This window comes from Somniosus microcephalus, chromosome 9 (genome assembly GCF_052327205.1).
Source record: "Somniosus microcephalus isolate GS21.2 chromosome 9, FLI_Smic_1.0, whole genome shotgun sequence".
NCBI lineage: Eukaryota > Metazoa > Chordata > Chondrichthyes > Squaliformes > Somniosidae > Somniosus > Somniosus microcephalus.
Window position 1 is genome coordinate 182893296 of NC_140995.1, and position 72089 is coordinate 182965384.

Sequence of the window (72089 nt, forward strand, 5' to 3'; positions counted from 1 at the left end):
TGCGAGCCCTACGGACATGGAGCTGCAGCTCCGCGTTGGCACCCCATGCAACCCCCATCAAATCCTGGCAAACACTCAAATTTCCAAAAGGCCACTTGCAGCGCTCTGGCCTGAGTCCAAAAATACCTGAGCTCTTGCTGCTTGAAACCAGTTAGCTATCCTCCTTGTTGTGTCTCCAGAAATGCGTTGCACAAGAGTGTTTTCTGAAAAAAGGCTGGCCTTTATACTGGAGAGCACGTCCCCTTTAATTTGCGCCCCCCGGGGCCTGCGCTGGTTGTGTTGCGTTCCTTTTTCCAAACGCTCCGGCCGCCAGCCGCACAATGGGGCGGTCCGACTGAAGTTTGGAATCGGGGCGGCCAAAGGGCGTTGCACGAGGATGTGACGTCATTTTCTGCGCGCGCATCCGGGCGGGCGCTAAACTTTGCGCCGGCGCTAACGGGCAACTTAATTTGGGGCGGGGCGCAAACTGCGCTGCGCACGGGCGCTACACGCATAGCGCCCGAAAATCACTTCTCTTAAGGCGCTAACTGCTGGCGCTAGCAACTGAAAATCTAGCCCTAAGAGCGTTAAAAAAACAAGCCTGAAGGCTTTGGCCTAGAAATTGGGTTGGGGCGCCAAAGTGGCGCAAAAGTCGCCTGAGCGCAGGTTTTAGCGCAGCGATCGGAGTGATACCGAGTGCGAGAAATTCAGTTTCAGTGCCCCTCGAGGGAGACGGGGCGAGGCTCGAGACGCTCCGCGTCCCTCTTAGGGCGCTGAAACTGATTACCGCAGTGCAACGTGCCGCAGTGCCAAATGCTGCGGCACGGCATGCTGCGGTACTGCAGGCCTTCCTCCCACTTTTAAGGGGGAGGTGCCTGCAACAGCGCGATCCCTGATCGCGAGTGCCGGCAAATGAGCCCGGCACCAAGGAGAAGTGCCGGGCTCTCGGGAAACAGCTGGCAATGCTGTGGGGGGGGGGTTAGGAGGCCGGGGACGGAGGTGCTGGCAGGCGGCCGCCGAAAAAGCGGCCGGCCCGCACCTCCACCTTAACTTGCGCCGCTGCCGGCACAGTAAGGCCCCGTGAACCGGGCGCGGGTAGCGAGCGGCGCAACTGCGGTGTTCGCTACCAAATATCGTGAACGGGGCATGAATGGGGCACTGCGCACACCGATGATGTCATCGGTGGCGGCGCACCGCAAATGCCTAACGCCACCATTAGCGCCCCTACTGAATATCGCCGGAGATGCAGCCAGTGGCGCTACAGCCACTGACTGCCTCTTTAGGCGCTAACAGGTGGCGCTACTCACCCAATTTCTCCCCCTTTGTGTCTTAATGCAAGGAGCATTCGTAATAAGGTGAATGAATTAGGAGCGCAAATAGAGGTAAATGAATATGATATGATTGGAATTACGGAAACATGGCTCCAGGGGGACCAAGGCTGGGAACTCAACATCCAGGGGTATTCAATATTCAGGAAAGATAGGCAAAAAGGAAAAGGAGGTGGGGTAGCATTGCTGGTTAAAGAGGGGATTAACACAATTGTAAGGAAAGATATTAGCTCTGATGATGTGGAATCTGTATGGGTAGAACTGAGAAATACCAAAGGGCAGAAAATATTAGTGGGAGTGGTGTATAGACCCCCAAACAGTAATACAGAGGTTCGGGATGGCATTAAAAGGGAAATTAGAGAAGCGTGCAATAAGGGCACAGCAGTCATCATGGGTGACTTTAATCTACATATAGATTGGACTAACCAAATTAGTAACAATACTGAGGAGGAGGAATTCCTGGAGTGTATACGGGATGGTTTCCTGGACCAATATGTTGAGGAACCAACTAGGGATCAGGCCATCTTAGACTGGGTATTATGCAATGAGAAAGGATTAATTAACAATCTTGTTGTGCGAGGCCCCTTGGGTCGGAGCAATCATAATATGATAGCATTCTTCATTAAGATGGAGAGTGAAGTAGTTGACTCAGAGACTAAGGTCCTGAATTTAAATAAAGGGAACTATGATGGTATGAGGCGCGAGTTGGGTAGGATTGATTGGTTAATGTCACTCAAAGGGTTGACGGTGGATAGGCAATGGCAAACATTCAAAGATCTCATGGATGAACTACAGAATTTGTTTATCCCAGTTTGGCATAAAAATAAATCAAGAAAGGTGACTCAACCGTGGCTAACAAGGGAAATTAGGGATAACATAAGATCCAAAGAGAGGACATAAATTGGCCAAAAAAAGCAGCAAACCTGAGGATTGGGAGCAGTTTAGGATTCAGCAAAGGAGGACAAAGGGATTAATTAAGAGGGGGAAAATAGATTATGAAAGTAAGCTTGCAGGGAACATAAAAACTGACTGTAAAAGCTTTTATAGGTATGTGAAGAGAAAAAGATTGGTGAAGTCAAGCGTAAGTCCCTTGCAGTCAGAATCAGGGGAATTTATAATGGGGAACAAAGAAATGGCTGACCAATTAAATACATATTTTGGTTCTGTCTTCACGAAGGAGGACACAAATAACCTCCCAGAGATGTCGGGTAATATAGGGACTAATGAGAGGGAGGAACTGAAAGAAATCAGTATCTGTAGGGAAATGGTGTTGGGGAAGTTGACGGGATTGAAGGCCGATAAATCCCCAGGGCCTGATAATCTACATCTTAGGGTACTTAAGGAAGTGGCCCTGGAGATAGTAGATGCATTGCTGGTCATCTTCCAGAACTCGATAGACTCTGGAACAGTACCCATGGATTGGAGGGTAGCTAATGTTACCCCACTATTCAAAAAAGGTGGTAGAGAAAAAGTGGGGAATTATAGACCGGTAAGCCTGACATCGGTAGTGGGGAAAATGCTAGAGTCCATTATAAAAGGTGTAATAGCAGAACACTTGGAGAGCAGTGACGGGATCGGACAAAGTCAACATGGATTTACAAAGGGTAAATCGTGCTTGACTAATCTACTGGAATTTTTTGAGAATGTAACTGGTAAAATAGATAAGGGAGAACCAGTGGATGTGGTGTATTTGGACTTTCAGAAGGCTTTTGATGAGGTCCCCCATAAGAGATTAGCTTGCAAAATTAAGGCACATTGGATTGGGGGCAAGGTAGTGACTTGGATAGAGAACTGGTTGGCAGATAGAAAGCAAAGAGTTGGAATAAACGGGTCGTTTTCCGAGTGGCAGGCAGTGACTAGTGGGGTACCGCAAGGATCGGTCCTAGGACCCTAGCTGTTCACAATATATATTAATGACCTGGATGAGGGAATTGGATGTAGTATCTCCAAATTTGCAGACGACACAAAGCTGGGTGGGAGGGTATGCTGTGAGGAGGATGTCGTGAAACTCCAGTACGATTTGGACAGGTTGGGTGATTGGGCAGAAACATGGCAAATGCACTATAATGTGGATAAATGTGAGGTTATCCACTTTGGTGGCAAAAACAGGAAGGCAGATTATTATTTGAATGGCAACAGATTGGGAGAAGGGGAAGTGCAAAGAGACCTGGGTGTTCTTGTGCACCAGTCGCTGAAGGTAAGCATGCAGGTGCAGCAGGCGGTTAAGAAGGCAAATGGTATGTTGGCCTTTAGAGTCATAGGGCTAGATTTTCAGTATAGACAGTTTTGGGGCGCTAACCTTAGCGCCCGCCCGAAGTTAGCGCCCGCCCCAAAGTAGCGCCCCGTTGCCGGAAATTCAGTGGCTTCGCCCTAAGAGGTTGGTGGAGCACTAAAAGCGGCGTTCCACTACTATCTTTAGGCGCTAAGCCGGCGGTACAGAGCGCAACACCCGAGCTCGGGCGCAGCGCACGGCAGACACTCTGGTGCCAGTGAGCTCTTAAAGGGGAAGGGTGCATGTGTTTTTTTCAAAGGCAGAGTCTGGGGGGGAAAACAGGAGGAGGAGGAAGAGGAGGAAGAGGAAGAGGAAGAGGAGGAGGAGGAGGAAGAGGAGGAAGAGGAAGAGGAAGAGGAAGAGGAAGAGGAGGAGGAGGAGGAGGAGGAGGAGGAGGAGGTGGTGGTGGTGGTGGTGGCCGGAAACATAAATACACCGTTCACAACAACACACTGGATCCTTCCACACAACACATGCAGACTGCCTTTTATAGTGCAGGAGGAGTGCCCTTTAATTTGCGCTCCCCAGGGTGTGTTGCGTTCCATTTTACAAACGCTCTGGACGCCAGCCGCACAATGGGGCGGTCCGACTGAAGTTTGGATTCGGGGCGGCCAAAGGGCATTGCACGAGGATGTGACGTCATTTTCTACGCGCGCATCCGGGCGGCCGCTAAACTTTGCGCCGGCGCTAACGGGCAACTTAATTTGGGGCGGGGCGCAAACTGCGCTGCGCCCGGGCGCTACACGCATAGCGCCCGAAAATCACTTCTCTTAAGGCGCTAACTGCTGGCGCAAGCAACTGAAAATCTAGCCCATAGAGTCATAGAGTAATACAGCACGGATAGAGGCCCTTCGGCCCATCGTGTCCGCGCCGGCCATCAAGCCCTGTCTAATCTAATCCCATATTCCAGCATTTGGCCCGTAGCCTTGTATGCTATGGCATTTCAAGTGCACATCCAAATGCTTCTTAAATGTTGTGAGGGTTTCTGCCTCCACAACCCTTTCAGGCAGTGAGTTCCAGACTCCAACCACCCTCTGGGTGAAAACGTTCTTTCTCAAATCCCCTCTAAACCTCCCGCCCTTTACCTTGAATCTATGCCCCCTAGTTATTGACCCCTCTACTAAGGGAAAAAGCTCCTCAGCATCCATCCTATCTATGCCCCTCATAATTTTGTACACCTCAATCATGTCCCCCCTCAGCCTCCTCTGCTCCAAGGAAAACAAACCCAATCTGCCCAGTCTCTCTTCATAGCTGAAGCGCTCCAGCCCTGGTAACATCCTGGTGAACCTCCTCTGCACCCTCTCTAACGCGATCACATCCTTCCTGTAGTGTGGCGACCAGAACTGCACACAGTATTCCAGCTGTGGCCTAACCAGTGTTTTATACAGCTCCATCATAACCTCCTTGCTCTTATATTCAATGCCTCGGCTAATGAAGGCAAGTATCCCATATGCCTTTTTTACCACCTTATCCACCTGTTCCGCCGCCTTCAGGGATCTGTGTACTTGCACACCCAGATCCCTCTGACCCTCCGTCTTGCCTAGGGTCTTTCCATTCATTGTGTATTCCTTTGCCTTGTTAGTCCCCCCAAAGTGCATCACCTCGCACTTTTCCGGGTTAAATTCCATTTGCCACTGTTCCGCCCATCTGACCAACCCATCTATATCGTCCTGCAGACTGAGGCTACCCTCCTCGCTATTTACCACCCTACCAATTTTTGTATCATCCGCTAACTTACTGATCATACCCTTTACATTCATACCCAAGTCATTAATGTAGACCACAAACAGCAAGGGACCCCGCACCGATCCCTGTGGTACCCCACTGGCCACAGGCTTCCAGTCACAAAAACAACCTTCGACCATCACCCTCTGCCTTCTGCCACTAAGCCAGTTTTGTATCCAATGTGCCAAGGCACCCTGGATTCCATGGGCTCTTACCTTCTTGACCAGTCTCCTGTGCGGGACTTTATCGAAGGCCTTACTGAAATCCATGTATACCACATCCACTGCGTTACCCTCATCCACACACCTAGTCACCCCCTCAAAAAATTCAATCAAATTAGTCAGACATGATTTTCCCTTCCCTTTGTATCAAGAGGGTTCGAGTGCAGGAACAAGGATATCTTGCTGCAGTTGTACAGGGCCTTGGTGAGACCACACTTTGAGTAGTGTGTGCAGTTTTGGTCGCCTTATCTGAGGAAGGATGTTCTTGCCATGGAAGGAGTTCAGCGAAGATTCACCAGGATGATACCTGGGATGGCAGGAATGACGTATGAGGAGAAATTGTGTCGATTGGGCTTGTACTCACTGGAGTTTAGAAGATTGAGAGAGGATCTCATCGAAACCTATAAAATTCTGTCAGGCCTGGACAGACTAGATGCAGGAAGGATGTTCCCGATGGCCGGGGAGTCCAGAACTAGGGGTCATAGTCTAAGGATAAGGGGTAAGCCATTTAGGACTGAGATGAGGAGGAATTTCTTCACCCAGAGAGTGGTGAACCTGTGGAATTCTCTGCCACAGAGGGCGGTGGAGGCTAGTTCATTAAATATATTCAAGAAGGAGTTGGATATATTTCTTAAGGCTAAGGGGATCAAGGGATATGGGGAGAAGGCAGGGACAGGGTACTGAATTTGTATGATCAGCCATGATCTCATTGAATGGCGGAGCAGGCTCGAGGGGCCGAATGGCCTACTCCTGCTCCTATCTTCTATGTTTCTATGGATCACACCATCACTCTGATATTTCAAAAGGCTAACACCATCCACACATTGGAAAGCAAGACAACCAGTTTATCCACACCAGCTCATAAGGACAAGGTCATATAAATTCCGAATACATTGCTAACTATAAACAATAGACTTTAATCTATTCAATAAACTGGTGTTATAATGCTGTTAATGCATCAGCTATCTAAGGAGTCTAAACCTAAATTAATCTCACCAATTTATACCAATCTTGGACACTGTTCGCAATTGGAAATTTATAAGCGGCAAGCAGTTAATGCTGAATTACTGTGACATAACTGAACTGCCTTTGTAACCTTTTATTTAATCAATGAATCCTACCTATGAATTGTTTAACTGCTGCTAACCATGGGGTTGAAATTTGTGTTGCGCGGTAGTGCAAAACTACAATTGAAAAGAAAATCAGCGGAATTCAAAATGGGCTGTCGATTCGCTACCACCTGTTTCTGCACCACATCCAAAGATGAATTTATACCCCTATGATTCTAAGGTTAATAAACAATTGTTAGATTATTAATTTGTTGTCTGACCTCTTCTGTGTTAAGTGGTAAGAAAGGGTTAATTAATTAATTCAGCAGCTTGTGCATGTAAGCGGTTTTTGATCCTAGCCCAATTGCTAGATGGACGGTTCAAATCGCCCCGCCTTACAAAAGTTCTATACCAGGGAATTATTATTCAGAGTGTAAATGAAATAAGTCATGGACAGGAATGCTTCGGTGAAAAATCAAACTTATATTTATTTGGTCTAACATACACTGGCTAAAACATGCACTACTAAACAAAATCACTGTCCCTGAGATGCGAGCCACCCCAGCCACAACCTCTTCGCATTGCTCCCGTCCGGTAAGAGATACCGAAGCATATGGTCTCGTACCAGCAGGCTTCAAAACAGCTTCTACCCCCAGGCCATAAGACTCATGAACGTATAATTTATTATTATTTATTACTGTTGTTTTATTTATTATTACTGTATTTCTATTAGTATTTTATCATTGTTATGCCATATTTATTCCAATGTTGGGAGGACTCGTAAAAATCAACATTTCATTGTGCAGTACACACGTCTGCTGCATATATGACAAATAAAAATTGAATTGAATTGAATAAAATCCAGATTACAATCAACATACATACAGTACAAAACTGGGGACTATAACAAGCAATAATTCCCTTGTTGCTATGGTGGACTCTAATTCCACCCCTACCAACGAATTACCCAGTCGCATGAACCCCTTCGCCTGGCTGAACCAAACGAAGCTCCCACCCTCAGAATAGCCCAAAAGCTTCACTTCTGAGAGACTATGCTTACTCCCAAACATGGTTGGTTTCGATCACTCTGCTCGTCGGCTTCTCTGGTACTTCTTGTTAGTTCGATCTTGTTGGAGCAGGGAGCTAGATAGAGAGAGAAAGAATGGTGGAAAAGAATCTATCTTTATAGTAGTCCCTATCTTTTCCCGCCAATCTTTAAAATCCTATTGTTTCTAAGCACTCCGGTGCTTAATCAGTGATGAGTCATCCTCGGACCCATGTGTATTGGATTAATGGCCCTAAGTCTGGGACATATCTTTCGGTCTTTGTGTTGGGAAAAAAACTGGCTCCCTTTCGGCTGGCTGAGGCCAGTGGATTCATTGTTCTGCTTCTCTTCTGAGATGGAGGTGAGAAATACTTTTGCATATTAGAGTGGCCTTTTAATCAAGTTCAATGGCCCCCTTCCTTTTTCCAGGACTGTCGGGCAAACCCATACATTCTGGATGACTGACAGTTCTTTTGTCACAGCCAACTGCCATGTGTTCTCTGGAGTTTTAACAAACCAGTCTTTCACATACCTGCACAGGGCGATCCCATAACAGGGAAAATACCCTCAGAAAAATCCAATAAAGTCCACACAATATTCCCGACTGAGTCCATTCTTCAGAGACTTTGCGATCTCTTCAGTCCCCCGTTTGATGCTTTTCTTTCCACAAAGCATCACTCGATGAGAGAGAGGCCAATGTCTCCCACAAGTGAAGCTGCTTCCCTGATTTAATGTTTTAAAACCCCGAAACTGTACCCCTTACTGCGTGTCATAGTTCCCTTTTACCAAGTCAAAGCATCGGCGAAATAGCTTCTTAACACATTCAAACGGCTGGGTTCCAATTCCCACCGACAAACTTCAAGTCAAAATACAGAACATTAATAAGATCCATAGGTCGTTACCAAAAAGTCACCGCGCACATCACACAGTACAGCATTGACAGGTGGTAACACATTACAAAAATGCAACAGCGCACATTGTGCAATACAGAGTGCAAAACTATAACCAGAATACAATACACTTGCTTACAGAACTTTGGTACATTACGGACTCGATTTTTACTGAGCCGTGGAGTCGGGCTTGGAGGCGTGCGATGGGCTAAAATCACAAAAACTGGCGGGCCTGGTTCCCGACTCTGAGCAATTTTAACTCAGTCGTGTCTGATGGTCCCGACTCCATCCCACATCCAACAGGTGGGACTGGTCTTTAAGGCCCTAAATAACCACTAAATGGCCTCTATAATCCTATTTAAACAGGTCCTTGCAAATTTAACCCTTTTCCCACATAAAACACGCATGGCAGGAAACACAAATGTGAAACCTGGTGGGAGCACTATTGGATTGCTGACTATCAACTGCAGGTCAACCATTAAAGAGGAGATTTGATCAGCCATCATTTGCAGGTGGCAGGACTTAGTGGTCTCAAGCCTGGGGCAACTTTTAGAAGGCTTAACCACACCTGTGGAAGTTTGGAGCCAAACACCCATCTCCAGTGTGACCTCCTGGGAAACCCCTCTCGCCACCTTCAATCAGCGCTTTCTCAACGGAGGCATATACCAGAAGCATGGGAACCATCTATTTCCTTCCCATCTGGGCATTAGAGGAGCTCGAGCACCAGCAGCGGCACCAGCAGAAACAGGAACAACAGCAGCACCAGCAACAGCAGCAGGAGCGCCAGGCTGCTACTCACCCACCTGAGGCTGCACAGGCCAGAAGGGGCCAACGCCTGGAAGCCCGTTGGTGCAGGAGATACCCCCCAAACAGGGTCTACAGGCACAGGGTCACCTATCTCAACATGTCGGAGCAGCAGGCGGCTCCGACTTTCGAGAGAGGTAGTGACTGACATCTGCGCAATGCTACAGCAAGACCTGCAGGCCAGAGGACCAGGTGGACACGCATTACCAGTGGCCATCAAAGTCACCACCGCACTCAACTTTTTTGCCTCAGGCTCATTCCAGGGATCAGCAGCAGACATCAGCGGCATCTCCCAGGCGGCCGCACACACTTGCATCACGCAGGTAACCAATGCCCTCTGCCTTCGCGCACAATCACATCCATTTCTCCAAGGATCGAGCAAGTGTCACGGCGCGAGCAGTTGGATTAGCTAATTTGGCAGGTTTTCCAAGGGTGCAGGGCGTCGTTGACTGCACACATGTGGCCCTTAGGGCACCCCATCGCAATCCAGGTATTTTTGTCAACCGCAAGGGCTTCCACTCCCTCAACGTTCAGCTGGTGTGTGACCACAAGAAGGAAATTTTGCATGTTTGTGCCATGACTCCTTCATACTGCGCCAGTCTAGTGTGCCTCCGCTATTCAGTCTGCCAGACCAACTTAACGGATGGCTGCTTGGAGACAAGGGCTATCCCCTGAGGACGTGGCTAATGACGCCATTGAGGAGGCCAGCCAACGAAGCTGAGGAGCGCTACAACTCCAGCCACATTTCCACCAGGTCCATTATCGAGCAAACCATCGGTTTGCTGAAGATGCGCTTCAGATGCCTGGATAGATCAAGTGGAGCCCTACAGTACTGAGCAGCCAGGGTCTCCAGAATCGTCGTGGTTTGCTGTGCACTTCACAACATGGCACAGCGTCGTGGCTTGCAGATTCCTGAGGAACAAGTGGCACCTCACATATCCTCCTCAGATGAAGAGGAGGAGGAGGAGGTGGAGGAGGAGGAGGAGGAGAAGGAGGAGCACGAAAACGAACATCCTGCAGAGGCCCATCAACCAGCGGCAGCATTACGCGAGAACATTGCTGCCCGGGATGGAAGGAATGCACTCATCCTGGCCAGATTTGCTTAGCCTAGTCAAACAAACACTTTTGCCTCGCAGCTTCTTACCAGAGCATTGACAATGGTGAAGAACTAGAGGATTCCTAGCACTCTGACCACCATACTGACAGTTGCAAGTATGCCTAAGCCCTCAATGTGGAAGTCCCATGAGCGAAGTGTCAGATGATACAACTGCAACATTTGCCATCAGAAATTTTATGTACATTAATGAAGTGATTGCATTTTTGCTGCAGCTCCCTCACACTGCACAGTCAAGAAGTTTATCAGTCTGCAGAAGAAGCAAGGCTTGCTGTGGACCTTAAATGCAGCAGCAATGATGACATCATCAGAGGGGACTTTCAGTCATGAAAAACCCATTTGCAAAGGCTTCCCACATGTTGGAAATCAATTGGCCACTTAAGTTAAAATTGCATCAATCTCCCACATCCATTTAGATTCGTGTGGGAAACACGAAATTCGGATAACACGACACCATCCCGCACCTGAGTTTAAATCCCCCCCTACAAGTCTTGCAGGGAGAAACCATCATCAACACAAATCGAATGACACCTTTCTGGATCGATCTAACATCCCTTGCCACCGTGCTTGGAGCATCTGGCTCCGTCGCCTGCAGCTGGTGTAAAACAAGTAGCTTACAAGCAATTATTGTATGATAACTAATGCATGGGAACAGATGCGAATCCAGGGGGGAATCTCTATACTCAGACCGATGTCCCACCATGGTGGTGAGACAATCCCTTTGATCTCCTCCCCCACTTCTACTGTCTTTTGCTCTAAAGTGTAAAAATGTTTCTGGGAGAGCTCAACGCTCTTTATTAACTCAGTGAGGTGTTCCGGCAGAAAAGGAATCGGGTACCCGAAATGCTCCACATAGTATGGTTGGACCGCCCGCAATCTACAGGGACAGGGTAGGCTTCAGAGGCTAAACGAAGCTGGCATGGGCTCAACGAATTGCTATACGGGTACAGCGCAGCGAGATGCTTGTTGCTTTACCATGAAGGGACGTGACCTTGCCTCAGGTCCTTCAGGTTACTGCGGCCCTCGCCCAGCAACCATGCACATACCTCATTCCGTGCAGCCTGCTCCGAGGCGTTCCTGTCCTCCCGTATCAAATCATTAACAGTTTTTACGTGCCTCTCCAGCTCCGCAATGACCTCCTTTAAATGAGCGGTTATTGCCTAGTCCTCATGAAGCTCTGAACCCACCACTGTATTCTCTTCCCCTAGAATCTTACGCAATTGGTTCTTTAACCCAGTGATCAGCATCTGGAGTTGTGCATCATCCATACTATTAATAATATCCGTTCCTGTACTGAACGCTGTGGCTACATCGTTCCAGGTCCCCCTTCTCTGCCTCCCGGACCCCACACTACCCCCAACATTCAGATTATAAAGCTGTTCTTTCTCTACATTTCCATAGTCCAGTTCATAAAATTCCTGAAACATCACTTTTAACAGAGCTTCATAAAGCTTCTCCATCTTCCTTGGACACCACACAGGCAGATGGACTTCAGTCAGGCTCAGCATCATGGATGCCACGGCATAGTGTACGTTCTGAAACAACACTTTGTCAGTAGGGATTAACACCAACCCATTCCCTGGACTCCTGGTGGTGGTGGGACACCCATCTACAGTCATCTGTACTGTCGGGGCTCTGGGAGGGGGCTCCCTGGTGTATGAGATGAGCTCTGTGATGTTGATGGTGTTCGGGGGTTTTGGGATCACACAAGAGTCCACACTCCGATCCCAACCGATCCCACCCCCGGCGTCCTGCCATCGCCTGCTAAACGGGATCGACACACCCGTGGGCAGATCTTTTCTGACTCCCACATACACACATAAATCCCTTCCTCGGATTCCCACCACACACATTCACTCCTCCCTGAGAACCCGTGATCGTCTGGTACGTGTCATTACTTAGTCTTTCCCAGTCAGCTGTCTGGTCCCCTGTATCCACGCTCAGTTTCCTGAGCCACCACCACCTTCCCAGTGGAATGTGTCCCCTACAGCTAGGGCACACCCGTTTACCCTCTGTTACCCTAACCCGGGAGGTGGTAACCCCTATTCTCGGGCATGCGAACGACGCTTCACCATAGGTGAACTCATCATGGCTGGAATACTGGGTGGAATTCGACCCCAGCCATCCAGGCCATCTTCCCTCGTGGAGATAGATGCTCGCCCCATCCTTCGAGCCACCTCCTGTGGTCACGGTCGGTCCATCTTCGCCGGTACAGCTGAAGATAACCGATTCCTCGGTGTTGCCCCTGTGACTCATGCTGGCTTCAATCATGACGATCAGGACTACCATGACTGACTTCATCTTGTTCTTAGGCGTTCCCTGAAAACACACAGAATGCAACGTTGTCCTTGGGTGATGCCTCACCTTTCCAGACGCAGCTACACACGATTAAAATCCAAACTATACAGACAAGCTAAGGCAACAGATAGGAGAGAAAGAAGTTATGTACAGCGCCACCCATCTCTGGGTGGCCACACTAGGTCTCCTCGACCCTGGGCCTCTTACGACTCCAGCTTCCTTTGTTCACCGGTGTGTAAGGAAGCATCCACGGCACCCTCGGCCATGGGATCCTGGCACTCGTTGTCACTCGTGCCCCCACAGGCGGAACGACTGGTCCCCCTGTGGGCTCCTCACAGTCCCAGATTAGGGGCTGGAGACCCACACCTATAGCGCAACTCACCACTCCCTGCTGTTTCCTCCTCTTATCAGCTCTTTCCCCAGGGTTGAAAAGCTTGCACTGATTGATATGGAACCACTTAATGCGTCGGGGCATTTTGACCGCATATACCATCGGACTTGCCCTATCCACGTTACTGTACGGTCCCATGTATAGTGGTTCAAAAGTCCCTACCCTGGCGAAGTTTCTAACCATTACTTGATTTCCGACCTCCTAGTTGTGGTGCCTCTGAGGCTCAAGAAATAAACGATTTCTACGATGTTGCTTCCCCATGTTACTGGCAGCCTGCCAATGGATCTGTCTGAGATGCTCAAGCAAATTATTAACAAACCTGTCTAGGTTCACCTCTCTCAACTGACCTTCCGTGAGAACTGGGGCCAATACATGTCTGGGCATTCTCATGACCCTGCCGGTCACTAGCTCATGCGGGGAATACCCTGTGCTTCTAGACGGGCTGGCTCGGACCCCCATCAGAACTAGCGGCAAGACCTCCGCCCATTTTCTAGGCGAGTCTCCCGTCTCCTTCCGTAACCTTTCCTTGATGGTCCTATTCATCCGCTCCACAATCCCCGATGACTGCGGGTTGTGTGCGACGTGCCATTTACCCTCTACACCTAGCACCTTCAGAGTCGCCTGCATGACTGCCCCTGTGAAGTGACTCCCCTGATCGGACTGCACATACTGTGGTAGCCCCCACCTAGAGAACACTTCTCTCACTAGAATCCTTGCGGTCCCCAAAGCTGTGGCTGTTCGGCATGGGAAGGCTTTTACCCATTTAGAGAACACATCCACCAGGACCAGGCAGTACTTGGAACCCTCCTGTGCGGTGGGCAGCGGTCCGATATAATCGACCTGTATGGACTGCCACGGTCCCTCCACTCTCCTAGTGTGTCCCATGGATACCTTCCTTTTCTGGGGGGGTCAGGGTTGTTTGCAGCACACACCAAGCAATCTGCACAGAAGTCGCGGACATCCTCCCTCAGTTGCGGCCACCACCCTGCCTGTTCCACCCGTTGCCAGGTGGTCTCCGGCCCAGGGTGCCCCGCTCCTGGACCCTCGAATATCCACAGCCCTCTGGGATAGAATTCCAAAGATTCACAACCCTCTGAGTAAATATAATCTGAACTAGTTGATATAAGACATTTCGATGAGTGAAATTTATGCAACATGAACTCCTAGGCATAGGCTGGGTGGTGAACCACAGACAGTTCCTTAACAAGAAGTTAAGATGAAGGGATTAAGGGCTCATTTGGTGCCCTTGATGAATATTCTTGTTAAGGTATCAGTACCAATGTAGACTGCCTATTTCCACCTCCATAACGTCGCCTGGCTTCAACCCTGCTGCAGCTCAACTGCTGGTGAAACCCTCATCGATGTCTTTGCTACCTCTAGATTTGACTATTCCAATGTTCTCCTGGATGGCCTCTCACCTTCCACCCTCCATAAAATTGATCTCATCCAAAACTCTGCTGCCCTTATCCTAACTTGCACCAAGATCCGTTCACCCATCACCCCTGTGCTCACTGACCTACAATGGCTCCCGGATGAGCAATGCTTCAAATTTAAAATTCTCAACCTTTTGTTCAAATTCCTCCATGGCCTCACCCCTACCTGTCTCTGTAAACTCCTCTCTTATGTTCATTAATAAATAGACATTCTTATTATGAACACTGCTAGCTTTTGCTAGACTTTTTATTGAGCACATGTGGACTAGGTACAGTATCTGTAGAGGCTTCCATCTTGACTGCTGCCTTGTGGGTAGCCTAGTGCCTCATGGGTAATGTAGTCCTAAACACATACAGCTGGGTAGTGTAGTCTTATACATACAGCTATATACAGCTCTACACAGCTCTACGGCTCCACCTAGCGTCCACTATAGAATGACATGTTATTGATCATTACATCCCCCTTTCTTTGAGGTTTAACAAAATCAATATCAATCAACTTTCAAGAAAACAATAAAGATAATATCAGTAACACTTTTGTTAGTGCTCTATAAACATAAACATTTTCAAAACAGTCAACACATTTTCAAAGCTTTACATTGTACTCAAAGATTAAGGCTCTTTTACTTCACGTGTGGATCTTCTCAACACGGGTAAGTCTGATGTGTCTTCATGAGATTGTTCTGGCAGTGAATGACAAGATGCAGTTGCGGCATTGTCATCAATCTGCTCTTGTATAGATCGAGGTCTCCTTGCGATCTTTGCTTGGAGAGGGTTTCAGTGTTTCCTTCACTCTTCATGCCATAACTCTCAATGTAGTCAATGCACTCTCAAAAAACTGCTGGCAGCTGGATCCCATCATACAGCATAGTCCTCTCAGCAGCCTCGGCTAATGGAACACCAAAGATTGGCCTGAGGGAAGAAGGAGTATCCATCGGAACTGCTTCCTGCTCTGGTGCAGGCTTCTTCTTTTTCTTTTTCTCTTTCCACTGCTTAACAACATCTGCTGCGGTTATATCTTTGGGCTTTCTCTCCTTGTGTTTTTCCTCTTTGTGCTTTTCTTCCTTTGGCTTCTCTTTGACCTTAAAGTCTTTTTCTTTCTTCTTGGAGAAACTGGGCTTTTTGAAGACATGGATACCCTTTGGCCTTTTCATCCTTGATGGGCTCTCTGCTTCATCACCTGAGTCATCTGGTCTGCTTATGGCACAGTTTATACGGTAGACTCTCTTGACCAGTTCTAAGTCTTCACAAGCTTTGTCACCTCGTATCGAATCAAGTCTTTCAGCCACAACAGAAAACATGAGATGATGCACTTTGTCTTTGACTGTCACTTTAAGTCTGCATACACCTAAGCTATATATTTTCTGTCCATTATAGCTCTTCAGTAGTACTGACTTTTTCTGTATTTTGGGCTTTTCTTTCATATTTTTTATGTCACTCATACTGATTAAGTTTGCTTTTGCCCCAGTGTCCAGTTTCAATGTAACTAATGCTCCATTTATCTGCAGTGGGATCATCCATTTGTCCACTTTTACTGCATTGACTTTATGTTCAGCATTGTCCATTTCTGAGGGCTGCACATTTTCTGTATCTTTTTTGATATCATCACATGACACCATTCCTACAAAAAATGTCTCACTTAAATCAGTGTCCTCAATTACATTAACTCGTTGCCCTTTCTTAGTTTTTGCTTTTGAAAAGCATTGTTTGGCAAAGTGATTCTTTCCATTACACTTTGTGCACATTTTTCCAAATGCTGGGCATTGTCTTAACTGGTGTTTGTAACCACAGCATTTACAATTAAAAATTTCATCCTCCGATTGCTTTTCATTTCTGTTCTGCCCACATTTCTTCCCCTTGTAGGACACAGCACCGGCAGCAGCATTATCACTCATTGCAATCGCATCATTATTGATTTCACTGAAAGTCTTCGCGTGCTTTCGAGCTAGCTCGCTGGCTTGGCATATTTTCACCGCATTTTCCATATTTAGTTCGGTTTCTCTCAACAAACGTTCCCTGACTTTTTTATCATGAATACCAAACACAATCTGGTCACGACTCATGGATGATTTCAGCTCAGAGAAATTACATGTCTGTGCTTTCAGTTTCAGATCAGTTATAAAGCTATCAAAAGTCTCATTTTGTTGCTGTGTCCGAGAACGGAAGATGTATCTTTCATACGTCTCATTCTTTTTGGGAGAGCAATGTGCATCAATTTTTTTTAGCACATCTTCTAATTTTTCTCTGTTCTCCGCTGGATTAAATACAAATGTATTAAATACCTCTATCGCCTGTGGGCCTGCAACCGTAAGCAGCAACGCTATCTTCCTTGCGTCTGGCTTCGTACCGAATCTGATGGCTGCAATGTAGAGTTCGAATTGTTGTTTAAAAATTCGCCAATTGTAGTCGACATTTCCCTCGAGATTCAAACGCTCTGCTGGCTTCAAATTCTCCATGTCGCTTTTCACAATTTTCAGCAGATCTTCACCACCCTGGTACCATGTTATGTTCATTAATAAATAGACATTCTTATTATGAACACTGCTAGCTTTTGCTAGACTTTTTATTGAGCACATGTGGACTAGGTACAGTATCTGTAGAGGCTTCCATCTTGACTGCTGCCTTGTGGGTAGCCTAGTGCCTCATGGGTAATGTAGTCTTAAACACATACAGCTGGGTAGTGTAGTCTTATACATACAGCTATATACAGCTCTACACAGCTCTACGGCTCCACCTAGTGTCCACTATAGAATGACATGTTATTGATCATTACATCCTCCAGACCTAAAACCCTCTGAGAACTCTGTGTTATTCCAATTCTGGCCTCTTGTGCATCCCCGATTCCCATCGCCACTCCATTGGCGGCCGTGTCTTCAGCTGGCTAGGCCTTAAATTCATGAATTCCCTCCCTAAACCTCTCCGTCTCTCTGGGCTGGATTTTCTCAGCCCCGAGGAGGCGGGTATGGAGGCGGGACTGCCGGTAAAGTTGCAGAAAGTGGGGGGCGGATGGCAAACCCGCCCCATCCCGCCTCCGTTCCCTTTTGCCAGGAGGCGGGAAGATGTGCTGCTTCAGGTCCCGTCTCCTGGAGGCGGGAAAGGGATTAAATCCTTTTTAACAGGTAGCTAACAGGCAGAAAAAAGGATTAGTCCCATTTTACCTTTTCAGGTGAAGGCTTCCCGACCTCGGAGAACCCCGCCGTGTTGGAGGAGTCGAGTAGGAGGTCTGCGGGGGTCAGAGGGGCCTGAAAGTAAGATGTAGAGTTGAGTGATGGGTGCAAGTGTGGGGTGGTAAGTATGTAAGGTGAGTGTTAAGTGTTAAAAAATGTTCACTTGCCTTGGTTTCTGCCTACAGCCTTCATCCGCTCTGGATCGGGAGTCCCGACATCTTCCTTGTAGATTTCACAGACTGGCTGTTGGATCCACCGAACCAACAGTCATCTGAAATTTACAAAGTTGAAAGGTTTGATGAGTCCTGAACACAAGGGCTCATCAAACTACACAGAATGTCAGTGTTTGACAACTTCACAGAGCTGTCAAATGCTGACATTTCTTCTTTCAAGAAGTCTTGACAGATGGCACATCAGACGTTGACGTGCTCTGTCAGTGACTTCCCCCTAACTGGCCTGAAGAGCCCGCAGGGCAGGCTTAACAAGGTTCAATCAGGGGAAAATCCCACTGGTTGGTCAGACCATGATGGAGGCGGGACATAGACCCGACAAGCAGCAGTCCCGCCTCCAACTCGGCTCCATTCACTAAATCCAGCCCTCTAGCTCTCTCTCCTCCTTTAAGACGCTCCTTAAAACCAACCTGTTTGACCAAGCTTTTGGTCACCTGCCCTAATAGCTCCTTATGTGGCTCGGTGTCAGGTTTTGTCTACTGTGAAGCACCTTGGGATGTTTTACTACATTAAAGGTGCTATATAAAAGCAAGTTGCTGTTTGAGTATAGCTAATAGGTTTTTAATAAAGTTGAGAAACAGCGTTGGCCCAAGTTGCTTAGTTCTTACGTCAAGATGATGAACACCCATTCTGATTTAATTCAACAATTGCTCTGAAGCAGCTGCGATAAAAAGTTTGTCAATTGGTATTCTTCTGAGGGAACCCTGGTCTGATCTTTAAACACCCACGTTATATTAAAGAGACTAATTTAGAATTGAGTTTAATTGAACTTTTCACATTACATTATCTTCAATAGACAGCCACTTCACTTCACATTCAAACTTTGTACTAGAGAAATAAACCCACTCCAACGCTGCATTGTTGAAAATGAGATATGAGTCATCTTAAAAAATTCAAGCTTTGTAGTACACAGATCCCTTCAGTGCACATACTTGAAGTAGTTGAGAAGTTGTATAACTGAATTTTAAAAGAAATATGGGAAATCAATGAATATGTTCCACTTTACGGGGATAGGGTGGGATATGTGTTGGTGCAGGCTCGATGGGCCGAAATGGCCTCTATCTGCATTGTGAGGTTTGTGTGTGATTGTGTGTGTGTAATTCAGAACCGATGACAACAAGTCTCTTTGTTTAATATTGCAGTTCAAAAAACAAGAAAATAATGAGTAATGGAGGTCACTCAACAGAGCCAGAAACAATGGAAAGTATCATCAAAATTAATAGTGTTTGCTTTATGAATATTTTGCAATTCAGATAGCATAGGGATAACAATAAATTTGTGCTCCTGATGTGAAACTTCGCTCACTGGGAATACACATCGGGAATTCAGGTTTCTGCTCCCCATGACTTTCTGGCCATCACAGGCAGCATGCAGCCCAGTTCATTTAAAAGGGATCTTGAGTTAATTTAATGATAAATTGACCTGTTTCAGATCTGTCCACGGGTGTATTTCGTTCCCTGTCTCGATTGTGCTCTGATTCTCTGCTCACACATATGCTCCTCTAGTTAACATTGAATAATTGAACTACAGGGAGTCAGAATCAACCAGGGGCGAGGGCGGGATCTGAGGAGCGACGCCAGTGTGGATAAAAGGAGCAGCGCCCGAGGCCCGAGACCAGCGGCGAGAGCGGGATCTGAGGAGCGACGCCAGCGGGGATAAAAGGAGCAGTGCCCGAGGCCCGAGACCAGCGGCGAGAGCGGGATCTGAGGAGCGACGCCAGCGGGGATAAAAGGAGCAGCGCCCGAGGCCCGAGACCAGCGGCGAGAGCGGGATCTGAGGAGCGACGCCAGCGGGGATAAAAGGAGCAGTGCCCGAGGCCCGAGACCAGCGGCGAGAGCGGGATCTGAGGAGCGACACCAGCGGGGATAAAAGGAGCAGCGCCCGAGGCCTGAGACCAGGGGCGAGAGCGGGATCTGAGGAGCGACACCAGCGGGGATAAAAGGAGCAGCGCCCGAGGCCTGAGACCAGCGGCGAGAGCGGGATCTGAGGAGCGACACCAGCGGGGATAAAAGGAGCAGCGCCCGAGGCCTGAGACCAGGGGCGAGAGCGGGATCTGAGGAACGACACCAGCGGGGATAAAAGGAGCAGCGCCCGAGGCCCGAGACCAGCGGCGAGAGCGGGATCTGAGGAGCGACACCAGTGGGGATAAAAGGAGCAGCGCCCGAGGCCCCAGACCAGCGGGGAGAGCGGGATCTGAGGAGCGACACCAGCGGGGATAAAAGGAGCAGCGCCCCGAGGCCCGAGACCAGCGGCGAGAGCGGGATCTGAGGAGCGACACCAGCGAGGATAAAAGGAGCAGCGCCCGAGGCCTGAGACCAGGGGCGAGAGCGGGACCTGAGGAGCGACGCGAGCGGGGATAAAAGGAGCAGCGCCCGAGCCCGAGACCCGAGACCAGGGGCGAGAGCGGGATCTGAGGAGCGACACCAGCGGGGATAAAAGGAGCAGCGCCCGAGGCCCGAGACCAGCGGCGAGAGCGGGATCTGAGGAGCGACGCCAGCGGGGATAAAAGGAGCAGCGCCCGAGGCCCAAGACCCGAGACCAGGGGCGAGAGCGGGATCTGAGGAGCGACACCAGCGGGGATAAAAGGAGCAGCGCCCGAGGCCCGAGACCAGCGGCGAGAGCGGGACCTGAGGAGCGACACCAGCGGGGATAAAAGGAGCAGCGCCCGAGGCCCGAGACCAGCGGCGAGAGCGGGATCTGAGGAGCGACACCAGCGGGGATAAAAGGAGCAGCGCCCGAGGCCCGAGACCAGCGGGGAGAGCGGGATCTGAGGAGCGACACCAGTGGGGATAAAAGGAGCAGCGCCCGAGGCCTGAGACCAGGGGCGAGAGCGGGACCTGAGGAGCGACACCAGCGGGGATAAAAGGAGCAGCGCCCGAGCCCGAGACCCGAGACCAGGGGCGAGAGCGGGATCTGAGGAGCGACACCAGCGGGGATAAAAGGAGCAGCGCCCGAGACCAGCGGCGAGAGCGGGATCTGAGGAGCGACACCAGCGGGGATAAAAGGAGCAGCGCCTGAGGCCCGAGACCAGCGGCGAGAGCGGGACCTGAGGAGCGACACCAGCGGGGATAAAAGGAGCAGCGCCTGAGGCCCGAGACCAGCGGCGAGAGCGGGATCTGAGGAGCGACACCAGCGGGGATAAAAGGAGCAGCGCCCGAGGCCCGAGACCAGCGGCGAGAGCGGGACCTGAGGAGCGACACCAGCGGGGATAAAAGGAGCAGCGCCCGAGGCCCGAGACCAGGGGCGAGAGTGGGATCTGAGGAGCGACACTAGCGGGGATAAAAGGAGCAGCGCCCGAGGCCCGAGACCAGGGGCGAGAGTGGGATCTGAGGAGCGACACCAGCGGGGATAAAAGGAGCAGCGCCCGAGGCCTGAGACCAGCGGCGAGAGCGGGACCTGAGGAGCGACACCAGCGGGGATAAAAGGAGGTAGCCGGGAGCTGCACGTACCGACCTGAGTGGGGGAGGGGAAATCAAAGTGTGAAGTCACAGGAAAGCAGGTAATGATTGGTTGGTGATTATTTCTCTCTTTTTTCTAAACTTGGGCATTGGTTTAAATTAAGAGCTGGGATTAAAAACTAGACATAGAAAACTGATATTTCAAAACTTGAAAACCTAATTAAGTAAATAAAATATAAAAGAGATGGCAGGATAGGCGATGTGTTGCAGCTGTTGCATGTGGGAGCTGGTGGACACCAGTGTGATCCACAGCGACCAGATCTGCAGTAAGTGTTGGCGGCTCGAGGAACTTCGGCTCAGAGTTGATGAGCTGGAGTCCGAGCTTCAGACACGGTGGCACATCAGGGAGGGGGAGAGTTACCTGGACACTTTGTTCCAGGAGGCAATCACACCCCTTAGATTACATAATTCAAATTTGGGCCGTTGTCAGGGACAGGAGGGTGTGACTACGAGTGAGGCAGGTATGGGGATCCAGAAGGAAGCCTTGGAGGAGCCTCAGCCCTTGCACTTGTCCAACAGGTATGAGGTTCTTACTCCCTGTGTGGACGAGAGCAGGGACTGCAGGGAGGATGAGCAAACTGACCACGGCACCGTGGTACAGCGGGCCATTCAAGTTGAGGGAGTAAAAAGAGATGTGGTAGTGGTAGGGGACAGTATAGTTAGGGGGATAGATACTGTTCTCTGCAGCCAAGAGCGTGACTCCTGAAGGCTGTGTTGCCTGCCCGGTGCCAGGATTAAGGACATCTCCTCTGAGCTGGAGAGGAACTTGGAGTGGGAGGGGGAAGATCCAGTTGTCGTGGTCGATGTAGGCACCAATGACACAGGTAGAACAGAGAAAGAGGTTCTGCTGAGGGAGTATGAGCAGCTAGGGGCTAAATTAAAAAGCAGAACCACAAAGGTAATAATAATCTCTGGATGACTACCTGAGCCACGAGCGAATTGGCTTTGGGTCAATAAGATCAGAGAGATGAATGCGTGGCTCAAGGATTGGTGTGGGAGAAATGGGTTTCGATTCATGGGGCACTGGCGCCAGTACTGGAGAAAGAGGGAGCTGTTCCATTGGGACGGGCTTCACTTGAACCATGCTGGGACTAGTGCCCTGTCGAATCGAATAACTAGGGCTGTAGATAGGGCTTTAAACTAAATAGTCGGGGGGAGGTTTCAGGTGAGTGGGAATTTAAAAAGTCAAAGAGAAAGGAGAAGGCAATAGAGCAGGGTAGCGATGGGGGTAATGGTAACCAGAGTGTGACAGGAAGGGACAAAACTTATAAAAATAAGAGTGTATCAGAAAGTGGGGTCAAAGCACGGAAAAATAGTAAAAAGACAAAATTAAAAGCTCTTTATCTGAATGCACACAGCATTCGTAACAAGATAGATGAGTTGATGGCACAAATAGATACAAATGGGTATGATCTGATAGCCATTACAGAGACACGGTTGCAAGGTGACCAAGGCTGGGAACTAAGTATTCAGGGGTATTTGACATTTCGGAAGGATATGCAGAACGGAAAAGGAGGTGGGGTAGCTCTGTTAATAAAGGATGAGATCAGTGCAGTAGTGGGAAATGATATTGGCTCAGAAGATCAAGATGTAGAATCAGTTTGGGTGGAGATAAGAAATAATAAGGGAAATAAGTCACTGGTGGGTGTAGTCTATAGGCCCCCAAACAGTAGCCACACTGCAGGACAGAGTATAAATCAAGAAATAATGGAGGCTTATAAGAAAGGTACAGCAATAATCATGAGCGATTTTAATCTTCATATTGATTGGACAAATCAAATTGGCCAAGGTAGCCTCGAGAAAGAGTTCATAGAGTGTATCTGGGATGGTTTCCTAGAACAATACATTGTGGAACCAACCAGGGAGCAGGCTGTCTTAGATCTGGTACTGCGTAATGAGACAGGATTAATAAATGATCTCAAAGTAAAGAATCTTCTAGGAAAGAGTGATCATAGCATGATTGAATTTCAAATTCAATTGGAGGGTGAGAAAGTTCAGTCTCAAACCAGTGTCCTGATCTTAAATAAAGGCAATTACAAAGGTATGAAGGCAGAAACAACAACAGAAAATGCTGGAAAAACTCAGCAGGCCAGGCAACATCCGTGGAGAGAAATTAGAGTCGACGTTTCGGGTGAACCCTTTTTATGAAGGCAGAGTTGGCTAAAGTGGACTGGAAAAATAGATTAAAGGGTAAGACGGTTGATAAGCAATGGCAGACATTTAAGGAGATATTTCGTAACTCTCAACAAAAATATATTCCAGTGAGAAAGAAAGACTTTAAGAGAAGGGAGAACCATCCGTGGCTAACTAAGGAAGTGAAGGATGGTATCAAATTGAAAACAAAGGCATACAACGTTGCCAAGATTAGTGGGAGGCCAGAGGATTGGGAAATATTTGAAACCAGCAAAGGATGACTAAAAAAAAATAAAGAGAGAAAAGATGGATTATGAGAGTAAACTAGCAAGAAATATAAAAACAGATAGTAAGAGCTTCTGCAGGTATATAAAAAGGAAGAGAGTAGCTAAAGTAAACGTTGGTCCCTTAGAGGATGAGACTGGGGAATTAATAATGGGGAACAGGGATATAGCAGAGACGTTGAACAAATAGTTTGTATCAGTCTTCATGGTAGAAGACACTAAAACCATCCCAATAATACATAATCAAGGGGCTATAGGGAGGGGGGAACTTAAAACAATCACTATCACTAAAGAAAAAGTACTCAGTAAAATAATGGGACTAAAGGTGAACATGTCCCCTGGACCCGATGGCCTGCATCCAAGGGTCTTAAAAGAAGTGGCTGCAGAAATAGTAGATGCATTGGTTGCAATCTACCAAAATTCCCTGGATTCTGGAGAGGTCCCAGCGGATTGGAAAACCGCAAATGTAACGCCCTATTTAAGAAGGGAGGGAGACAGAAAGCAGGAAACTATAGGCCAGTTAGCCTAACATCTGTCATTGGGGAAATGCTGGAGTCCAGTATTAAGGAAGCAGTAGCAGGACATTTAGAAAATCATAATAAAGTCAAGCAGAGTCAGCATGGTTTTATGAAAGGGAAATCATGTTTGACAAATTCGCTGGAGTTCTTTGAGGATGTAACAAGCAGGGTGGATAAAGGGGAACCAGTGGGTGTGGTGTATTTGGATTTCCAGAAGGCATTCAATAAGGTGCCACATAAAAGGTTACTGCACAAGATAAGAGCTCACGGGATTGGGGGTAATATATTAGCATGGATAGAGGATTGGCTAACTAACAGAAAACAGAGAGTTGGGATAAATGGGTCATTTTCCGGTTGGCAAACGGTAACTAGTGGGGTACCACAGGGATCAGTGCTGGGGCCTCAACTATTTACAATCTATATTAATGACTTGGATGAAGGGACTGAGTGTAATGTAACCAAATTTACTGATGATACAAAGATAGGTGGGAAAGCAAATTGTGAAGAGGACACAAAGAATCTGCAAAGGGATACAGACAGGCTAAGTGAGTGGGCAAACATTTGGCAGATGGAGTATAATGTGGGTAAGTGTGAGGTTATCCACTTTGGTAAGAAAATTTAAAAAAACAAATTATTATTTGAATGAAGAGAGATTACAAAATGCTGCAGTACAGAGGGACCTGGGGGTCCTTGTGCATGAAACACAAAAAGTTAGCATGCAGGTACAGTAAGTAATCAGGAAGGCAAATGGAATGTTGGCCTTTATTGCAAGGGGGTTGGAGTATAAAAGCAGGAAAGTCCTGCTTCAACTGTACAGGGTATTGGTGAGACCACACCTGGAGTACTGCATACAGTTTTGGTCTCCTTATTTAAGGAGGGATATACTTTCATTGGAGGCAGTTCAGAGAAGGTTCACAAGGTTGATTCCTGAGATGAAGGGGTTGACTTATGAAGAAAGATTGAGCAGGTTGGACCTATACTCATTGGAGTTTAGAAGAATAAGAGGTGATTTTATTGAAACATATAAGATACTGAAGGGGCTCGACAAGGTAGATGCAGAGAGGATGCTTCCCCTCACGGGGGAATCTAGAACTAGGGGACATAGTTTCAGAATAAGGGTTCGCCCATTTAAAACTGAGATGAGGAGGAATTTCTTCTCTCAGTGGGTCATAAATCTGTGGAATTCTCGGCCCCAGAGAGCTGTGGAGGCTGGGTCATTGAATATATTTAAAGTGGAGATAGACAGATTTTTAAACAATAAGGGAGTGAAGGGTTATGGGGAGCAGACAGGGAAATGGAGCTGAGCCCAAGATCAGATCAGCCATGATCTCATTAAATGGCGGGGCAGGCTCGAGAGGCCAAATGGCCTACTCCTGCTCCCTATTTCTTATGTTCTTATGTTCCTGATATATACTCCTAGCAGGTGATGCTCTGTGCTGGGGGTGCGATTTGATGAAATTACCTTTTATATATGTAAGAGATACATGTGGTCAAGGAGAGGAATACTAGTGGTGGGAAATGGAGCACGTTCCTCTTTTAGGCACATTGCTAGAAATTCAGTACCTTAGCGCCTCCTGCTAGCGCCCAGGTGGAATGCTAATGGGGCGCTAAGGGCTTATCGCCCGGGCGCGGCGATTCCAATGCCGCCCGCAAAATTCAGTTGGCATTTAGCGCCAACGCTTAACACTTAGCACCTGGTCCTCTAGCGCCGCTCTGACTGTGACGTCAATGAGTGTGCAATGGCCCATTGGAGCCCCGGATGCGAAATTCAGTCAATTCCCCTGAATTACTGCCTGACGCTGAAAATGACAGAAATAACAGGCGTCGATGCCTGGGATTGCCGCTCCCGGGGTGCTATTTAAAGGGATCACTTACCGGTTCATTGGGAGGTTAGATTCATTGCTGGCTTGTCAGATAGCGTTTTGGCTGTGTTCACATTTTCTCCATTTTTGCTTTGTTGCTGCTCTAACAGTTTCTTCACTCTGAACATTTCTACGTCCTCTTTTCTCATTTATGGGGGCTGTACTGCCACTCCACCTTGCCCTCCGGCAACAACGTCGGAGGCAGCAGTTGCAGAGACAGAGATTGCCAAATGTGGCCAGAGGTAGGAGGAGGGCTGACAGACCTCGCAACAGGAGGCCTTACCCCCCCAGTGTTTTCCGGGAGCACTTCTCCTACATTCATCTCTCTGAGGGGCAGTGCCTTAGAAGGCTCTGCTTCAGCAAGGAGGTGGTTACAGAGCTCTGCCACCTCCTGCAGCCAGACCTCCAGCCTCAGCTCAGGACCAGGATGTCTCTCTCAGTGGCAGTTAAGGTCACAGTCGCTGTCAATTTCTACGCCAACGGTTCTTTCCAGGCTTCAACAGGGTATATTGCAAGCATTTTGCAGTTCGCTGTCCATTGCTGCATCCGGGAGGTAACAGATGCTCTCTACAGAAGGAGAAGGGAGTACATCGCATTCCCCATCACCAGAGAGAAGCAGGACGAACGCTCATGTGGCTTTGCAAGGATAGCGGGCTTCCCCATGGCTCAGGGCGCCATTGATTGCACCCACGTGGCATTGTGGGCACCTCATCACAATGCAGAGGTGTTCCGTAACCGCAAAGGCTACCACTCTCTGAAAGTTCAGTTGGTGTGCGACCACAGACAACCCATCCTCGCCATCAATGCCCACTATCCTGGCAGCAGCCACAATGCATTCATCCTGCGACAGACCGGTGTCCCAGCACTGTTCCACCCACCACATGAAGCTCGCGGCTGGCTGCTCGGAGACCAGGGTTATCCACTCGCCACCTGGCTGATGGCACCCCTCCGCAACCCCAACACGCCTACTCAGCACGCATACAATGACAGCCATACTGCCACCAGGAAGCTGATTGAACTGACTATCGGAGTGCTAAAGCAACGGTTCCACTGCCTTGACCGCTCTGGAGGAGCCCTGCAGTACTCCCCTGATCGAGTCTCCCTTTTCATTGTGTGCTGCATGTTGCACAAACTGGCCATTCTGAGGACCCAGCCACCGCCACCAGGGATTGCAGGTCCACCTCAGGAGAAGGAGGAGGCAGAGGAGGAGGACGAAGATGAGGAGGAGCAGCAGCAACGGAGGAGGGAGGCATTCAATCTTGTTTCTGCAAGGGCTGTGCGTGAGCGCCTCATTAGACACCGCTTCCAATCAATGATATATCACATGGCGTTTGCACAACACAACCACATCATTACATCCAGCTCGCAGTCCCCTATCTGCAAAGGTCAAATGAGAAACATCACAAAATGTGCAATGTCAAATTAACAATTTATTATCGAACACAACTCTCTCTTATGAAACACAACTCTTCAGAAACAAGCACAACTATTTATCAACAAGCACAACTCTTTCTTATCAAACTGAACTATTTGTTACTAAAACAAATATTTATTTACAAGCATAACTATTTGTTCACAAACACAATGGCCCAGTAATTCCGGTCCCAACGCATGAGTACGGACGGGTTACTCACGCGTGGGCCCGTTGGAAGTGCCGGATTTCAGCATGCACAGCGCATGCGCGGGAAACTGGCATTTCCTCCAAGGGGTTCAGAGGTCCAACGCGTGCGCGCAGGACTCTGCGCGCACGCGTTGAACTTCCTTCTTTTTGACAGGTTTGCCCGTGTGTAAGGGCCTGAACTTTTTAGAAATGTAAAAAGGAGACGTAAGGACTTGATTCTTTAAGGTAAGTGGTCTATTATTTAAAATTATAACATTTTTTCCACAGCTTTATTGTTTTTAAGGACTTTACAGTAAGGTAAGTTTATTTTTAGACCCGATTTCTTAAAAAATTATTTTTTTCAAAAATGTGATTAATTGTTTAAAATAGTTTTTTAAAGTTATTTATAGTTCATTTAATTATTGGGATGTTTTTAAAAAATTTATTTAAAGTTTAAGTAGTGTTTTGGGCGCCTGTAGTTTTCATGAGTTTGACAGTTCTTACTATCAAACTCATGAATGAAGTTTCCCCTCCCCTGATTGGCTGCACAGTGCTCACCTGATCCCAGCCGGCACATCGAACTAACTACGCCGCTGGATCAGGCAAGCACAGCGCGCCGACATCTGAACCGGGCCAGTGACTGGAATTCCAAGCAGGCCCAGGCTTCAGCTGTCGGCGCGCCGGGTGAGTGCACATCGGGGGCTTGCACGCGCGGCAAGCCCCCGAACCTAATTTCTGGGCCAATATATTTACAAACACATCAATTTATTAACACATACTACCCCCATTTGCTACTAAAGTATTCTTTACTCCCCCTTCTTCAATGATTTCCCTCCCCTTTTGAGTTCCCCCCTCCCAACCCTACTGCTCCTCTGTAATGTGGCCCCAGTGGCTGCAGCAGGGCTGGTGGAAGGCTGCTGAGTCTGGGAGCCAGAGATTGCAGATGGCCTTGCAGGATGCCCTCAACCAGCTCTGGGCCTGGAAGGCCTGGCAGCAGACTGCACCACCTCAGCATGGGCGGCAGCAGTCTGGGCTGGCTGTGTTGCAGGCTGCGACAGGTGCAATGGCGGAGTGGCAGTGGTGGGAGCAGGAATGCTGTCATCCTGAGAGAGGACAGCACTTTCCTGCTCGACCGACAGGCTGCCACTCCCCCGGGTCAGTACCTCAGCATCCGGAGCAATCTACTCGAGTACAGATTGCTGGCCTGCTGCGGCACCGTGAGCTCTCCGGTGGACAGTGTGCGACCCAGCGATGATGGCAGCAGTCAGCGCTTGCATGACATCAATCTGAGACTGTGTGAGCGCAGTCTGACATTGGATGGCACCAACCACTGACTCCATTACAGCACTAAGCCGTTGTGTTGCTTCGACCTGTGTTGCAATAGCTGCTGCCACCTCACCCATGACACGGTGCATGAGGTCTGGGTCCCCACGGTAACTCTGCGAGTCGACCATCCTTTGCAAACTGCCAAGGATGGGCTCGATGGTATGAGCAGAGCGGAGTGCAGTGTTGGAAGCGGAATCCTCCACGCTCCTTGCCAGTGTAGCCATGCTCTCAGGCACCCTTGCCATTGGACCCATGAGCTTGGTGTGCATGCCCATCACCCCCACATCGACGTCCTCATCTGAATCCTGTGCAGCAGAACTCGCGCGTGAACTCACCCTCTGGGGAGATGGCCCCCGAACCTCCCATTTCCTGTGTCATTGCTGCAGCCCGTTGGGTCCCAGAGGTTCACCCACATTAGACCCATCTACTAGGTTCCCCTGAAGTGATCACCTCGCCCCATTATTGGACCTAGCACCTTCGGGAGACACAGGCAGTGAGGCTCTGGCCTGTTCTTCCTCCTCCTCTCGCACGTCGCTGCCACTGGGAGGCTGAGGGACAGGCTGGTCAGCTGCTGGCTGATTATCTGAAAGCATAAAGGCACAAGAGTGGGGCTAAGGTCAGGGGATGGGGCCAGGGAGGAAGCAAGGAATGAAGACAGTATAGATGGAAAGGCTTGTGGTGTGAGGGGGGAGTGGTGTGAGAGAAGAGGGAGCGGTGATGAACATACCGTTGTTGTCCCCAAGGAGGTCGACATCTCCGACGGCCACAGCACACACGTCCTGGGACCCAATGATGCCAGAGATTGCAGATGGCCTTGCAGGACGCCCTCGACCAGCTCTGGGTCTGGAAGGCCTGGCTGCAGACTGCACCACCTCAGCATGGGCGGCAGCAGTCTGGGCTGGCTGTGTTACAGGCTGCGACAGGTGCAATGGCGGAGTGGCAGTGGTGGGAGCCGGAATTCTGTCATCCTGAGAGAGGACAACACCTTCCTGCTCGACTGACACACTGCCACTCCCCCGGAGCAAAACCTCCAAGTCTGTAAGGGGGTGCAGGTCCACCTCACCTCCTCCCGTTCGTAGCTGCTCCCTCCTGTTGTGAGCAAGCTTGGCCTCCAAGAAAAAGGAAAGCGTGTGAGTGAGTGTGCAGCTATGTGCTTGGCAGATGTGCCTACCATAGTTGAATAGCTGTTAATGTATGCAAGGCATGAGATGTGGATGTGACTTTTAGTAGCTGGGCATAGTTGGTGCGTGAGTGTTGGGGATGTGGTGGTTTATACAGTGTGTGCACAGAGTGAGGTTGAGATGGTGACATGTAGAGATTTTTGAAGCATGTACTCACCCTGACCACCCGAGTGAGGTCGATGAATTTCTTCCGGCACTGGGTGAGAGTTCTGTGGACCACCTTCTGGCCGACACCTCCTGGGCGATCTCCCTCCACATCCTCCTAAAGGCCTGTGACAATGGCCTCCTGCCAGTGTCCAGGAAGAGCACTGCCCATCGGCGTTCCATGGCCGTGACCAGAACCTCCAAAGCGTGGTTGCTGAACCGGCGAGCTCTCTCCCTGGGCCTCTGATCAGCCATGACTTCTTTGAGTGAAGGTTGCAGCTCCTTGCAGGCCCAGTTCACAAGCAGCAATGATCAGAGTGAGGCGGTGCAGCATGATTAAACCTCCCCTTTAAGAACTGGAAGGCGCCAATCTGTCTGAGGACTCTCTGATTGACAGCGCCGGAACTTGATTAGCGCTCTGAAGGTGGTGCCCCGCTCTCCGATGTTAGCGCCCTAAGAGAAGTGTGTAGCGCTTGATTTAGCGCTCCACTTCCCCTTGGGGCGCTAAAATTCAATTTCGCGGTCAATGGGGCTAATTAGCGCCCAGGCGATGTTAGCACCCCAAAATGATAGATACCGAATTTTTCTACCTTAATGTCAACATCAAACATTACCTGGTTAGGTATAGCATGGGCTATGTGCAGTGCAACATCTTCTCTACTATGACCCAACCATGTACCTTAGCCACATTCTATGAAAACGTTCCCTGCCATCCCCACTCTCACTGCACCAGTGTGACATTTTTCATTGTGTACATTTGCTAATTAAGCGCTGATTAATTTCTGATTCAGGGGCAGTTTTGTGCAGTGGGCCCATACCCACTAGCAACTAAGTTGAGAATGTCTGAACTAGAGAAATACCACATTTGTCCATCCTTTATGTACATGAAGATACAAAAACCAAGGACAGGAAAGAATAGCTAGTCCATCGAGCTTGTCAAATAATGTATTAGTGTGATTTCGACACACCATCACACCCATCCGCCGCTCCCCTTCCACCCCACCCACCAGTCAACCCCCTGGGACAGGCCAAAAAAAAAAACACTTCGCTCATTTATGAACAAACTCTGGGAATTTCCTCTCTGACCCCCGAAGGCGATCAAACAAGTTCCAGGAGAGCGCGGTGACTGGGAGACACATCCTCCAAATACCCCACCTCCTTCTATGGGCTATACAGCTCTTACAGCCAGCAGAGAGAAAGGAAACTATTATGCCATCAGTTGGGGTGGGTTTGAAAGAAGAGAAATGAAAAGCCAGTTTGCCAACCTGTTGCTTCCTAGACTCAGTAGATTTACCGAGTCCTTGTACAGAGTGAGATACCTTACCCTGTGAGTGGGCATTGGAAGATTATAGACCTTCTGCCCACATTGATACACAGTCCTGGCATATTTCAATACCATGAGGTACCTCGCCATTTATGAGGACTTCCAAAATGAACCTTTTTGTCATTCCCCTCCTTTACTCTCCCAACATCCCCACCTGAGAATGTGGGTATACCTCTACCAATCTTCAATGGGCCACTTGTTGTGTGAGTGTTGCCTGATGGATGATGACTCTCTCCTCTAACACACTGTGATATTATTTTCACCACCATGATCCCTTCCCACCCCACCTCCCCGTCCCCATCGAGTGATTTCAAGTAAAGGAATATCAATGGGACTTTATGGCAATTGCCGGCTGATTTGGATGAGCAACTATATGTTTATGTGATGAGAGAACTCGGTCAGCTCTGGTCAGGATAGGCAGACAGGGAGAGGATTTAAATCCATTCATTCTGCTGGCAGTGAACTATTTGATGGCCTCCAGATGACTGTCTACCAGTAAGTTGCCTGTTACACAATTCATCGTGACAATGCCAGTTGCAGCCGAGTTGAAGGGAGTAGCGTTACAAAGTGGTCAGGCCCAATAGATTTGGCCAGATATGCAGGTTGTTCAAGATGTTGCCTCTGAGACAGAGAAACTTAGCATGAAGAACCTTGTTTCTGGAGGAAATGTGCTCTCAAGATTATGGCATGTTGCTGTATAAATATTGGGATACTCTCCAAGACTTTGTTGTTGCTTATTGAGTCCTATATTAAGATCCACATAATGCAATTGTGTTTTATTTTATGGAAGAATATTTACATTCATAATTTATAAGAGGCAATAAAACACAAGAAGGCCCATTTATTAACAACAAAAATATGTCTCTCTCTCTCATGCCAGCAGTACAACAACTTGCATTTCCATACTGCTGTTTGCATGCAGGAAGACATGTTTTACATTAAGGACAAAAATAAACAATCAATGCCAAGCTGAAGGGGAAAAGGGAAAAATAGAAATTGCTACAAGGTGGTTAAAATCATGGCTGACCAGAAGAGTTTTGAGGAGGCTCTAAAAGCAGGAAGGGGGTAGAGGGAGGGAATTGCAGAGGTCCAAGTGAGGGGAGTAGGGGTTCTTGACTGCTATCTGTAGCTATTGTGTTTAAATGCACATACCCTCAGTGGGAATATCTGATTCACAGGAACTTACTGCTGGATCGATGGGGCTTGCAGTGTATCCTTATTAATTCTTACTCCTTGCAGGATTGTGGAATAATGGCCCGGATTTTGCGGTAGGAATAATGGTGAGGCTAACAGTGCTCACCGTTATTAAGGAGTAAATCGGACAGCAACTTCTGACGTCCGCACACGTGCAGCTAAACGTGGAAATCAGGAAGTTGCTGTCTGAGTTGCCCTCTCCTCCACAAGCTTTGCTACACCGGTATCTCGCTGTGAGACTCGACATTCAAATATATGGAAGGATGTGAAGTTGTAGTACTTATCCACCAGATACCCACTAAACACGCCAGAAAAAGTTAGGGCTTGTCCATTCAAGTGTTGGTGAATTTTTTAATGGCAAGATAAATCTTAATTACTGCCAAACAACCTCTCCGGTATTCAAAATTTACTTTTACAAATGTGGATTCTCATTCCTTCAGAATGTAACTATTGTTGGAGATTAAATAAATTAAAATCTAAAACAATATTTTTGTACTTTTTCTTTGTCTTTTTATCTCTTAATCCAATTTTTCATTCCCTCTCTTTATTTTGCTTTCTGTACATGATTTTACATAGAATATTTCTAACTTACACTTCCTGGTGTAGATGCTGCAGCACCGACATTTATGGGGAGGCGGTGAGGGAGTGTGGAGGGGGGGCGGTGGGGGGTGTTGGGATACTGTTTTGTAATCGGAAGAATGGGTTTCCCTCAGGTCCTGCCGAATTTAATGGCAGGACCTGTTTAACATTTTTTGTCTCTGTTTCCCGGCCACAGCCAGCCAGATTTAGAGGCTGGCTGGCTGTTGAGCAGGAAGGCCTCCGCACTAGGCCGCAGCTGGGGAGTGGAGAGGAAGGAGGGAGTGATCGTGGGTCGGGTCTGTGGATCGATCGGAGGGGCAGTGACATTGGGGGGCTGGAGACACATCGGGGGGGGGCAGAGACATCGAGGCGGGGTGCTGGAGACATCGAGTGGGGGGCCGGAGACATCCGGGGCGGGGGGGGAGGTCGGAGACATCGAGGGGGGGGGGGGCTGGAGACCCATCGGAGCGCCCAGAGACCCATTGAAAGGGCCAGAGGGAGGAAGGGACGGAGGGGCGATCGTGAAGGTTGGGTCAGTGGGAGATTGTAGCTCGGGAGGGGGGGCAGGTGTTCGATCATGACGGGGGCTGGGATTGGGCAGAAGCAGGTAATCTGCATCCAGCAGGTAAGTGGAAAGGCAGTTGAAAGGATCCAGCAGCCCTCACCTCACTTTATTTACCAGTTTTTCTGATACTCGGGAAACCAGCTGGCCAGGGTCAAATTTAAAATGGTGTTTAAATCTGAGGCATGCAGCCTCATTAAAATATATAAATGACCAACCCGCCTCCTGAGGGAGAGAGTTGCTTGCTTGCTTGCCTCCCATCCTGCCTCCGTAAAAACCGGAAGTGGGCGGGTTAGCGTCAGGTTTTAGATTTTTAACATTGTTACATCCCACCCGACCCAAACCCACCCGTTTTTGGGGGTTAAAAATTCCACCTGCATGTCGCAGTGAGGATTCTTCAATTTGATTGGTTGAAGGAACATGCTGTTGCTTTCCCTGTTCACACAGGTCCCAGATCTACTGTAGAGTGCGCTGCACTGGACTGGACTCCCGATAACCATAAGTTCCCACCCAAAAGCCCACAAACAGTCTGTGGGCAGCTGTAGGCGTAATGAACGATGAGCGCCTTCATCCGCCGCTAACTGCAAAATCTGGGCAGTAGCGGACAAACTGTGATAGACTTAGTTCACTGTTCATTTTTATAATATATGTTAATGTTAATGTAAGAAGTCACACAACACCAGGTTATAGTCCAACAGCTTTATTTGAAATCACAAGCTTTCGGAGCGCTGCTCCTTCTTCAGGTGAAGTGGAGAAATGCATAAAGACACAGCTTATATAGTCAGAGAATCATGTCAAATGTTTACAGGTAACCTTTCCAACTGCCATTTATCACACCTCGGCAGAGAGATAATCACAGCAGTCAAAGGTGTGAATGGTGTCCAAACAGGTCAGTCAGGGAAACATTACATCAAAGAACAATGAGGTGGGGTCACAAGGGGTCAAATATTGCAGATGCTGGGGTCTGTATGAAAAACAAAAAAACAGACAAAAAACATTTTTTTTTTTTTGGCTGGAAATCACAGCAGGTCCGGCCACATCTGTGTAGAGAGAACAAGCCAATGTCGAACCTTCGATCCAGACCTTCAAAGCATCCTACATGCTCTCATCCCACGTACTCCCCGTGTGGGAGACTTCTACTGCCTCCCAAAGATACACAAAGCCAACACACCTGGACGTCCTATCGCATCAGGCAACGGAACCCTGTGTGAGAACCTCTCTGGATATGTCGAGGGCATCCTGAAACCCATCGTACAGGGAACCCCCAGCTTCTGCCGTGACACTACAGACTTCTTACAGAAGCTCAGCACCCACGGACCAGTTGAACCAGGAACACTCCTCGCCACGATGGACGTCTCGGCACTCTACACCAGTATCCCCCACGATGACGGCATCGCTGCGACAGCCTCAGTACTCAACACCAACAACAGCCAATCTCCAGACGCCATCCTACAACTCATCCGCTTCATCCTTGACCACAATGTCTTCACCTTCGACAACCAGTTCTTTACCCAAACACACGGAACAGCCATGGGGACCAAATTCGCACCCCAATACGCAAACATCTTCATGCACAAGTTCGAGCAAGACTTCTTCGCTGCACAGGATCTCCAACCAACGCTATACACCAGATACATCGACGACATTTTCTTCCTATGGACCCACGGCGAAGAATCACTGAAAAGACTACACGATAACATCAACAAGTTCCATCCCACCATCAAACTCACCATGGACTACTCCTCAGAATCAGTCTCATTCCTGGACACACGAATCTCCATCAAAGACGGACACCTCAGCACTTCACTCTACCGCAAGCCCACGGACAACCTCACGATGCTTCACTTCTCCAGCTTCCACCCTAACCACGTTAAAGAAGCCATCCCCTATGGACAAGCCCTGCGAATACACAGGATCTGCTCAGACGAGGAGGAACGCAATGGACACTGAAAGACACTGAAAGACGCCCTTGTAAGAACGGGATATGACGCTCGACTCGTCGATTGACAGTTCCAATGGGCCACAGCGAAAAATCGCATAGACCTCCTCAGAAGACAAACACGGGACACAACCAACAGAGTACCCTTCGTCATCCAGTACTTCCCCGGAGTGGAGAAACTACGCCATGTTCTTCGCAGCCTTCAACATGTCATCGATGACGACGAACACCTCGCTAAGGCCATCCCCACGCCTCCACTACTCGCTTTCAAACAGCCGCCTAACCTCAAACAGACCATCGTTCGCGGCAAATTACCCAGCCTTCAGGAGAACAGCGACCACGACACCACACAACCCTGCCACAGCAACCTCTGCAAGACATGCCAGATCATCAACACAGATACCATCATCACACGTGAGGACACCACCCACCAGGTACATGGTACATACTCATGTGACTCGGCCAACGTTGTCTACCTCATACGTTGCAGGAAAGGATGCCCCGGAGCATGGTACATCGGCGAGACCATGCAGACACTGCGACAACGGATGAACGGACACCGCACAACAATCACCAGGCAGGAGTGCTCCCTCCCAGTCGGGGAACACTTCAGCAGTCAAGGACATTCAGCCTCCGATCTTCGGGTAAGCATTCTCCAAGGTGGCCTTCGAGACACACGACAACGCAAAATCGTCGAGCAGAAACTGATAGCCAAGTTCCGCACCCATGAGGACGGCCTCAACCGAGATCGTGGGTTCATGTCATGCTACATGTAACCCCACCTGATGCAGGGTCATCCAGACTCGAGTCGACATTGGCTTGTTCTCTCTACACAGATGTGGCCGGACCTGCTGTGATTTCCAGCCAAAAAAAAAAAAAAAATGTTTTTTGTCTGTTTTTTTGTTTTTCATACAGACCCCAGCATCTGCAATATTTGACCCCTTGTGACCCCACCTCATTGTTCTTTGATGTAATGTTTCCCTGACTGACCTGTTTGGACACCATTCACACCTTTGACTGCTGTGATTATCTCTCTGCCGAGGTGTGATAAATGGCAGTTGGAAAGGTTACCTGTAAACATCTGACATGATTCTCTGACTATATAAGCTGTGTCTTTATGCATTTCTCCACTTCACCTGAAGAAGGAGCAGCGCTCCGAAAGCTTGTGATTTCAAATAAAGCTGTTGGATTATAACCTGGTGTTGTGTGACTTCTTACATTTGTCCACCCCAGTCCAACTCCGGCATCTCCACACCATTAATGTTAATGGATTGTTCATTTTTTTTAAACTAATATGTGTTTGCATTGTGTACTGTTCATTTTATATGTGTTAATGATAATGCACTTTGTTTTTTTACAATGTTAATATTAGTGCACTGTTTTAAAAAATGTGTTAATGTTAGTGCGTCGTTCATTTTTACTGTGATGAACAATCTAAAATGTGTCTCTGTTCTTCTACATGTCGGCATACCCAGGTTATGTATTTACAAAATGTTAGATGCAAAAAGGACAATACTGTATTTCAAATAAAACAATACAGTTTAAAAAAGATTATAACTGTCCAAAATGCTTGGACTATTAATCATCTGATTTAATTTTATCCGTTGAGACCTATCCATCCAGTACTGAAAAAAATTGCAAACTGTATAGTGCCAAGTAAAAACCAGATGTTGTGGTGAGAATAACACAAATCTTCACAAATCAGTTTGCAATAGATGGAGGCAAATAACAGATTTACTCTATCAGTTACATTATTGACATTTATTGAGGGGAGAATGGGGACAACAGTGAAACTGCTGTAACACAGTACTATAAAAACACAGTAGCCCAGATTTTGCTGCCAAAAATAACGAGTTTAATGATGCTCGCCATTATTAATGTTTAAATCGCACAGCAACTTGTGGCAAGGAAGTGATACGGCGTGAATTGCGAATCACCACAAGTTGCTGGCCAATTTGCACCACTCCACCATTAGCCTCGCGAAAATGGCAGTTTGCCCTCAACCTCTCCGTGAGTTTCAAGAAATTGCTGAATTTGCACATTAATTACCAATTAAACTCACGGCAGAAAGTTAGGGCTGGTACTTAACAGTGTAAGTACCTTTTTAATGAGGAGATTTATGTTCCTGCAATGCCACTCAACCTCTCTGGCCCAGAAAGAGAACAATTTAAACTGTGCAGTCTCATTTGTACAGGTAGTAAATTGTTGTTGGAGATAGATAAAATTTTACATTTTTTATTTTTTTTCTCACTTTTCCTGTCTGTTTCATTTCTCTCTCTCTCAATACAATCTTCTTTCCCTCTCTTTATTTATTTTTCTGCACCTGATTTGACTCTAACTCATATTATTTCCTTCTCCATCATTCCTGTGTCTTTCTCAATGCTTAAATCTCATTGGCTAAAGAGATAGACTGTTGGCCCCATCGTTCACCAAGGTTCTAGGTGCCCCATTGCCTCGCACTTCCAGGGCAAAAACTTTTCTAGCTGAAGGGCGAGGGAAAAAGCCTAACTAATGGGACACACTGCAAGATGCCCTGCTCCAGCAAAATTTGGACCAATATGCTACATTTATTTTTTTCTTGCTAAATTTTCCTCCCTCTAAACGGGTTGACTCTTTGCCGAGGTACAACGCCATTGGCACCAATCACTGGCCTGGGCCTTGAAAGTGCTGTCAGCAGGCTATTTGACAGTGGGTGGGGTAAACATAGAGATAGGAACAGGAGTAGGCCATTCGGCCCTTCGAGCCTGCTCCGCCATTCAATGAGATCATGGCTGATCTTCATCTGAGATCTTAGCTGATCTTACCAGTTCAGTACCCCGTCCCCGCCTTTTCTCCGTAACCCTTAATCCCCTTAGCCTTCAGAAATATATCCAATTCTCTCTTGAAAATATTTATTGAATTAGCCTTCACAGCCCTCTGTGGCAGGGAATTCCACAGGCTCACCACTCTTTGAGTGAAGAAATTCTTCCTCATCTCTGTTTTAAATGATTTGCCCGCTATTTTTAGACTGTGGCCCCTGGTTCTGTGCTCCCCTGCCATTGGAAACATTCTCTCTGAATTCAGCCTGTCCAGGCCTGTCCTCATCCCATATCCGTACACATGCACCTTCCAGCAAGGAAGAGCAAGCGGGGGTCAGAAGCCTGATTGATTCTCCCCTTGGGACTTACCTTGTCTGGTTGGCTGAGCTACTTTCTGGATAAACTCACTCAGCTTTTGTGGGAGCCCATGTGTTGTAGTTATAACGTACTGTGGCAAAACCACTAAGTGACTTACATAATTGTCTGTAACCAATGTTATTAATTTCAAGTTGGCTCTGGTTAAACAGAGCTAGATCGACAACATCGCGATCTGACGCGATGACGTCATCACGTGGGTCACGTGACGTCCCCTTCGGCGGGGAACGTGATGACGTCATGACGTCAGAGGTAGAGGGCAGGACCAGCCAGTCCTCGTGTGGATTGAAAGAGAAAAGACCTGTTTTGAGCTTCTCCTGTAGTTTCTTGTTTTGTAAAGTTCTTAGACAATAAATTCAGTTTGTTAACTTCCAGTAAGTTATAGATTCTTTGTTAGGAGTGCAGAGACTCCTACATTGGTGACCCCGATTACTCGCGATCGTTTTTCGCGCTGAACGCCGAACACAGGCCAGTGATGGAGGCCAATGCAGTGGCCTTGAAGCTCCCTCAATTCTGGGAACAACAGGCAGCCTCTTGGTTTGTGCAAGCCGAGGCGCAATTTGAGCTCTGCAACATCGTTCAGGATCAGACCAGATATCTCCACGTGGTCTCCGCCCTCGAGAGCTCGACGGCGTCGAGAATCATCAGCCTGCTGGAGAGTCCTCCGACTGCTGACAAGTATGTCGCCATCAAGACACGATTGCTGCAGGTATTTGGTCTCACCAAAGTGGAGCGCGCTCGCCGTTTACTGGCTCTACCAGGGTTAGAAGACTCCAAACCCTCGGAAATGATGAGTCATATGCTGACTCTCCTGGGGTCCGAGCCCCAGTGCTTTCTGTTTCGCGAACTGTTCCTTACTCAACTTCCTGAGCAAGTACAGGCGTCCCTTGCCCGAGCAGAAACCGCAGATTGCGTCGTGCTCGCCGAAGAGGCGGATAAGATTTACGTGGTCTGGCAACAATACTGCGCCCTCGCGCAACGCCCCACCACGAAGAGCCCGGCCCCGGCTCCGACAAAGGCGCCTCCGACGACCGGTTTCTGCTACTACCACGCTCGTTTCGGCCCGAAGGCCCGCTGCTGCCGCTCGCCGTGCACCTTCGTTACCAGACCGTCGAATAGACCGCCGCAAGTCATGCACGCCGGTCCCGGTACTTCCCCCGCTGCCGCGATGGCGATCGGTGCTTCCGGGAATTTCGGAGTCGGTCCAACAGACTTGTCCGACCTCCTCAGCGATTGACTCTTTTCGTTAAAGACAATTCTGGGGGGGCGTATGTGGCAAAACCACTAAGTGACTTACATAATTGTCTGTAACCAATGTTATTACCTCTAGCATTAATTGTCTGTAACCAATGTTATTACCTTTCAAGTTGGCTCTGGTTAAACAGAGCTAGATCGACAACATCGCGATCTGACGCGATGACGTCATCACGTGGGTCACGTGACGTCCCCTTCGGCGGGAAACGTGATGACGTCATGATGTCAGAGGTAGAGGGCGGGACCAGCCAGCCCTCGTGTGGATTGAAAGAGAAAAGACCTGTTTTGAGCTTCTCCTGTAGTTTCTTGTTTTGTAAAGTTCTTAGACAATAAATTCAGTTTGTTAACTTCCAGTAAGTTATAGATTCTTTGCTAGGAGTGCAGAGACTCCTACAGTACTGCAGTTCTTCTCGTGTTATAGCTAATATGAGGGAGGGGAGAGGTTAAGTAAGAGTTCCATATGGTTCTTTTTTTAAATGTTCTTTTCCATCATTTGCTTTGGCAATAGTTATGTGTTGGTGAGATATATTGCATTGGGTGCTTTAAAGCTGTCTACTATAATGTATCACAGCTTTTTTTTCTGGCAAGTTTTAGACTTTTATTTGGGTTTTGCATCTAACACAGAGATAGGATCCAATTGAGAAACATATGTTATTTAAGGACTCTTATCCAATGGCTAAGTGCTGCCTCTCCATTTTGAAGGGACAATTGCTGATCCAAGTGCCTGATATTTCCCACAAAATTTTTCAGACACAGTGGAGGTGACTTATTCCTTTTGTAGCAGCTTTCTTCCTGGAGGTAAATGTAATTTTTTAAGATAGTACATGGCCCTTGTTACTTATCCCCTTATTGCGGCCCACCTTCTGCCTTATCATTAGTTTTCAGTGCTGGGATACTGGATCTTGCTGATGAGAGTTTTATTATTTGGGCAATTTTTGCCCAGCTTCTTGACACCCTGTAGATTATGTGTGCCTGGCTTCGTGATGCCATGATTGTGTCTTTCATTTTCCATAAACTGGGAGTTGAAATCCCATGAACAAGTTGTCTCACTCTGACTGTGAATACTTGCCCACTCTTTAATTCTCTCTCATTCTGTGTCTGTATCCTTCTCACATACTGAGGTAGATCTTGACTTTGTGCAATAGTCTAAAGCAGGTGATAGCGAATCAGCAGCCCATTTTCCAATGGAAATAATAATGAGGGGAGATGTAAAACGGGCTGCTGATTCGCTGTTGCCGTGGTTCTCGGCCTCACTGCTGTGTCACCATGCAGCAGCTGGGCTGTGTTCTTCTCATCATCGTCTCAACCCAGCTCAAATTGAGGTCTGGTATGGTTGGATGTGCAGATGGGAGCGGTTTTGAGGCTGGACCTTTATCGGGTCAGGAGAGAGCACAGAGTTGGAGCTGGGACTGAGGATGGTAATTTGTGGGACTGGGCTGTGAGTGGGTAGCAAGTAGAATGCGACCATGAGTGAGAAAAGAACAATAGTGGGTGGCTGTGGCAGAACTGGTAACGTTCTCCGTTTAAGGTGGGGTACAAATTTAAGAATGAAAATTATTTCTATCACTGTGCCTTTTATTAATTTATAACTATTAATGACATTATATCAAATAATGTTATAATCTAGATTTAACAGCAGCCAAGATGCAGGCAACCTGCCATGGTATGCCACAGCATTTTATTTAGGTAGAATGTGACTGGTTATTTTTGTGACTGAATCAATCAGCAGTGACATTATAGAGATGGTGATACTGGGATCTGATTGTCTGAAGGGACAGTGATCCCTGGTACTCCGATTATATATTCTTGCTACACAGTACTTTTAATAGTATAGATAGACTGCTTCTATCAAAATATAAAGCTCAGGTTCCCAAAGAGATAGCCTCCACATGGTTAGCATTTTGCATGTCATTTTCCTAATGTCACCACCAAGGGAAATAACATCTAATTTATTATCAAAGTGGTTCATTTCCTGTTTTTAAAATGACCAATTTGCATAATTACTCCAGTGTTCTGTTGGATGATTTAACTTACCACAATATGTCATGATTTGCTTCAGGTTTGTTTCTTTGCATTTGGTTAGTAATTGGGTTTTATAACCTCACTTATCACCTAATAACCTTAATGGGATGCAGCTACAATGAGACCGCCACAAAAGTTTAAACCAAGTCAGTTTTCTTTAACATTCGAATCGATGGGCTATCTATGGTAGAATATTCTGTGAAATAGAATTGAATTAGAAAAACGGAATCATGAGCAGCATACATACTACCTTAGCCCGATGTTAGTCTGAGATAAGTTTAAGGCTGGAAATTTCCATTGTTGCAAGATTTAAATATTTCTATTATAAGAGACCAAATAAATTGCCTCCTCGTATCAATTTTCCTCATATTATTAAATTAACTGCAGTGTGCAATAACACCAGGACTAAGTATGAGATCTGCTTGGCTGCATTAATCGAATAGCAGACTGTGTGAGAATACTTTCACTATATAACAGGAAACATTTATTATGTGCTTGCACAGTCAATAACTGGATCATTTTTTAAAATTAGAATAAAATATTTGCAACCAATGCTCACTTATCATGAAGCAAACCCAAGCATATTAGGGGAAGATTTGCTCTCTACACAACTTGGAGCAAAATTAGAAACCTGTTTGTAATAAATGCATTTAAGTATTTATTTGTAAAAATGGTGTGCAAGTGATATCTTCCCTGACAATGCCATGATCCTTAGTTTTCAAAAAATGGATTAGCCGGTTGTGGTGCTTCACTGAGATTACCAGTCATCACACTATTGTTTATTGGATATTATTACACGTTTGCACCTTTCTAACTTTCTTACCCTAGATTATTTTGGCTCTTGTATCTGATGGGTGAGTCCCATCTCCCCCGTAAGTTTGAGAGTGCCTATCCTTGCCTGAGTTCTACGCATGTTTTCGGTAACGTGCCTGGGAAATGACCAGCAAACCCCGCCAGGTAATTACTTTTAGCTACTGGAGATGCACTACCATGAGGCTGTTTGAAGGATGTGTGCTCTTGCAGCAAGAACGTCGTGCTGAACCTGCAGCTTGCACTTACTCTCCCAATTCTGAGTCGCCAACTCCCTCGATTATGAGACTGCCCAGCCGTAGAAGTGCATTCTCCTCATAGGGGATCAGAGGCCTGATGTTGGATGGCCCACCCCTTGTGACCTAGCTCTCACTAGTATTACGGGCTGGCAGTGTAAACAAAAAAGCAAGCAGAGCATGTAGGATGAGAACAGAAGTTGCCACCAAACTAGAATGTGGCTTTCAAGGGGGAGCATGCAAGCAAGGTTGTGTGGGAAGGTCTATAGCACTCTCGCCTCTACATCAGAAAGTTGTGGGTCCCACTTCAGAGACTTGAGCACATAATCTAGGCTGACACTTCAGTGCAGTACTGAGGGAGTCGCTGCACTGTCAGAAGTGCAGTCCTTCAGATGAGACGCTAAACCGAGGACTGCCCTCTCAGGTGGACGTAAAAGATCCCATGGCAGGAGAGTTCTCCTCAGTGTCTTTGTCAATATTTATCCCTCAATCAACATCGCTAAAACAGATTAGCTGGCCATTGTCTCATTGCTATTTGTGGGACCTTGCTATGCGCAAATTGACCGCTGCGGTTCCTACATTACAACAGTGGCTACATTTCAAAAATATTTCATTGGCTGTGAAGCACTTTGGGATGTCCTGAGGTCATGAAAGGCGCGATATAAATGCACGTCTTTCTTTTTTTCTTTTATTTGCTGGTAGCAGATGACGTAAAGCTGGCTGCAGACACTGGTAAACACTATGGTCCTCTATGGGATCCTTGGCTCGCAGCGAGGGTATATGGTGAGCAAATGACACGTGTGGTAGTACAGGGCAATCTTGAAAGTTGTAGGTGACCTCTCTTACTTTGTCCATACGGTGCACTACACAGCTGTCTCAGGGGTGGTGGAGGTGGCACTTGCTGCCAATGCCTCCACAGGGGTGCAGCCACTGTTCTGGATGCTCCCTTGGGCCAGGCCCCAAACAGCCAATGGCTCCTCCGCTGCATCTCTCTTAGGAGTACTTCCAGCTCACCATCATTAAAATTTGCAGGACAGAGAGTAAAAACTTTTGTGTTTAAAATCTTGGAATTTATATTTGTATTCACAATTTGTGCATCTGTACAAATACTTTGATTCCCATGAGCTCCAAGCAACAAAAAAAAGGAGTGAGAATTAATATGGCTTTGCTGTACATTACTGCACCAGAGGAGCCTTTGTAGCCTGACTTGAGAAAGCTTAGTTCAGCGATTAACCAGAGGCACTTCCAGGCCTGAGACCATCCTGTTCTGCACAGGCGTTAGAATCTTAAATTCTCAGTACAACTTAATATCTACTGATCAGAGCCCACTCTCCAAATCTCAAATGTCTTACAAAATGTTGAAGTTTAAACTTTATACTGCCTAAGGGGATAGAAACCATTCCAGCAAACCCTGCTCCACATGTTGTGCCTAACTACAACTGTATTTAATCAGTAAGTAATTGAAGGAAATAAAATTATAAAATTATAACAGGACTAGACAGACTAGATGCAGGAAGGCTGTTCCCGATGGCGGGGGAGTCCAGAACCAGGGGTCACAGTCTAAGGATAAGGGGTAAGCCATTTAGGACTGAGATGAGGAGGAATTTCTTCACCCAGAGAGTAGTGAACCTGTGGACTTCTCTACCACACAAGGCAGTTGAGGCCAGTTCATTAAATATATTCAAGAAGGAGTTAGATATATTTCTTAAGGCTAAAGGGATCAAGGGATATGGGGAGAAAGCAGGGACAGGGTACTGAATTTGGATGATCAGCCATGATTGCATTGAATGGCAGAGCAGGCTCGAGGGGCCGAATGGTCTACTCCTGCTCCTATCTTCTATGTTTCTATGTTTCTATAAAAGAGAAAGCAATTAGAGAAATGTTGCAGTTTTTGACTGCAGCATGATACATGGGGTATAAAATCAACATGTTATGAGATGGCGTACCATCGCCAAGGCGTAAGGATTGTGGTGGGGAAGGAAGGAGATTTCTTCTAGTCATTATCTGTTAGGGACATCGTAACCTTGATGGGAAGATTTTCTCTGATCATTTTACCAGCAAAATTGTAAACACGTTCTTTTAGAGTGTTTTGACAATCCCACTGGAGTAAATGGATGTTTACGGTTTTGTTGACACATAGCGACCAGAGGAACCTTTTCCTCAAAAGTCACTAAACTGTAGCTTAGTCAATGAAATTCATTCTGGTTTATTAAGTTCTTCTAAACAGGTGTGTCTCCTATTACCACCAGGGACTGTGTCCTTGAGGAACAGAGGCAGCTTCAGTTCAGTAGGAATCAAATGCCTCTGCAACAGACTCTCGGGAAATCCCCTTCCCCCTGAATTAGAGTAATTAGACTGGGTAATTCCTCCCCCAACCAATATAAATAAGTTCAAAACAGATGTCTTTCATTGTTGTTAGGACTCAAGCCAAGACTGGAACAGAAATAACTTTGCCAAAGTAGCTTCTCACAGGTGTTATCTAGTGTGCTTCTGAAATGTATTGTTAGTTCAATTTATTGGCCCTTATTATGATTTAAGCCGCTTCCCAATACTTCCTCATACGCAGCCAAAGGTCCACCCCTCATGGAACCAAAGTGTGACCCTATGTACAATGTTCTTTTGGGGTAGCATGTCATCAGGCAATCCTTTTTTCCGTTGAGGTTTACACAGTAACTCAGGTTCGTGTAAACGCTGCCACCATGGGCAGCAACATGGCACTTGGCTGTCACTGTAGGCGCTTCAGATAATTGGAGCTTCACATCTTATTCTCCGCTTGCAGGGCAAGACGACACGTAGCAGAGGGGAATAGGCCTGGATGGGTGGGGCCCCCAGAAACTTGCATTCACTACCAGATTTTGAAAAGGCTATCCTTGACACTGTTCACCATCAATGGCTTTGGCAGAGTGGGGGGAGGGAAAAGCAGGAGGCCTCGCCCAGCCATACAGTTAATATTGTCTTTCTCATGCTCTTTCTTCTCAACAAGCAAATGTCCTTGCTCCCTCATTCACTCAATCACAGAATCAAAGTACACAGTGAAACTCAATACTATGTGACTGACGCATGTAGGCTCTAATTGATGGATTATAACAGTATTGCCAGAGGTGCAGTATTTTGGATAAGATTCTAGACCAAGTGCCCATCTGCCAGTTCAGGTGGATGTAAAAGATCAAATGGCACTATTTGAAGAAGAGTCATCTGGTGTCACGGTCAACATTTATCACTCAGCCAAGACGACCAAAAACAGATTAGCTGGTTACTTACCTCATTGCTGTCTGTGGGCCTTGCAGAGCACAAGTTGGCTACTGTATTTACCCACAAATAGTGACTGCAATTAAAAATAATGAATTAGCTGGGAAGCGCTTTGGGATGTACTGAAGATGTAAAAAGTCTTCTGGAAATGCAAGTAAGAATGGATTTGCAGCACTGCAAACATTTTTGAAACTTAGTAACTGAATGGACATCTGCAAGTGAGCAGAGGTCCTAAGGCTAGTCTTAGCTTCTTCTCTGAATGCTCAGCTGCCACAGGTGATGTGAACAATCAGAAAATGAGAACTTTCAATGTATGTTTCAAAACAATAAAAGTCCTAATAATAATAATAATAATAATCATGATCTTGGATGACATATCTGTGCAGAAAAGTTCTTACTTGAGAAAGACAAGACAATCGATGGAGTCCTCTATTTGCCCATGAAAGAAAGGCAGAAAGACTTGCATTTATATCGCCCCTTTCACAACCACCAGACAGCCCAAAGCACTTTACAGCCAATGAAGTGTAGGCACTGTTATAAGGTAGGAAACGTGGCAGCCAATTTGGTCACAGCAAGTTCCCACAAACAGCAATGTGATAATGACCAGTTAATCTGTTTTAGTGATTTTGATTGAGGGATAAATTTTGGCCAGGACACCGGGGATAACTCCCCTGCTCTTCTTCGAATAGTGCCATGGGATCTTTTACGTCCACCTGAAAGAGCAGACGGGGCCTCAGTTTAACGTCTCATCCAAAAGATGGCACCACCGACAGTGCAGCACACCCTCAGCACTGCACTGGAGTGTCAGCCTAGGTTTTTTGTGCACAAGTCTCTGGAGTGGGACTTGAACCCACAACCTTCAGTGGTACAACAAGAAGGTAACTGGCAACATAAGGCACCGGCCCCAATTATACGATTCTCTTTGTTTTGACCCAAGTTGCTATAAAAGGAAGACAGAGAAGCATCATTCTTAATTATTCAAAGCTGACTTACTGAAAAACGTTTCTAGCAGTGAAAAACCCCTCAATCAAATTGGGTTTCCCGGGTATCAGGGTGACCTCTAGACATTTCCCTACATTACAACACTTCATTGACTGTGAAGCACTTTGGGATGTCCTGAAATCCCGAACGGCGCTATATAAATGCAAGTTCTTTCTTTACCAAACTCAGGCAAATTTATGCACCTTCAGGACAAAACAGAACTGCAAGTCTGGTAAATAGGACCCACTGTTAAGACAGAAAACACATTTAATGGCTCTAACTCTTTATCACGTTTTTAAACAATTACACAGTTCTGGACAGAAAGAGTGTGAAGGCTGGGTGTGAGCCCTATATCCTTTATCTGATTAATTAACAGATCAACAAACTGGCCTGGTTGATGCAGAGCTCCTATCACCAGCCTCATATAAACAATAGGACAAAAGCCTTCCAGTGCACTGGCTGCTGAAAAATGTTGGCCCTGATGACGTGCATCCCAGAAGGTTGAGGGAGGATTAGACAGAAAATAGCAGAGGCTGTGACCACAATACAGTATATCAAATATCCTTGGATATGGAAGTTGTGCCAGAGAACCAAAGTGTTGCTAATGTAATATTCACAAAGTGAGAAACAGGATCAATGGGTAACTGTAGACTAATCAACCTAAAATCCATAGTGGGTAAACTTCTTGAAGCCACAATATTATGGGAAATAAATTAATACTCACTTTGCTAGAATCATAGAATGAGGCGCAGAAGGAGGCAATTCAACCTATCGTGCCTGTGCTAGCTCTTTGGTAGAGCAATCCAATTAATCCCACTCCCCTGCTCTTTCCCCATAGCCATTTATTTTTTTATCCCTTCAATTCCCTTTCGAATCTTACTATTGAGTCTGTTTCCACCACCCTTTCAGGCAGTGCATTCCAGATCACAACAATTCGCTGTGTAAAACAATGTTTCCTAATGTCACCTCTGGTTCTTTTGCCAATCACCTTAAATCTGTGTCCCCTGGTTACCGACCCTTCTGCCATTGGAAACAGTTTCTTTTTAATTACTTCTATCAAAACCCTTCATGATTTTGAACACTTCTATCAAATCTCCTTTTAACCTTCTCTGCTCTAAGGAGAACAACCCCAGATTCTCAAGTCTCTCTATGTAACTGAAGTCCCTTATCCCTGGCACCATTCTAGTAAATCTCTTCTGCACCCTCTCCAAGGCCTTGACATTGTTCCTGAAGTGTGGCACCCAGAATTGAACACAGTACTCTAACTAAGGCTTAACCAGTCTTTTATAGAGGTTTAGCATGACATCTTTGTTTTCCTCTATTAATGAAGCCAAGGATCACATGTGCTTTTTTAACAGCCTTCTCAACTTGTCCTCCCACCTTCAAAGATTTGTGTACGTACAGCCCCAGGTCGCTCTGTTCCTGCACATCTTTTAAAATTGTACTATTTAGTTTATATTGCTTCTCCTCATTCTTCCTACCAAAATATATCACTTCATACTTCTCTGCATTAAATTTCATCTGCCATGTGTCTGCCCATTTCACTAGTCTATGTCCTCCTGAAGTCTGTTACTATCCTCCTCATTGTTTACTATATTTACGAGTTTCGTGTTATCTGCAAACTTTGAAATTATGCCCTGTAAATCCAAGTCCAGGTCATTAATATATATCAAAAAGAGCAGTGGTCCCAATACTGACCCCTGGGGAACACCACTGTATACTTCCATCCAGTCTGAAAAACAACCGTTCACCACTACTCTCTGCTTTCTGTCTTTTAGCCAATTTTGTATCCATGCTGCCACTGTCCCTTTAATCTCATGGGCTTCAAGTTTGCTAACAAGTCTATTATGTGGTACTTTGTCAAACGCCTTTTGAAAGTCCATATACACAACATCAACTGCATTACCTTCATCAACCTTCTCTGTTACTGCATCAAAGAACTTAATCACATTAGTCAAGCATGACTTGCCTTTAACAAATCCATGCTGACTTTCAATTATTATGGTGTGGAGATGCCGGTGTTGGACTGGGGTGGACAAATGTAAGAAGTCACACAACGCCAGGTTATAGTCCAACAGTTTTATTTGAAATCACAAGCTTTCGGAGCGCTGCTCCTTCATCAGGTGAAGTGGAGAGATGCCTATAGACACAGATTCTCTGACTATATAATCTGTGTCTATAGGCATCTCTCCACTTCACCTGACGAAGGAGCAGCACTCCGAAAGCTTGTGATTTCAAATAAAACTGTTGGACTATAACCTGGTGTTGTGTGACTTCTTACATTTTTCAATTATTAGCCCATACTTTTCCAAATGTCAATTAATTTTGCCTTGGATTATTGTCTCTAATAGTTTTGCCGCCATTGATGTTAAGCTGACCCCTTTTTAAACAGGGGTGTAACATTTGCAGCCTGCAGTCTTCTGGCACCATGCCCATAAGAACATAAGAACGTAAGACGTAGGAGCAGGAGGTGGTCATTTGGCCCCTCGAGCCTGCTCCACCATTCAATAAGATCATGACTGGTCTGATCTTGGCATCAACTCCACTTCCCTGCCCACTCCCCATAACCCTTGACTCCCTTACCATTCAAAAATCTGTCTCTCTCCACCTTAAATATATTCAATGACCCAGCCTCCACAGCTCTCTGGGGAAGAAAATTCCAAAGATTCACGACCCTCTGAGAGAAGAAATTCCTCCTCATTTCCATTTTAAATGGGTGCCCCCTTATTCTGAAATCATGCCCCCTAGTTCTAGATTCCCCCACGAGGGGAAACATCAGCCGCGATTTTCCCAGCCCCGAGAAGGCGGGTTTGGAGGCAGGACAGTTGGGAAAATCACAAAAAGTGAGCGCGGGTTCGGAACCCGCCTCCAATCCATCTCCATGCAATTTTGCCGGAGGCGGGATTCATGAGTGCGATTCAGTCCCGCCTCCATCAGTCAGGAGAGGTAGTTAAGACCCTTAAATAGTTGTTAAGGGCCTCTATAATCCTATTTTGACAGGCCTTTGTTATTTTACCACATTTAGCGCATGTTGCATGGCCCTCCGAAACCACACTAGCTAATCCTGACAGGTTGACAAGTGGGTGGCCTCCTCACAGGTGCAGCTCCACCATTAAAACGGAGATTTCATCAGGGAGCAGTTGCAGGTGGCAGAACTTTTGTTCCACAGGTCTTTCAGCACCTTTAGCAGGTCGACCGAAGTCGGAGGTGCTGCAGCTTCTATCTCTCAACTGTGGGACCTCCTTGGAAGACCTGCTCCCCGCTCCCCACTTGGACTGCTAGTGAGTATAGGAATAGGAGGATAGAGCAGATGAATGCGTGGCTAAAGAGTTGGTGCAGGAGGGAAGCCTTTAGTTTCCTGGATCACTGGGCCTGCTTCTGGGGAAGGTGGGACTTGTACAAGTCGGACGGGTTGCACCTGAACCAGAACGGGACAAATATCCTTGCGGGGAGGTTTGCTAGCACTGTTCGGGGGGGTTTAAACTAGCTTGGCAGGGGAATGGGATACAGAGTGGAGCTATAATAGGGGGTGATGTACAGCCAAATATAGAGGAAAAAATAAGTCAGACTGGAAGGCAGAGCAAATATGTAACGGCACAAGGGAGTAGGGCAAGGCTAAATGGCATTTATTTTAATGCAAGGAGTCTTACGAATAAGGTGGATGAACTGAAGTTGTTGATGAACACATGGGAGTATGATATTGTTGCTATCACGGAGACATGGTTGAGGGAGGGGCAAGACTGGCAGCTCAATATTCCGGGGTATAGAATCTTCAGGCGAGACAGGGGCTGGGGGGGTAAAAGAGGAGGGGGTGTCGCAATATTAATTAAGGAGACAATTACTGCTGTAAGGAGGCATGATATATTAACAGGTTCCTCTAATGAGGCCATATGGGCAGAACTTAAAAACAAAAAGGGGGCTAGCACTTTGCTGGGAGTGTACTATAGGCCCCCAAACAGCCAGGGGGAGATAGAGGAACAGATATGTAGGCAAATCTCAGAGAAGTGTGCAAATAATAGGGTAATTATAGTGCGGGATTTCAACTTCCCCAATATTAACTGGGATAGTCAGAGTGTGAAAGGCTTAGAGGGTGCATAATTCTTAAAGTGCATCCAGGAGAGCTTTTTGAGCCAGCATGTAGAAAGTCCTACAAGAGAGGGGGTGGTATTGGACCTAATTCTAGGGAATGTGGCCAGGCAAGTGGTAGAAGTGTTAGTAGGTGAGCACTTTGGTGACAGTGACCCATAATTCGGTGAGATTTAAGGTAGTCATGGAAAAGGACAAGGATGGACCGGAAATAAAGGTTCTAAATTGGGGGAAGGCTGATTTTAATATGATAAGGCAGGATCTGGCCAATGTAGACTGGGATCAGCTACTTGAAGGAAAATCCACAATGGGAGTCTTTCAGAAAGGAAATTGAGAGAGTACAATGGCAACATGTTCCCGTAAAGGTCAAGGGTGGGACCAACAAGCCCAGGGAACCTTGGATGTCAAGGGATATACGAGAATGGATTAGGAAAAAAAGGGGGGCTTTTGGCAGATACAAAGGACTAAAGACAGGGGAAGCCCTAGAGGAGTATAAAAAGTGCAGGGGGATAATAAAAAGAAATTATGAGAGCGAGGAGGGGTCATGAAATAACACTGGCGAGCAAAATAAAGGAAAATCCTAAGGTGTTTTATAAGTATATTAAGGGCAAGAGGATAACTAGGGAAAGAGTAGGGCCCATTAGGGACCAAAGTGGCAAACTGTGTGTAGAGCCAGAGGATGTAGGTGGGGTTTTAAATGATTTTTTTGCATCTGTGTTCACTATGGAGAAGGACGATGTGGACATAGAAATCGGGCAGGGGACTGTGGTATACTTGAACATATTAGCATCGAGAGGGAGGAGGTACTAGCGGTTTTAGCAGGATTAAAAGTGGGTAAATCCCCAGGCCCGGATGAGATGTATCCCAGGCTACTATGTGAGGCAAAGGAGGAGATTGCAGGGGCTCTGACACAAATTTTCAGAACCTCTCTGGCCACAGGGGATGTGCCAGTGGACTGGAGAACAGCTAACGTAGTACCATTATTCAAGAAGGGTAGTAGGGATAGATCAGGGAATTACAGGCCAGTGAGCCTAACATCAGTGGTAGGGAAATTATTGGAAAAGATTCTGAGGGACAGAATTGGTCTCCACTTGGAGAGGCAGGGATTAATTAGGGATAGCCAGCATGGCTTTGTCAAGGGAAGATCATGTCTGACCAATTTGATTGAATTTTTCAAGGGGGTGTGGATGAGGGTAGTGCAGTGGATGTGGTTTACATGGATTTCAGTAAGGCTTTTGATAAAGTCCTGCATAGGAGACTGGTCAGGAAGGTAAGAGCCCATGGGATCCAGGGTGCCTTGGCACATTGGATCCAAAACTGGCTTAGTGGCAGAAGGCAGAGGGTGATGGTGGAAGGTTGTTTTTGTGACTGGAAGCCTGTGTCCAGTGGGGTACCGCAGGGATCGGTGCTGGGTCCCTTGCTGTTTGTGGTCTACATTAATGATTTCAATGTGAATGTAAAAGATATGATCAGTAAGTTCGCAGATGACACGAAAATTGGTGGGGTGGTAAATAGCGAGGCGGGAAGCCTCAGGCTACAGGACGATATAGATGGGTTGGTCAGATGGGCGGAACAGTGGCAAATGGAATTTAACCCTGAAAAGTGTGAGGTGATGCATTTTGGACGGACTAACAAGGCAAGGGAATACACAATGAATGGTAAGACCCTAGGAAAGACAGAGGATCAGAGGGACCTTGGTGTGCATGTACATAGATCCCTGAAGGCAGCAGAACAGGTGGATAAGGTAGTTAAAAAGGCATATGGGATACTTGCCTTCATTAGCCGAGGCATAGAATATAAGAGCAGGGAGGTTATGATGGAGCTGTACAAAACGCTGGTAAGGCCACAGCTGGAGTACTGTGTGCAGTTCTGGTCACCACTCTATAGGAAGGATGTGATTGCTTTGGAGAGGGTGCAGAGGAGATTTACCAGGATGTTACCTGGGCTGGAGCGCTTCAGCTATGAAGAAAGACTGGACAGGCTGGGGTTGTTTTCCTTGGAGCAGAGAAGGCCGAGGGGGGACCTGATTGAGATTTACAAAATTATGAGGGGCATAGATAGGGTGGATAGAAAGGAACTTTTCCCCTTAGTAGAGGGGTCAATAACAAGGGGGCATAGAATCAAGGTAAGGGGCAGGAGGTTTAGAGGGGATTTGAGGAAAAACTTTTTCACCCAGAGGGTGGTTGGAATCTGGAACTCACTGCCTGAAAGGGTGGTAGAGGCAGGAACCCTCACAACATTCAGGAAGCATTTGGATAAGCACTTGAATTGCCATAGCATACAAGGCTACGGACCAAATGCTGGAAAATGGGATTAGATTAGACAGGGCTTGATGGCCGGCGCGGACGCGATGGGCCGAAGTGCCTCTTCCTGTGCTGTATAACTCTATGACTCTATGGGCTAGATTTTCAGTATAGACAGTTATGGGGCGCTAACCTTAGCGCCCGCCCGAAGTTAGCGCCCGCCCCAAAGTAGCGCCCCGTTGCCGGAAATTCAGTGGCTTCGCCCTAAGAGGTTGGTGGAGCGCTAAAAGAGGCGTTCCACTACTATCTTTAGGCGCTAAGCCGGCGGTGCAGAGCGCAACACCCGAGCTCGGGTGCAGCGCACGGTAGACACTCTGGTGCCAGTGAGCTCTTAAAGGGGAAGGGTGCATGTGTTTTTTTCAAAGGCAGAGTCTGGGGGGGAAACGAGGAGGAGGAGGAGGAGGAGGAGGAGGAGGAGGAGGAGGAGGAAAATACACCGTTCAGACCACACAACACATGCCGCCGACTGCCTTTTGTAGTGCAGGAGGAGTGCCCTTTAATTTGCCCTCCCCAGGGTGTGTTGCGTTCCATTTTACAAACGCTCTGGACGCCAGCCGCACAATGGGGCGGTCCGACTGAAGTTTGGATTCGGGGCGGCCAAAGGGCGTTGCACGACGATGTGACGTCATTTTCTGCGCGCGCATCCGGGTGGCCGCTAAACTTTGCGCCGGCGCTAACGGGCAACTTAATTTGGGGCGGGGCGCAAACTGCGCTGCGCCCGGGCGCTACACGCATAGCGCCCGAAAATCACTTCTCTTAAGGCGCTAACTGCTGGCGCAAGCAACTGAAAATCTAGCCCAATGACTCTATGACTGAGCACTTCCCTAACGGAGGTATCTACCAGCAGCATGGGAAACATTTATTTCCTTTCGTCATGAACGTCAGATTCGGATGAGGAGCAGCCACAGCAGCAGCAGAACCAGGCAGCTCAGCAGCAACAGCAGCAGGAGCCCCAACCTCCTGCTCACCCACCTGATGGTGCACAGGGCAGAAGGTGCCAACGCATGGAAACATGTCACTGCAGGAGATACCCCCCTCTCAGTGTTTACAGACAGAGGATGAGCTACCTCAACTTGAGTGAGCAGCAATGCCAAAGGAGGCTGAGAATTTCGCGAGTAGTTGTCGGAGACATCTATGCACTGCTGCACCAACGCCTGGAGCCCAGAGGAGCAGGTGGACACACCCTACCAGTGGCTGTCAAAGTCACCACCGCACTCAGCTTTTTTGCCTCACGCTCCTTCCCGGGATCATCAGCAGACATCACCGGCATCGCCCAGTCGGCTGCCCACAGTTGCAACACGCAGGTTACTGATGCCCTTTTCACAAAGGCACACAATTACATCCACTCTCAAGGGATCAAGCAAGTATAACTGCGTGTTCGGTTGGCTTTGCAAATATGGCAGGCTTGCCAATGGTGCAGAGCGTCGTAGACTGTGCACATGTGGCCCTTAGGGCACCCCATCACAACTCAGCTATCTTTGTCAACCGCAAGGGCTTCCACTCCCTCAACGTACAGCTGGTGTGTAATCACAAGAAGGAGATTTTGCATGTTTGCACCAAGTTCTGTGGTAGTTGCCATGACTCTTTCATCCTGCGGAACTCTAGTGTTCCTCCGCTCTTCAATCCGCCAAACCAACTTAACGGATGGCTCCTTGGTGACAAGGGCTACCCCCTGAAGAAGTGGCTAATGATGCTGATCAGGAGGCCAGCTAATGAGGCTGAGGAGTGCTACAACGCCAGCCACATTTTGACCAGGTCCATCATCGAACAAACCATTGGCTTGCTGAAGATGTGATTCCGATGCCTTGACAGATCAGGTGGAGCCCTGCAGTATTCAGCAGCCAGGGTCTCCAGAATAGTCGTGGTCTGCTGTGCACTGCACAACATGGCAAGGCATCGTGGCTTGTAGCTTCCTGATGAGTAAATGGCACAGTTTATAGCCTCCTCAGATGAGGATGAGGTTGAGCAGGAGGATGAGGAGGAGGAGGAGGACCGAGCAGCGGTGCATCTACCAGCAGCAGCGGCAACACGTGAGCACATGGCTGCCCGTGATGCAAGGGATGCACTCATCCTGGCCAGATTTGCATAGGTTGCCCATTGTGGCACATGTGCTTGGCTCCTTCTTAACACACAATAGACAATGGACCTGACTCTCTGGCCTCCTTTCACTATGACCACCAACCTGACCGCGCTAGTGTCGTGGAGCCTGCAATGTGGAGCTGCCTAAGCCAAAATAACAGATGCCATCACGCCAACAGTTTGCCATCACCTCATTTTAATACATTCACACAGGGATGGCATTTCATCAATGAACAGAAACAATCACCCTAGTGCCTACCCCTGTGACTAATGGTGCTTTATTTTTCTCTTATGCATGCTCCTACGTGGTGCTCCCCCTGTGGCTTCAGCAGAAGTGGAGGCCCCTTGCTCACTTTCATGCTGCTCCTGCTTCGACACCTTTGGCGGGTGTCCTCTGGGTTTCCGAGCCTGTGAGGGCTCACCAAACATTTGCTCATCGTATGCAGGGGCTGAGACGCCCATCTCAGTTGGGTGCGGACTTTGGTGGGGCTCTGGCCAAAGGCTATGCAGTGGCATGGAAGTGTGAGCGCTTGGAGAGGAGCCCCCACTTCCTTGTTCTCTGCCACCAACTTCCCTCTCATGGGTCAGGTCCACCTCAGCGCTTGCAAGTGGCTTGAGAGCACTTTGCTGCACATCAGGGGGGCCATGGGAACCCATATCTGCACTGGTAGCCCTACTCAAAAGGACTTCCATGAAGCTTTAGTTTCTCTGCTCAATAGCTGCCTATCGATCCTCCAGAGGTGTCAGTCTATTCTGAACATTCACCATGTTTTCCAGACTCTGGCAACTTAGGTCCTCCATGGCAGTAGCCATCCTCTCCTCTACTGTAGACACCCTTTCCAGAGAGGTAGCCATCATTACCACGGAGGTAGCCATCCTTCCCATGGAGGTTGCCATCCTTTCTGTGGTGGTGCGTGCATGCGCCAATGCCTCCACAAAGGCACTATTCATGTTAGAGTTGGACTCCTCCATCCTCTCCACATTCACAGTGACCCTGCAGACAAAACCTGTCAGAGACTCCTGCACCTGCTCCTGGAGTTCCAGCACAGCTCTCCTTCTGGATAGACCCAGAGGCACAGGGTCCACATGCAGCGGACAAAGCTAGGAGAGTCCTGCGACCTCCGACAAGGACTCTCCATTGCTGTCCCTGTTTTCACCACCTGCTGATGCTCACCTGTGAGCTGTGATACACACGGTGACAACACTACTCTGTCCCGAAGGTCCCACCGAGGTGTGCGTATCTGCGCTGGTCCAGGGTGCGCTGCTGACGCTGCATCCTCAGAGGTTGCAGGTTCCCCTGAGGAGTCTTGCGGCTCAGCCTCCTCCTCGTTGTCAGTGGGGTGGGGGGGTGCTCTGTGGATGGTCCTGTGGGGGAGTAAAGGCATGGGTTAGACATTTGACAGAAGTGTTGCATGCAGATGCAATAGTGCAGATGCTCAAGTGGCATTCTAATAATGTACACCAGCAGCCATTTCAGTCACTCAAGCAGTGTAAATGAGAGAGATGCAAAACTATTCTGTCACCAGTTTGCTCTGCCTCGCCCGTCTGTCCGTCCCCCACTTCCACCTCCACCTCTGCGCCGGCGATGTCCGGGGCCGCCTCTTCAGCCTGGGTAAGATGGGCAAGGGAAGGTGGACCTCCTCCTGTCTTCGCCCTTTCCCGTCTACTGTGTGCTCTCTTTTCCTGCAGTGAGGGAGACAAGTGGAGTTGGAGTGAGAATGATGGAGTGAGTGTAGAGAGTCCAGAGCATAGATGCTTAGAAGGAGACAAAGATGGAGTGAGGATCCAAAAGGGTCCAAGGGCCCTCCCTGTGCATTGTTAGTCATTGTCATTGCATAACATTGAAAGGGAGTGTGAGGGCAGCATAGTCGAGTAGTGAAGTGATTGGGTTCCTATTTCTTATGTTCTTATGTTCTTATAGAGTGAGAGGGATGGTGAAGGGTGCAAGGGTTGTAAGGGTAAAGTGGGATGTGTAGGAGGAGGTTGACAATGCAGAGTGCTGGTGATGAGAGAAGGGGAGCAGAAGGAGGGTCAAGCTGAAGGTATACTCACTTTGCCTGATCTTACAAGGTCATTCAACCTTTTATGGCACTGCAGCCATGTTCTGCTGCACGCATATCTGGAGGTTATATCCCTTGCCAGCTGGACCCAAATGTTATGTATTGTGTGTTCTATTGTGTGTTCTCCTCCCACCTGTGGTGGCACTGTCACAGGAGATAAATGGTTGGGTGTTCTCTGTTAAGTTTTAGCTCTCTTTGTTTGGAACTTCCCAGAACTTCCTTTTCTTCCAATAAAGCACTTCATGTTTGAATCTCTGAGTTCTGAGTCCTAAATTGTGTCTAGGTAGAAAGGTACCGACACAACACCACACAGGCTTGGTTTCTTTGGGAGGCCTCTTCCTCCCAGATGAGGGCAAGAGCACCTCCCTGCGAGCTCTCGCCCCCTCGACTAGGATACCCAGCGCCTCATCCGAGAACCTCGGGGAGGCGCTTGCCTTGGAGCTGGCCATTCTGCTCTGTGATGAAAGCTTGGAGGTGGTGCAGCATCGACCAAAAACCAGTGGAAAGAGCCAAGGCAGCAAGCAGCCCTTAAATGAAGCTGGATAAGTGACGTCAGCAGAGGCGAGTTTCAGTCCCAAAAAACTAATTAGCCCAGGGGGACCCACACCTCTGAAATTAACTGGCCAATCAGGGGAAAATCGCAATTTTTTCCCACCTGACAGTGGAGGTGGGTTTGGAACCCACCCAAACCGAAACCTGCCTCCAACCCACCTCCAATGGGAAAATCACCCCCATCCTCTCTGCATCTACCCTGTCAAGCCCCTTCAGAATCTTATATGTTTCAATAAGATCCCCTCTCATTCTTCTAAACTCCAATGAGTATAGACTCAACCTGCTCAACCTTTCTTCATAAGACAACCCCTTCATCTCCGGAGTCAACCTCATGAACCTTCTCTGAACTGCCTCCAATGCAAGTATATCCTTCCTTAAATAAGGAAACCAAAACTGTACGCAGTACTCTAGGTGTGGTCTGACTATCGCCCTGTACAGTTGTAACAGGACTTCCCTACTTTTATACTCCATTCCCTTTGCAATAAAGGCCAACACTCCATTTGCCTTCCTAATTACTTGCTGTACCTGCATGCTAACATTTTGTGATTCATGCACAAGGACCCCCAGGTCCCTCTGTACCTCAGCATTTTGTAATCTCTCCCCATTTAAATAATAATATGCTTTTTTATTTTTCCTACCAAAGTGGATAACCTCGCATTTTCTCACATTATACTCCATCTGCCAGATTCCTGCCCACTCACTTAGCCTATCTATATCCCTTTGGAAATTCTTTGCGTCCTCCACACAATTTGCTTTCCCACCTATCTTTGTATCATCAGCAAATCTGGCTACATTACACTCAGTCCATCATCCAAGTCATTAATATAGATTGTAAATAGTTGAGGCCCCAGCACTGATCCCTGTGGCACCCCACTAGTTACAGTTTGCCAACCTGAAAATGACCCATTTATCCCGACTCTCTGTTTTCTGTTAGTTAGCCAATCCTCTATCCAGTCTAATATATTAACCCCAACTTCATATCCAAGGAGGACTGGAAGAGACGGGTTAATTAAGGAAAGTCATCATGGATTTATAAAATGCAAGTTGTGGCTGACAAATTTAACAGAGTTCTTTGTGGAAATGTGGATGTATGCTGGAGAGTTTTACCTAATCCTCTGATTCATAGTACAAGTCCAGACACAAACCTACAAACGAGGACCTGTAGCACAAGAATGATCTAAGAATTAAAAAAAAATTATTCATCTAAATTCTAATGTACAGGTTTTACTATATAATAGCTTAAAGGGACAGGAAAGAGGCGTTCTAAATATATTACATACAATAATAAATTAGAGGGAGTAAATAGAAACAATTCACCAATAATAACTTGTAAATATCTGGGTTAAATATCCATTGGGCTAAATGTATAAATGGATATTAAAATCACAGGTTCTGGATTGGGAAGGCGAGCTGCCAGATCTCAATAGTTCATGTGCGAACTAATGACATAGATTGGCGTAGATTTGAGGTTCTGCAAAGGGACTTCAAGGAGCTAAATTCTAGATTAAGAAGCACAACCTCCAGGGTAGCAATCTCCGGATTACTCCCAGTGCCACGTACCAGACCAGACAGGGAGACAAAGATTACGATTGTCAATGTATGGCTGGAAGATTAGAGTAGAAGGGAGCGTTCCAGATTCCTGTGACATTAGGACCAATTTTGGGGCCGGGGCTAGGGAAGCCCGTACAGATGGGATGGCCTTCACGTAAACTGGAGAGGCACCCATGTACTTGTGGAAAGGGTAAACAGGTCAGTGGGTAAAGATTTAAACTAGTTAGGGGGCTGGGAGGGGAAAATCCACACAGGCCTTAATTTTGCCGGAGCTCAGAGTGCGGGTTCGGAGGCGGGTCCGCTGTCAAAATCACAAAGATTGAGAGCGGGTCTGTATCCCACTGTAAACCCGACCCCTTGCCAGTTTCCCAAGAGTCGGGTCTGTCATCCCTGAACAGACCTGACACCAAGCGGCGGGTCAGCCAGCTTAAGATTGTTAAAATCTCATTAAAAGGTAGTTAAGAACCATTTTCCCATGTACTTACCATTTTACCAGGGTTTCAACGAGGTTCCCGGAGAGCAGCTATCACGTCAGGTAAGTATGTCGGGTTCTCAATGACTGTGGATTACTGTGAATAGGTGAAAGCTGCAAAAGTGGTATAAAACCTACCATTTCAATGCTGTTCACTTCCCAATCTTAAAAGCTGGAGCGCTAATGATTTGGAACCCACTTTTTAGCTTTATGCACTTTTGAGGCATTTGGAGTAATCTCTCTATCCACAGTCACCTCCTTGGAACAACCTCTCTCAACATTGACAGATTACTTCTGTCATCTCAAGTTCACCTACCATCTATTCCATCAGCATAGGTGCCCTTCAAAAAATCTGACCTTGGTCCTCAGAATCCCAACACGATCAGCCCCAACACCAGCATCACCAGGCACATCAGCAGCACCAACGTCCGCACCAACCTTCTCCGTAATCAGCTGATGCTGCACTGGACACAAGGCATCATCACCCATGCACATTGTTACCTGGGATGCCACCGATGGCCTCACCATGTCCAGATTTGCTTCACTTAACACTGTACACCCTGGCTGCCACATGATGCACCAGATTGGCACCACCCCACACCAGCACCATACAGCATCCCTACAATGTCCAAGCCATTCCTTTCACACTCACCACCATTGGCGGGGGGGGGAAGTTATGTCTCACCATTCACTGCAACTCACTAAGACACTTTCAAAGGGGCACACAAATCTGTCCAAGAAGGCAAAGTGGTGACAATAAGGATTTCAATGCTTGACAATACATTAACAGAAAGTTTACATGAACATTGTCTAAAACACCCAAGTGCCTACCCTTGTGTGTTGTTAGTTGGTATGATTGGACTAGGATGAGGGTGAGCGTGAGGGGTGGCTCGTGAGATGGGGAAGTGATAATGTAGATAGAGAGGGTTGGGTGGAGGTACAAGGTAAGTTGGTGTGAGTAAGGATGTGCAGGAGTAGGGTAGGGAAGGCAGAGTGATGGGGATGTGATGAGAGGCACAGCAAGATGAGGTTGAGTGCGGCTTTGCAATAACGTTTCGTGATCTACTGAGATCATTGAAAGGTTTGCGCTACTACAGCCTGGTCCTCCTGACGACATCCCTGCTTGTGCCCTCCTGTGCAATGTGCAACCAGGCTGCGTTGGTGTCCTGGGGAGGTCTCTTCCACCCATGGGAAGGGACGAGGACTTCCTGCGTGCTGTGACTCCCTCCATAAGCATATGCAGGGAGTCATGGGAGAGCCTGGGTGCAGCCATGCACCTCTGTACAGTGCTTGTCAGTGTTTGCAGTACCTCAGTGCTGTAGAACACTGACAGCACAACTGTCAAAATGAATGTGGACATGGTCCCTTTAAGAAAACCGGCTGATGATGCGTCATCAGATCAGCTTCCTTTTAATTGGCCAGGAACCTCGCAGGGCAATCAGGGCAAAGCACTTGGAGGAGGCAGGATGAAAACGGGTGCGGAGTTTGAGGCCGCTCCGTACTCCGGCCGCACCGGCCTCGCCATGGCTGGCGAAATTGCGGCCAGTAAGCCAAGAGATGTGAAATAAAGACCAGCAGGACGTAAGGGCGGTGGGGGGAAGGGGGGGGCGGGTGGTGGGGTTGCGGTGAGGGGGCGGGCAGGGAGAGTGGGGAGGTGGCCAGTTAGCAGTTAGGAGATCTGTATATGAATGCACAGGTCATGAGAAATAAAACATGAGTTGGAAGCACAAATTCATCTTAAAGCGTATGATGTAGTTGACATTGTCGAGACTTGGCTGCACCCTGAGCATGATTGGGAACTAAATATTCCAGGCGAGAGGATTTTTAGAAAGGACAGGAAATTGGGAAATTTAGAAATATCAAAGAAACAAATACTTGCATTTATGTAGCACTTTTCATGACCTCAGTTCGGCCCAAAGCACTTTACAGTCAATTAAATACTTTTTTGAAGTGTAATCACTATTGTAATGTAGGAAACGCAGCAGTTATTTTGCACACAGCAAACTCCCACAAACAGCAACATGATAATGAGCAGATAATCTGTTTTAGTGGAGTTGGCTGGGGATATACGCTGCCCACGACGCGGGGGAGAACTTTGAAATAGTGCAAATGGATCTTTTACGGCCACCTGAGAGGACAGATGGGGCCTCGGTTTAACGTCTCATCCAAACTGAACTCCAGGCTCCAGAGAAAGGGAAGGCCTCGTGTAGGGGAAACCTTTGATGCATTTATAACAGATAATTGCTGGTTTTATGGATAGGTTTTGGGTTTTTTCATATTCTTTTTATTTATTATTGTTTAAAAGCGGTTTGTGTGGCTACATATTCGGGTGGGTCAGAGATCAATACAGCAGCTAAAAACAGTTTGAAAAGAGTAAATAGTGCAATGCAATTGCTTTATTATATCAGATTTGTACCTTTGGAAAAAAAAGATGAATGATTGAGATGATTGTTTGTACGAAAATACTCAACTCTGGTTCATCTATATTTGAGTGAATCAATATGATTTACATAACTATACCACAGTATGATTGTGATTGTGAGAAGAATGACAAAGGGCTGAACTTTCCATGGTGGTAGCGGGTGCCATCAGTGGCGCGTTGGGTGGGAAAGTTGTCTCTTTTGACAGCAGGTCGGGAACCCGCTGTCAACTCGCTCCCACGTGCATTTCCCACAGGTGCATCTGACAGTGTGGAGCTGACCCGACCTGCAGCAGCGGGGGACCCAATTTAAATCATTATGAGGTGCTTTACAGGCACTTAAGAGCCTTTTTCACTTACATTTTAAATTTCTCTGCATGGCCACGGGATTCACGCAGCTCAGTAACCACGTCTGTCAACCTGAGGCGTGAGTTCCATGGCCATTGCTCCAGCTGATGACTTGACAGCATGGAAAGCAAACCAAAATAAAAGCATGTTGATTACATCAGCTAACAGATTGATGGAGATTCTGTTCTACTTGAAAAGCTACTGGTAAATGTTAATTTTTCACTGGCCATTCTCAGCTGTTGCCTTCCAACTCAACAGTAATTGCAGTGAATTGATTTGCAGTATAAAAAATGACATATACCATTTAAATAAATGATTGTGTTGTTTCTGGTCAGGTTTTTCTCACAGTATACTGTGATTGTCCAGTTACACATTAAATCAAGTCATCAACCGTAACAATTTCATTCTCATCACTCATTCCACTGGTTCAATTTGCTTTCGGTCCCTGGATATAATTTAATTTTTCAGTCTGAGGCTTTAGGGTGAATTTCTGCGGAGGTTCTCTCACTTGTCCATTGTTAACTTCAATGGAAGAGCTGCAGAAATCCCAGAAACACATTGTAAGCACATTTACCCTGTTTGTCAGGAATTCCGCAGCTCCTCCGCTGAACTTGCATAAGAATGGCCCAGAAATTTGGATCCCCACGCGTAGGCCCAATGAAAGTGCCGGTTTTGTGCATGCACTGTGCATGCGCGGGAAACCGGAACTTCCGTTCCATTGAAAGAAGGGGTTGACAGGTAGAACGCGTACGCCGGAGAGGCAGCGCGTGCGCATCGAACTTACGTTTTTTTTGCAGGTTTCTCCGGGAGGGTAAGTCTCCAGCAGTTACACTTTTAAAAAGCAGGCGCAAGGCCTGCTTTTAACAAGGTAAGTGGTGAATTAATTAAATTAAAACATTTTTTCCACAGGCTTATTATTTTTAAATACTTTAAAGAAGGGTAAGTTTATTTTTAGCCCCGTTAGAAAATGTAATTAATTTTTTCAAAATTTTAAATTATTGTTTAAAATAGTTATTTCATGTAATTTATAGTTATTTTAAAAATGTGATCTTTTTAAAAAAATTATTTGAAGTTTTAGTTATGTTTTGGGGCTTATAGTATTTATAGGTTTGACAGCTCTTCCTGTCAAATTTATCAATGAAGCATTCCCTGCTACCATTGGCTCTTCATGGCCCACGTGATCCCAGGGGACACTTCGAACTAACTGTGCCCTGGGATACGCAAGCACTGTGCGCTGGCAGTTGGAGGAGTCCCAGGATCGGAATACCACGCGGGCCCACAGCACAACGGCCAGCGCACCCGCGGGAAGCCTCCGACCCGAATTTCTGGGCCATTGTAAATCCACCCCTTTACAATTACATTTAAAATCTGCTTAATTTTATGCATTACCTGTACACCCACATCTTTTATTTGTACCAGTTACTGCTACAAAAGTCTGTAGATTTGTGACTAAAGCACCAATAACTTACCAATTAATGTACTTTTTAAAATTATGTTCTTGATCGTATTTGTTGATGGAGTCATATTAGTTAATGATAATTTTATTTAAATATTTCTTTGTCACTCATATATAACTTTTCTTCTTCTTCTTCTTAGCCAGTCCCTCGGAACCAAGGATGACTTGCTTCCACATTAAAAATGAGTTCTCAGATGACTGATGAGTCCAATGCAGGACCTACAGCCTCTGTCACAGGTGGAGCAGACGGTGGTTGAAGGGGTGGGTGGGTGGGGTGCTTGGGTTGATGTGCGCTCCTTGTGCTGCCTGCGCTTGGCTTCTGCTTGCTCCCGGCAAAGAGACTCGAGGTGTTTGGCACCTTCCCGGATGCTTCTCCTCCACTTTGTGCGGTCTTGGGCCAGGGATTCCCAGGTGTCGGTGAGGATGTTACACTTTTTCAAGGAGGCTTTGAGGGTGTCCTTGAAGCATTTCCTTTGCCCACCTGGGGCTCTCTTGCCGTGCCGGAGCTCCAACTAGAGCGCTTGTTCTGGGAGTCTCGTATCGGGCATGCGGACAATTTGACCCGTCCATCGGAGCTGATTGAGCATGGTCAAAGCTTCGATGCTGGGGATGTTGGCCTGAGCGAAGATGATTGTACAGTATGATTGTATATGATTGTACAGTAAAGATTCAACACCCACTATGTTATATTAAACTTAAAATGTAATGTGGCCAGGGTCCCTTGAAGGATCCCGGCTTAAAACGCATCATGAGTGATGTCACCAGACCCGCTCCATCTAATTCGGCCGGGTAACGCGCTGGGTGGGCTTAATAGGCCCCATTAAGGTAAGTTCATTTTGTACACCAGGTTGGAGCCAGCAGAGGGGTCGGGACCTATCACAGACACCTCCTGCATCAAACCCACCCAGGTAAGGAAAATTACGGCCAATTACATTTTTGTGCTTTAGACAGATTTACTGTGCCAGCTCACCCGCTTAAAGGGTGATGTACTACAGGGTAAATCATACAAATTCACATTTATTAAAATGAATGGCTATTTGCCCGAAATTTGCAGTCCTGATAATGATGAACTGACAGCGTTCGCCATCGTTTCGCCTTTGAAACAGACCGCAACTTTAGGATTTAGCGCATGCGCAGCCTAATGCGGAAATCCTGAAGTTGCGGTCCATCATTCATTGCTCCTCCACAGGCTACGCCGTGCCCCACCCTCAACACAGAGCCGGCAATCAGTGTAATCTCTCAAATCATGGAAACAGATGGAAACTTGGGCTCTTCCGTGCGTTAAATACCCCATTAAAAGTTTGACCCTTTTGGATGATGTGTAACTGGGGTTTTAACAATGTACTGACTGGTAATCAAAGGTTATGGCACTGAAAAATAATTTTAATTTTGTCAAATTTATCCATTTTAATAAAAATTACAATTTTTAAGAAACTTAAATGTTTTAAATGTTTGTTCATCTATATTTCAAGTTTGCATTTTCCCTATGTCAGAGCCCCAATCTTTGTTTTGCTCCCTCTAACATTTTTTAAAAGTTAGAGTAAGCAGGAGCTTACCCACTTCCTGGTTCACTGTCAGTGAGAATTCTGCGTTTTGATTGGCTGCTTAGACAGCTTGTTGACTGTGATGAAATATTCCATTCATCACTCATTGGTATTCTCTGCCTGTGACTGTGGTTGGTTTCAGTTTCATTTCCCTTACCTCAGTTCCGTTTCCTCACCATTGTATGCCAGCCTGCATCACATCCAGTACGGCAGACCTCTGGATGGAAGATACCTCTCCTCTGTGTGTTACCTTCTAAGTCAATAAAAGCCTTGTTTTGTTTCGCTAACATCGAGTCTCGGATTTATTGAGGCACATCATTGACGTCACAGCAGCTCTTTGCTGCGGATCCCCATTACTTCCGTTGATTTCACTTACGCATCAGAAAAGCCGGGGAGATCGCGAGGCCTTTGTGCTTACTTCGGGGCCAGCGGCGAACGGCATTGCTTCGCCGCTGACCGCAAATGCCGGGCCATTAAATTGTGCGGGGTCCGCTGGCTCCAGGTCTGATTGCATCGCTGGCAGGTGAGGATATGTGCTAAGAAGGTGACTTCATAAAATTGTACCTGATCCCCCATATTAATAAAGCCAAGGATCCCGTACTCTCAACTTGGTCTCAATGTGCCCTGCCACTTTCCAAGAATTGTGTCTCTCTGCTCCTGCGCCCGCTTTAAAATTGTACCATTTAGTTTATATTGCCTTTCCTCATTCTTCCTGCCAAAATGTATCACTTCACACATCACTGCGTTAAATTTCATCTGCCTATGTGTCTGCCTATTTCACCAATCCATGTCCTCCTGAAGTCTGTTACTATCCTCCTCATTGTTTACAACATTTCTGCATTTCATGTCATCTGCAAACTTTGAAATTATGCTCTGAATACCCTAAGTCCAGGTCATGAATGTATATCAAAAAGAAAAGTGGTCCCAATACCAACACCTAGAGAACACCACTGTATATTTCCCTCCAGTCTGAAAAACAACCGTTCACCACTACTCTCTGCTTTCTGTCTTTTAGCCAATTTAGTATGCACGCTGCCACTGTCCCTTTAATTTCATGGGCTTCAAGTTTGCTAACAAGTCTATTATGTGGTACTTTGTCAAACACCTTTTTGAAGTCCATATGCACAGCATCAACCGCATTACCCTCATCAACCCTCTCTGTTACTGCATCACAGAACTCGATCATATTAGTCAAGCACGATTTGCCTTTAACAAATCCCCATGCTGACTTTCATTTATTAGCCCATACTTTTCCAAATGCCAATTAATTTTGTCTTGGATTATTGTCTCTAAAAGTTTCCCCACCACAGACGTTAAGCTGACTGGCCTGCAGTTGCCGGGTTTATCCCTCTAACCTTTTTAAATAGGGGTGTAACATTTGCAACCCTCCAGTCCTCTGGCAGCACGCCCATATCCAAGGAGGATTGGAAGAGACGGGTTAATTAAGGAAAGCCATCATGGATTTATAAAATGCAAGTTGTGGCTGACAAATTTAATAGAGTTCTTTGTGGAAAAGTGGATGTATGCTGGAGAGTTTTCTCTAATACTGTACTCAGATTTGCTCTTTCGGATACAATGAAGAAGAGACTGGGTATTTGCATATAGTGGAGCATTAGCAGATGAGTCAGACACCTTTTTCATAGTACAAGTCCAGACACAAACCTACAAGCAAGGACCCATAGTACAAGAAAGATCTAAGAATTTTTAAACATAAATTATTCATCTAAATTCCAATGTACAGGTTTTACTATATAATATTTTAAAGGGACAGGACAGAGATGTTCAAAACATATTACATAAAAATAATAAATTAGAGGGAGTAAATAGAAACAATTCATCAATCATAACTTGTAAATATCTGGGTTAAATACTCGTTGGGCTAAATGTATAAATGGATATTAAAATCACAGGTTCTGGATTGGGAGGGCGAGCTGCCAGAGCTCAATAGTTCATGTGCGAACTAATGGCAAAGATTGGCGTAAGTTTGAGGTTCTGCAAAGGGACTTCAAGGAGCTAAATTCTAGATTAAGAAGCACAACCTCCAGGGTAGCAATCTCCGGATTACTCCCAGTGCCACGTACCAGATCAGACAGGGAGACAAAGATTACGATTGTCAATGTATGGCTGGAGGATTAGAGTAGAAGGGAGGGTTTCAGATTCCTGTGACATTGGGACCATTTTAGGGGCCATGGAAGGCTGTACAGATGGGATGGCCTTCAAGTACACCAGAGAGGCACCCATGTCCTTGTGGAAAGGGTAAACAGGGCAGTTGGGAAAGATTTAAACTGGTTAGTAGAGTGGGAAGGGAAAATTCACACAGTGAGCTGGTTTTGCCAGCGCTCAGAGGGCGGGCTTAGAGGCGGGTCTGCTGTCAAAATGGCAGTGATTGACAGCAGGGCCGAAGTCCGCTCTGAACCCGCCTCCGTGTCAGTTTCCCAAGTGCGAGGTATGCCAGCGCTTTGCAGACCCGGCACTAAGCGGCAGGTCAGGCAATTGAGATACTTAAGAAATAAAAACAGAAAATGCTGGAAATACTCCACAGCTCAGGCAGCATCTGTGGAGATAAAGCAGAGTTAATGTTTCAGGTCGATTACCTTTTGTCAGAACAGTTCTGGCGAAGGGTCATTGACCTGAAACTTTTACTGTGTTTCTCTCTCCACAGATGCTGCCTGACCTGCGGAGTATTTCCAGCATTTTCTGTTTTTATTTCAGTTTTCCAGCATCCGCAGTATTTTGCTTTTGAGTTACTTAAGAAGCTGCTTAAAGGTATTTAAGCAGCATTTTACCAGGTCCTAACAATTTTTCCATGTTTTTACGAGGTTCCTGGCGCTCGGGGATCACGTCAGATAAGTGTGTCGGGTTCACAATGACTCTGCATTGATTTGAATAGTTGACAGCTGCAACAGTGATATAAAAGCTACCATTTCACAGCTGTTCAATTTCCAATCTTAGAAGCTGGAGCCTTCAGGATTTCGAATATACTTTTCAGTTTTATGGCGGTTTGAAGTGTTTGGAGCAAACTCTCTCACCATTGACAGATCGCTTCTGTCATCTCAACTTCAGCTGCCATCTATTCCAGCAGCATCAGTGCCCTTGAAAAGATCTCACCTTGGTCCTTAGAATCCCAACACGATTAGCCCAACACCAGCATCACCAGGCACACCCACAGCACCAACAAAAACACTAACCTTCTCCGCAATCACCTGGAGCTGCACAGGACACTGGGCATCAGCACTCGACCACATTGCTGCCCGGGACACCAGGGATGCCAGGGATGGCCTCACCATGGCCACATTTACTTCACTTGACGCTACACACCCTGGCTACCACATGATGCGTCAGTTTGGCACCACCCCACACCAACACCATAAAGCACCCCAACGATGTCCAAGCCATTCCTTTCATACTCATCACCATTGCGGGTGGGGGGGGGGTACCCTTATGTCTCCCATTCACTGCAACTCAAAAAGCACTTCCAAAGGTGCACACAAATCTGTCCAAGAATGCAAAGTGTTGAAAATAAAGGTTTCAATGTTTGACAGCACATTAACAGAACCTTTACATGAACATTGCATAAAATACCCAAGGCCGAGTGATGGGGATGTGATGAATGGCACAGCAGGATCAGGTTGAGTGTGGCTTTGCAGTAATGATTCGTGATCTACTGAGATCATTGTAAGGTTGGCGCCACAGCAGCCTGGTCCTCCTGACGACATCGCTGCTTGTGTCCTCCTGTGCAATGTGCAACCGGGCTGCGTTGGTCTCCTGGGGAGGTGTCTTCCACCCATTGGAAGGGAAGAGAACCTCCATATGTGCTGTGACTCCCTCCATAAGCATATGGAGGGAGTCATAGGAGAGCTTGGGTGCAGCCATGAACATAAGAACATAAGAAATAGGAGCAGGAGTAGGCGTAGGCCATACGGCCCCTCGGGCCTGCTCCGCCATTCAATAGGATCATGGCTGATCTGAATCTAGACTCACGTCCACTTCCCTGCCCTCTCCCCGTAACCCCTAATTCCCTTATCTGCTAGGACAATGTCTATCTCCATTTTAAATTTATTTAATGTTGCAGCTTCCACAGCTCTCTGGGGTAGCAAATTCCATAGATTTACTACCCTCTGAGTGAAGAAGTTTCTCCTCATCTCAGTTTTGAAAGGGCAGCCCCTTATTCTAAGATTATGCCCCCTAGTTCTAGTCTCACCCATCAGTGGAAACATCCTCACCGCATCCACCCGATCAAGCCCCCTCACAATCTTATATGTTTCGATAAGATCGCCTCTCATTCTTCTGAACTCCAATGAGTAGAGTCCCAATCTATTCAACCTTTCCTCATACGTCAACCCCCTCATCTCTGGAATCAACCGAGTGAACCTTCTCTGAACCACCTCGAGAGCAAGTATATCTTTTCTTAAATATGGAAACCAAAACTGCACGCAGTATTCCAGGTGTGGCCTCACCAATACCCTGTATAACAGCAGCAAGACTTCCCTGTTTTTATACTCCATCCCCCTTGCAATAAAAGCCAAGATTCCATTGGCCTTCCTGATCACCTGCTGCACCTGCATACTAACTTTTTGTGTTTCATGTACCAGGACCCCCAGATCCCTTTGTACTGTAGCACTTTGCAGTTTCTCTCCATTTAGATAATAACTTGCTCTTTGATTTTTTCTGCCAAAGTGCATAACTTCACACTTTCCAACATTATATTGCATCTGCCAAATCTCTGCCCACTCACTTAGCCTGTCTATGTCCTTTTGCAGGTTTTTTATGTCCTCCTCACTCACTGCTTTCCCTCCCATCTTTGTATCGTCGGCAAACTTGGATATGTTGCAATCGGTCCCTTCCTCCAAATCGTTAATATAGATTGTAAAGAGTTGGGGTCCCAGCACTGATCCTTGTGGGACACCACTAGTTACTGATTGCCAGCCCGAGAATGAACCATTTATCCCAACTCTTTGTTTACCCCCAATCCCGTGATTTTTTATCTTGATCAGTAATCTTTTGTGTGGAACCTTGTCAAATGCCTTTTGGAAGTCCAAATACACTACATCCACTGGTTCCCCTTTATCCACCCTGTATGTTACATCCTCAAAGAATTCGAGCAAATTTGTCAAACATGACTTCCCCTTCATAAAACCATGCTGACTCTGTCCTATTAAATTATGTTTATCCAAATGCTCTGATACTGTTTCCTTAATAATGGACTCCAACATTTTGCCAACCATAGATGTTAGGCTAACTGGTCTATAGTTTCCAGCTTTTTGTCTACTTCCCTTCTTAAATAAGGGTGTTACATTAGCAGTTTTCCAATCTGCCGGGACCTTTCCTGAGTCCAGGGAGTTCTGGAAAATGACCACCAATGCATCCACAATCCCTACCGCCACTTCTCTCAAGACCCTAGGATGTAGGCCATCAGGCCCAGGGGATTTATCCGCCTTCAGTCC